This window comes from Sus scrofa, chromosome 5, assembly GCF_054392235.1.
Source record: "Sus scrofa isolate SSC_HxYL_T2T_F1_AM1 chromosome 5, Sscrofa_HxYL_maternal_Yorkshire_Landrace_v2.0, whole genome shotgun sequence".
Taxonomy (NCBI): domain Eukaryota; kingdom Metazoa; phylum Chordata; class Mammalia; order Artiodactyla; family Suidae; genus Sus; species Sus scrofa.
Window position 1 is genome coordinate 69,661,937 of NC_139387.1, and position 55,961 is coordinate 69,717,897.

The window sequence follows — 55,961 nt, forward strand, 5'->3', positions numbered from 1 at the left end:
GGGCAACAATCAGATTGCAGATTTAAGATTAAGAGGAGAAACGGTGAAAAGGTCCAACATGGACTCTGCTCAAGAAATCCCGGGTTACGATTTCGGCCACAGGAAGCGCAGAAGGACTGCCCCGTGCAAGTGATTTGAAGACCTCCAAAGCACGTGTTGCTCTCTTCCTCTCCTCTCTCTCTCTCCCCCACCCCACCCCTTCCCCACTGGAGCCTGCCTGTGCTTTCTCCACACCTATCTTCTCCTGCTTTTTTTTTAGGGATGCTCCCGCAGCATATGGAGGTTCCCAGACTAGGGGTTTAATGGAGCTACAGCTGCTGGCCTACACCACAGCCACAGCAACACCAGATCCGAGCTGTGTCTGCGACCTACACCACAGCTCATGGCAACACCAGCTCCTTAACCCACTGAACGAGACCACGGATCAAACCCGCAACCTCATGGTTCCTAGTTGGATTCGTTTCTGCTGTGCCAAGACGGGAACACCTCCCTCTTCTCTCTTAATAAACACTTTACTTGCCTCATTTAAAAAACGAAACAAAACCCCGGTTAAAAAGTGAGAGAACCAGAGCTCCAGGGAGCTGTGGGATGACAGAAGCTGAGCCCAAGACAACAGGAGGTAAAGATACTGAAAGACAAGGAGAGTTCAGAAAACACAATCCCTAAACATGCTTTAAAACAGTGCGTAGGAGTTCCCGTCGTGGCGCAGTGGTTAACGAATCCAACTAGGAACCATGAGGCTGCGGGTTCGGTCCCTGCCCTTGCTCAGTGGTTAAGGATCCGGTGTTGCCCTGAGCTGTGGTGTAGGTTGCAGACGTGGCTCGGATCCTGCGTTGCTGTGGCTCTGGCATAGGCTGGCAGCTACAGCCTCTGATTAGACCCCTAGCCTGGGAACCTCCATATGCCGCGGGAGTGGCCCAAAAAATGGCAAAAAGACAAAACAAATAAATAAAAGAGTGGGTAGAATTTTGTTTTAATTATGACACCTTTTTTGTTAACATCTTTATAGAATGACAGATGAGATAAAAAGCCAAATGGACTGAAGCAACCAGAAAAAAACACTATAAAGGAACTCATGAGAGTTCCCCTTGTGGCTCACCGGTAATGAACCTAACTAGTATCCCTGAGGATACAGTTCGATCCCTGGCTTCATTCAGTAGAATTAAGGATTGAGTTGCTGTGAGCTGTGGTGTAGATCGAAGATACCACTCAGATCTGGCATTGCTGTGGCTTCGGCGTAGACTGGCAGCTGCAGGTCTGATTTGACCCTTAGCCCAGAAACTTCTATATGCAGCACCTGTGGCCCTGAAAAAGCAAAATAAAAGTAAAATAAAATAAAATGAACAGGAAAAGGAATTCGCTGGTGGTTTAGCGGTTAGGATTCTGTGCTTTCACGGCTGTGGCCCAATTTCAATCCCTGGTCTGGGAACTGACATCCCACTTCAACTTGCTTGCCATCGTGGGCAGAGAGGTGGGTAGGGGCAGAGGGTACGGAAATACAGCAAAAGCAAGGTGACGAGAACAGAGAAAACAAATTTAGAATGTTAAAAACAAGACATGAGCAGTTCCCCTGGTGGTGCAATGGAAACAAATCTGACTAGCATCCATGAGGATGTGGGTTTGATCCCTGGACTCGCCCAGTGGGTCGCAGATCCCACGTTGCTGTGGCTGTGGTGTAGGCCGGCAGCTGCAGCTCTGATTTGACCCCTAGCCTGGGAACTTCCATATGCTGTGGGAGGCACTAAAATAATAATAAGAATAAATAAAAAGGCATGGACAGGCCTAAAATGGAATCTCTCAGGCCAATTCCCACATCAAACTGAGACCATTACAGTTTGCCCTCTCCCAGAAACAAAACTTAAACCATTCCATCAGGAATTGGTTTATCAGCACTAGTTCGGGAATCTGCCATCTCCCAAAGAAAAAGGAATGTAATTTAGCACTAACAAACCCACTGTCACGCCTAGTTTAACTTCCTTTTTTCCCACTGTTTTGGCTATAAAAGTCTTTCATTTTGTAGAGCTCCTTGACATGCCTTTCTATCTGCTATATTTGTTGCTGCCTTATTCTAACTGATTTTTGCTCAGATAAACTCAGAAAAAAAATTTTTTTTTTCTGACTCATGGCATGTGGAAGTTCCATTCCAGCTGTGCTGCACCTACTTTGCAGCTATGGCAATCCCCCTGGCAGGCAGGGAACCCGCTCCTCAGCAGCAATCCCAGCCGCTGCAATCAGGTTCTTAACCCAATGCACACAGGGGGAATGCGCTAACATTTTTAATACGCCTGTTTCTCCTTTCCTGGCACAGAACCCTGGAGTCCCCAGATTCAGTTCTGGGAAGGGGCCATCAGCATCCACGTAGGATGCACGGGAAAACTGCACAAGTGTTTTTGTTTGTTTGTTTTTGTCTTTTCTAGGGCCGCTTCCTGCGGCGTATGGAGGTTCCCAGGCTAGGGATCAAATCGGAGCTGTAGTCACCAGCCTACGCCAGAGCCACAGCAACGTGGGATCCAAGCCGCTTCTGCAACCTACACCACAGCTCACAGCAACGGTGGATCCTTAACCCACTGAGCAAGGCCAGGGACCAAACCCTCAACCTCATGGTTCTTGGTCGGATTCGTTAACCACCGCGCCATGACGGGAACTCCAAAACTGCACAAGTTTTGCATCAACTTCTCCATCAAGAAATGTTAGGCATGGGAGAAAAAAACTAAATACAAGGAATTTCAAAGCGTCGGTTGAATTTAGAAGTCCTCTTAACTTCACTAATCTTTGTGAGATTGACTTTGTAGCCAAATTTACCTTTCTGAAATGTGAAACCGTGGAAAGGCTTAACTTGCCAGAGGCTGAGGGAGCGGTAACGTCCTTCAAATCACCGACGGAACTTTTAACATTCTAATCGGCCCCAGGGTGGAAATGGATCTTGGAAATCTTGCCTTAACTTTCTCTCTTATCTATGGAGCCCATCTTTCCTCCCCAGTTAAATGAATTTTATTCATTCAACTTTGCCCGGAGCGGGGGGGGGGGGGAGGGGGGGTTCAGGTGGGGCAGAAAGAGCCGCAGGCGAAATAAAAGTTTTACCCTCAGGGAGCGGACAACGAATAGTGGATCCAAAGTATAGGCGCTGGTGGTGACAGGCGTTCCAAAGAGCAGTGTGGCCGGGGAAGGGAGAGGGGAGGGCGGCCCTTTGGGAAAACCCTCCCCGAGGCACAGCCAATGAATTCCTGCTTCTCTTCCCAGCCGCCTCTGGCTGGGCGGTCCCCGCGGTGACCTGGGTGCCTCGGTCCCGAGCGCCCATCCAGGTCCCTGTGCTCCCTTGGCGTTCGTTCTCCGAAGCCTCGTGCCTGGATCCTGCCCGCTGAGACTCCGGGCTGGATGCGGGCAGCGAGGGGTCCTCGATAGAGGCGCGGCCGCGGGGGCCGGGTTGGCGGTTTCTTAACCGCTGAGCCACGAAGGGAACTCCCAGGATCAATATTTCCCTTCTGCCTCAGGTGCTGCTCAACGTTGTTGCTGACCCCACATTTATTAAAAAATACTAAATTTTTAATATTTTGTCCATCATGGATTTTTTGCATTAATTCTGATTTTAAAAAATAATGCTTGAGGAGTTCCCATTATGGCTGAACAGAAACGACCCGGACTAGTATCCATGAGGATGTGGGTTCAATCCATGACCCTGCTCAGTGGGTTAAGGACCCAGCACTGCTGTGGCTGGGGCATAGGCCTGCAGCTACAGCTCTGATTCAATCCCTGGACACGGAATTTCTACATGCTGCTGGTGCAACCCTAAAAAAAAAAACAAAAACAAACAAAAAACTTGAAAACATTTATCTTCGATACTGAGGCTTTATTTTTTATTATTATTTTATTTTTGAAATTTTCATTTTATTTTTGGTTATGTCCATGGCATATGGAAGTTCCTGAGCAGGTAACCTGTGCTGCCACAGCAACCCGAGCCGCTGCAATTGGATTCTTAACCAACTGTGTCACATAGAGAACTCCCAGATCAACCAGGATTTTTGCCTTTTTTTTTTTTTAGGGTCACACCCGTGGCATATAGAAGTTCCCAGACTAGGGGCTGAATCAAAGCGGCAGCTGCTGATCTACGCCACAGCCACAGCAACACCAGATCTGAGCTGAGTCTGCAACCTACACCACAGCTCACTGCAATGTGGGATCCTTAAGCCAGTGAGCAGAGCCAGGGATCATACTGGCATCCTCATGGATACTAGTAGGATTTGTTACTGCTGAGCCACAACAGAAAGTCCTCAACCAGGTTTTTAACACTATGAATTGCTTCTCTACTTGGTCCCAGGAGCAGAAAAAGTGAATACATTTTTTAGCTGGTGGAAGACGGCAGGTGAATAAAGGATAAAACTCTTTTAATTTCTGAGGAGGAGTCTTGGCAGAGCCTCCTAACTGCAGGAACAGATGAGATGAGATCTCCCATGGTGTCAGCATGTCCCTAGTCTAGATAAGACTCCTTAATTAAAAATCATATTTTCACTTGGTCATTCGAGCCTCTCTGTTGAGTCCTTTCCTGCCTGTGGACAGGCTCCCTGGTGAACATCTTCGTGTCTCTCTTGGATAGGAGTGAAAGATGATCTCTCATCAGTCTCAGGCCTGAAGAAAGCTTCGCTTTCAAGTTCTCCCTGGGTGCCAATCCTGAAATGTAGGTAAAATCCCTGCCTCTCCATAATACGCACAACTTATCCTGGCTTTTGTGTGCTTGGGAGCAGAACCCACCAGGATTTATAATTTTTACCAGGCTAGATGCATTAGAGTTAGGAACTTTGTCAATTTCAATCCTGAAGGACACTTACCTTCCTCTTTTAAATCCATCTTGGAAAAATCCTTAAGATACATTTAGCGTTTAACATTTAGCCATTTTACGTGCCTGATGGCGCCATCTACTGGTAGGAACGGGAACAGCACTTCATCCTTCACATTTTAGACGGAGGGTGGAGAGAAAGCCAGTGGTTATTGAGAATTATCTGCCTCCTTCTGGGGCTATTTAACTGGAATCCTCCTGAATTGAGGACTGAGTGGCGTTTGTGGCTCACTGTTTGTTTATATTTTAAGTTTGCAGCTTCTGTTGTATTAATAGTACTCCAACTTATTTTTTTCCCCTTATGACTTAGAGTTAATTAAGGTTCATAGGCCAGGATGGCAGCCATCAGAAGCGGTGTTTCTGAGGCTGAATGTTCTTAAGCATGTCTACCACCAGTATCTAGGTCCCCAAGGTGGGCCACAGAGGCCCCTCCCTCCAGGAGATTCTCCTAGACCAGTAGTTCTGGAGGCTGAGAATTCCAACATCAAGATGGCAGCAGTCAGTGTCTGATGAGAGTCTGCTTCTTGGTTCAGAGGCAGCTCTCCTCATTGTTTCCTCAGGTGATGGAAGCAGCAAGGGAGCCCACTGGGGTCTCTTTCTCTCTCTCTCTTTTTTTTTCCTCCTGGCCACCTCTTGGCATATGGATTTTCCAGGGATCAGATCCGAGGCACGGTTGCAACCAATGTCACAGCTGCAGCAACACTGGATTCTTTAATCCACTGTGCTCAGCCAGGGATCGAACTTGCATCCTGGTGCTGCAGAGACCAACATGGGAATTCCTGGAGTCTCTTTTGTAGGTGTGCTAATCTCATTCACAAGGGCTCCATCCCCATGATTGAATCAACTCCCAGAGTTCCTACCTCTAAATACCATCACATGGGAGAGTAGATTTCACCATGCAAATTTTAGGGAAATTTATAAATCCTAGCAAGCAGCGATGGTGTTTTGTTCATTTGTGTGTCCCCATTACAACACACGGTGCCTGACATATGTCAGATCCTCGTTTCATATTCATTGAATTCATTGAGTGAATGCCTAAAGGAATGAATTTGTTAATAAATGAATAAAGCAATAAATGATTCTCAAAAAAAAAAAACATACTTATGTAACAAAGTTCCCTAGTGGCTCACCAGGTTGAACAACCAGCATTGTCACTGCTGTGGTTAGGTTCAATCATTAGCCTAGGAACTTCTGCATGCAACAGGTGGGGCCAAAAATAAAAAGTAAAAAAAGATGGGGAGTTCCTGTTGTGGCACAGTGGAAACGAATCCGATTAGGAACCATGAGGTCGCAGGTTCGATCCCTGGCCTCGCTCATTGGGTTAAGGATTCAGCATTGCCGTGAGCTGTGGTGTAGGTCACAGATGCTGCTCAGATCACATGTTGCTGTGGCTGTGGTGTAGACTGGCAGCTGTAGCTCTAATTTGACCCCTAGCCTGGGAACATCCATATGCTATGGGTGCAGTCCTAAAGAAGCAAAAAAAAAAAAAAAAAAAAAGAAAAATACATCTATAACTCTTCAGATTTTTTAAAATATTTTTTATATTACTCAATGAATTTAACTTCAGATATTTTCTTTCAAATATTATTGGTATATTGTAGTTTCCTAGGAATTTTTTTCATTTTTATATAGACTTTCAATTCTCTTCTCCCACCTTCCCCAGTTTTTTTGTTTTTTGTTTTTGTCTTTTTTGCCTTTTCTTTTTTTTTTCTTTTTTTTTTGGCTTTTTTGCTATTTCTTGGGCCGCTGCCGCGGCATATGGAGGTTCCCAGGCTAGGAGTCCAATCGGAGCTGTAGCCCTCAGCCCATGCCAGAGCCACAGCAACACGGGATCTGCAACTCACACCACAGCTCACAGCAACGCCGGATCCTTAACCCACTGAGCAAGGGCAGGGACCGAACCCGCAACCTCATGGTTCCTAGTCGGATTTGTTAACCACTGAGCCATGATGGGAACTCCAAGATGTGATGATTTGATACATGTATATATTGCAAGATGTTGACCACAATAAGGTTAGCTACTTCCTTCACCTCACATAATTACTGTTTTATTACTGTTCTGGTGAGAGCATTAAGGAGAATTTGATGTACTGATAGTAAGCTTTAAGTATACCGTAAAATAGGGTTAACCACAGTCACCATGCTGTACGTTAGATCCCAGAACCTATTCATTTTATAACTGAAAGCTTGTACCCTTGATCAACCTCTCCCCATATTCTTCCCAGCGCTGCTCGGATCTGGATGTAGGTTTTTCCCCAATTCGGTGATATATAAACCTCTGTCTGTTACTATCTGTTCTTAATTAGTATGCTATAGTCTTTGTTAATTCAGTAAATTCTCTAATTCTTGCTTAATTGAGTGCAAAGTGGTTATTTTGCTAGCAAATCGTATGAATGTTGAAATGGAAAGTAAAACTTTCGGGAGTTCCCTTTGTGGCACAGCAGAAATTAATCTGACTAGTATCCACGAAGATGTGGGTTCATTCTCTGTCCTAGCTCAGTGGGTCAGGGATCCGGCACTGCCGTGACCTGTGGTGTAGGCTGGCAGCTGAGGTCCAATTCACCCCCTCGCCGGGGAACTTCCATAGGCCGAGGGTGCAGCCCTAAAAAGCAAAAAAAAATAAATAAATTTAAGACTTTCAGCAAAACACTCTTCTCCACATCCTCACCAGCATTTGTTATCTCTTTTCTTTTTGATAATAGCCATGTTATTGTGTCAAGTTCTCTTATTATATATAAATATACATATATATGTGTATATATATATATATATATTTAACCTTCAGCCACAGCAGCGATCCAAGCCATAGCAGTGACAATACCAGATCCTTAACCCCACTGCACCACAAGAGAACTTCTCTTATTATAAGTTTTTCTTTAAGGGCCTCATGGGGCATATGTAAATTCCCAGGCTAGGGGTCAGATCAGAGCTGCAGCTGCCAGCCCATGCCACATCCACAACAACTCAGGATCCAAGCCACATCTGTGACCTATGGCGCAACTTTTGTCAAGGCTGGGTCCTTAACCCACTGAGCAAAGCCAGGGATCAAACCCACGTCCACATGGATACTGGTCCAGTTCTTAACCCACCGAGCCACAAGGGAACTCTTATAATTTTTAAGCCTATACAATGAATAGAATGGTTATGTGTTTCAATCATTAAATCAGAATTTGTGTAAATTTATTTTATTTTATTTTTGTCTTCTCCTGGGGTTTTCAGAAGTTCCGGGGCTAGGGATGGAACCCATACCACAGAAGTGACCTGAGCCACTGCACTGACAATGCTGGATCCTTAACCCATGGCACCACAAGGGAACACCCTATTAGTTCTTTTAAAGAACAAATTTTTTTTTTTTTTTTTTTTTGTCTTTTTGCCTTTTCTAGGGCCGCTCCAGTGGCATATGGAGGTTCCCAGGCTAGGAGTCAAATCGGAGCTGTAGCCACCAGCCTACACCACGGCCACAGCAACGCGGGATCCGAGCCGCGTCTGCAACCCACACCACAGCTCACAGCAACGCCAGATCCTTAACCACTGAGCAAGGCCAGGGATCGAACCTGCAACCTCACGGTTCCTAGTCGGATTCGTTACCCACTGTGCCACGACGGGAACTCCTAAAGAACAAATTTTTGACTCCATTGATTTTCTTTGTTGTATTGGCTTATTATTTCATTAATTTCCTTAAACTAAAAAAAATGTTTGTGATTTTTAAAATGACATAAAATTTACCATTTTTATTTTTATTTTTAAAATATATATATTTGCTTTTGGGGCCGCACCTGCAGCATATGGAGGTTCTCAGGCTAGGTGTTGAACTGTAGCTACAGCTGCCAGCCTACACCACAGCCAGAGCAACATCAGATCCAAGCAGCATCTGTGACCTACACCACAGCTCAAGGCAACGCTGGATCCTTAACCCACTGAGTGAGGCCAGGTTTCGAATGTGCAACTTCGTGGTTCCTAGTCAGATTCATTTCCACTGCACCATGACAGGAACTCCTGTGTGTGTGTTTTTTAAGGTTTCTGAAATTATGTCTGTTTTTCCCAAATCAGTGAATGAATCCGGATATAGGTGTGTGATCAGGGAATTCCTGTTGTAGCTCAGTGGGCTGAGAACCAGACTACTATCCTTGAGGATGCGGGTTTGATCCCTGCCTTGCTCAGTGGGTTAAGGATCTCGCATTGCCACAAGCTGGATTCCCTGTTCCCATGGCTGTGATACAGGCCAGCAGCGGCAGCTCTGGTTTGTCCCTTAGCCCAGGAAATTTCACATGCCACAGATGAAGCCCTAAAAGAAAAAAGAAAAAAAAACTAGATGTGTGATCATTCCTATTCTTCTGCTCTCTAGGAGATTTTTATTTCTCTGCTGCCAGTCATGACAAATATGAAAACCACTCTGGAGAGTATGAGAGGGTGTCAATATCCTTAAGTCTCCTCATCCCTTTCCTGATGCAAAAGTTTTTTTCCCCCTTTGCTCTCCTAAATTTAGTCCTCAGCAATTGTCTACTCACTTTTTTTTTTTTTTTTTTTTTTTTTTTTTTTTTTGTCTTTTTAGGGCTGCACCTGTGGCATATGGAGTTTCCCAGACTAGGGGTCAAATTGGAACTGTAGCTGCTGTTCCAACACCACAGCCACAGCACCACCAGATTTGAGCCACATCTGCGTCCTACACCACAGCTCACAGCAACACCGGATCCTTAACCCACTTAGCGAGGCCAGGGATCCAGGGATCGAAGCTGCATTCTTATGGATCCTAGTCAGATTCGTTTCTGCTGAGCCAAAATGGGAACTCCTTTATTCACCTTCTAATTATAGTATTAAATCTGTAATTATAATGTGCTGGGAGAGGTAGGCTCGATTTCTCCAGGGAACATGAAGGAGTAAAAAATTCTGGACTTAAGGGCACTGGAAAATATAATCTGTATCAGGGTTTCTGAATAGCAGTACTCCTGACATTTTGGATGGGGTAATTCTTTGCTTTGGAGCTGCCCTGGGCTAGCAGCAGTTTAGCTGCATCCCTGGCCTCTTACCAGTAGGTGGCAATAGCGTTCCTCAGCTGTGTCTTCCAAGGAGATGCCTCCAGACTGGGCTCCAGACTTTGCCAAATATCCCCTGGGGCATGGGGGAGGGGGACAAAATTGTACCCAGTTGAGACCTGCTCTCTATTTATTATCTGCCTGAGTTTAGTATATACATACTGCCCTCAACATCACACTGATTCTACCTTCTCAGCTGGAGAGGTTTTGGAAGTAAAAATTAAAGATTGTATCAGGAGTTCCCTGGTGGTCTAGTGGTTAGGATTTGGCACCTTCACTGAAGCAACTCTGGTTCAATCCCTGGTTTGGGAACTGGGATCCTACAATCATCAAGCTGCTGCAGATAATTAAATATTGTAATAAGAAATTTCAAAAAAAGAGGAAGAAGAAGAAGAAGATGGTGGTTTGGAAATTGAGGCATATGAGCTGCATACAGGGTTTGCTCTAGAGTTAATTTTTTCTCTCTCTTGAGGAGGAAATGTGGACAAGAGATTTCAGGTAAAATTGTCTTTACAGATACTGGCGGAAAGCAAGGGCAGTAGTTCCTAATTTTGGTTACATGTTAGAATCGGCTGGGAAATTTGTACCTATATATAATTTTTTTTCCTTTTATTCTTATATGTGTATAATTTTTATAATACATATATATTTTTTTTTTCTTTTTTTTTTCTCTGCCTCAACCCTGACCTGGAAAACTCAGATTTAACTGGTCTGGAGATGGACCCAGAATAGGTATTCTTTGCATGTGGCCCAAGTGAATCTAATTGCTACTTCTGAGAACAATGAGAACAATGACTTGAGGTTGTGAAAGAGAGCTAGAAGCAAACAATGATTAAGTTTAACACATTTTTTAAATAGATAAAATTTGCTGGGGCAAAGATTAGTTTACCAGCAGATTCAAATATCTGAAACATGAATGTCTCTTGTGATACAGATGAGCAAGTTTCCATTCCTTGCTAAATATACAGGGGAACAGCCTTCAAGTTTTGAGAAAGATGTTAATTATTAAAATCAAACCATTTCCGGAGTTCCCATCATGGCACAGTGGTTAACGAATCTGACTAGGAACCATGAGGTTTTGGGTTCGGTCCCTGGCCTGGTTCAGTGTGTTAAGGATCTGGCGTTGCCGTGAACTGTGGTGTAGGTCGCAGACTCGGCTCGGATTCCGCATTGCTATGGCTGTGGCGTAAGTCAGCGTCTACAGCTCCGATTAGACCCCTAGCTTGGGAACCTCCATATGCTGTGGGAGCAGCCCTAGAAAAGGCAAAAATATATATATATATTTAATTTCCAAACTAGATTTGAGGTGGCTTAAATTACATTATATAGTTACAATAAACCAGTTTAAATCAAAAGAGAATGTTTTAACTCTGAAGAAGAGAAAAAAGCAAATGCATTAACTATTGTGGCTTTATCTCTAGAAATCATGCTTGAACATTACATTCAGCATTCTTCCTTGTCCACAGGGAGAAAAGGGAAACAGAGTGCCTTAGTCATGATATTGTTTCAAAAGAGAACCTAATAGTTTCTCAACACAATTAAACAGTAGCAGAGTTCCTGTTGTGGCTCAGTGGTTAATGGATCCGATTAGGAACCATGAGGTTTCGGGTTCGATTCCTGGCCTTGCTCAGTGGGTTAAGGATCCTGCGTTGCTGTGAGCTGAGGTGTGGGTCACAGACGCAGCTTGGATCTGGCGTTTGCTATGGCTCTGGCGTAGGCGGGCATCTACAGCTCCGATTAGACCCCTAGCTTGGGAACCTCCATGTGCCACTCGGCCCTAGAAATGACAAAAATAAATAAATATAAATAAAATTTAAAAAATAAAAATGAAGAAACTCCTAGGAAATTACAACATACCAAAAATATCTGAGGAAAAATGTCTTTAGAGTTATATATGTATTTTTAATTGACTCTAAGTAAAACCTTGCTATAAAGGGGGAAAAAGTTGGAGTACTATTACTCTAACAGCAGGTGCAGACTTAAAATGTAAACAAATACTGGTCCACAAACGCTACTCAGTCCTCAATCCAGGAGGATTCTGATTAAACAGCCCCAGAAGGAAGCAGATAGGAGGCAATCACCCCCGGACTTTGCTCCACCCTCCTTTCTTTCTTCTTGTTCTTTTTTTTTTTTTTTTTTTTTTTTTTTTTTTTCTTTTTTGTCTTTTTGCCATTTCTTGGGCCGCTCTCACGGCATATGGAGGTTCCCAGGCTAGGGGTCGAATCGGAGCTGTAGCTGCCAGCCTACGCCAGAGCCACAGCAACGCGGGATCCGAGCGGCGTCTGCGACCTACACCACAGCTCACAGCAACGCCGGATCCTTAACCCACTGAGCAAGGGCAGGATCCAACCCGCAACCTCATGGTTCCTAGTCGGATTCGTTAACCACTGCTCCACGACTGGAATTCCTCCACCCTCCTTTCTAAAAGGCGGATAAAGTGTTGTTCCCCTTCCTGGCAGCAGATGGCGCCATTGGAGCGTGTACAATGGCTAAAAGGTAAACTAAAATTCATCTTCGCTATTCTTCTAGGATGAACTTAAAACCGGAAGGCAGGGTCCTTCAGGATTGAAACTGGCAAAGTTCCTGACTCTAACGCATCTAACCTGGTAGGAACTGTAGATCCTGGTAGGCCCAGTTCCCAAGCACATGAAAGCCAGGGTCAGCTGTGCCTACTAAGGAGAAGCAGGGTTCTTACTAAGTTTCAGGATTGGCACCCAGAGAGAACTTGAAAGTGAAGCTTTCTTCATGCCTGAAACACGTGATGAGAGCTCATCTTTCACTTCTATCCAAGAGAAACACAAAGATGTTCTCCAGGGAGCCTGTCCACAGGCAGGAAAGGACTCAGAGAGGCTCAAATGACCAAGTGAAAATATGATCTTTAATAAAGGAGAACTGTTTCCACCACTACCTCCACCAATGCTGCAAACCGTCCTTGGGATGGGGGCTAACTTGTGCAGAAGAAAATGAAAATATCTGCTCTACGAAAAAGAAAATCATCCTCTGATCAAAATGCCCATGTTTGGAGTTCCCGTCGTGGTGCAGTGGTTAACGAATCCGACTAGGAACCATGAGGTTGCGGGTTCGGTCCCTGCCCTTGCTCAGTGGGTTAACGATCCGGCGTTGCCGTGAGCTGTGGTGTAGGTCGCAGATGTGGCTCGGATCCTGCGTTGCTGTGGCTCTGGCATAGGCCAGCGGCTACAGCTCCGATTGGACCCCTAGCCTGGGAACCTCCATATGCTGTGAGAGCGGCCCAAGAAATGGCAAAAAGACAAAAAAAAAAAAGAAAGCCCATGTTTGAATTAGGTAAAAATACAAGATATGTGTATCTAGAGGACTCATTCAAGTTTCCAATAATGTTGCACTTCTCCTTTATGAACGAGCCTGTCACTTCCTTATTAACAGAATAGTGGTATGTGATCTGATTACAGGAACACCCTTACCCAACACACAACACTACAGAAAAAGTTAAGCACAAAGTGATGGCTGTGGGTGATCGTTGTAGCTCTCTGGTGTTGACTGTCTGGAAACAAAACATCGATAGATTTTTGTTCTGTTTTGTTTTGTTTTTCAAAGTATAAGAGTCATGTGAGAAGGTCCCTTGTGGCTCATTGGGTTAAGAATCTGGTTTTGTCACTGCTGTGGTTCAGGTAGCTGCAGTGGTAAGGGATTGATCCCTGGCCCTGGAACCTCTGCCTGCTATGTGTGTGACCAAAAAAAAAAAAAAAAAAAAAAAGAGTTATTTGATAATGAACACATTCTAGTGGTGATTCCAGAAAAGGTGAAGAAACTCAAGTGACCTTTTTGCATGTAACACATTGTGCAGTAATCATTATAATGCCTGTTCACAGATGTGAAAAATTGTGTATTAGAAAAACTAAAGGTTTGACCTAAATCCCATACCTAAAGAGTGGAGAAACTAAAACCAGATCTGACTGTTAAAAATTATGCTGTAGGAGTTCCCGTCGTGACTCAGTGTTTAACGAATCCGACTAGGACCCATGAGGTTGCAGGTTCGATCCCTTGCCTTGCTTAGTGGGTTAAGGATCCGGCATTGCCGTGAGCTGTGGTGTAAATCACAGATGCATCTAGATCTGTCATTGCTGTGGCTGTGACATAGACTGGCAGCTGCAGCTCTGATTTGACCCTTAGCCTGGGAACTTCCATATGCCATGAGTGTGGCCCTAAATATATATATAATAATTAATACATGTGTTTATATGTATTTGTATGTATATAAATGTATATATGTATATACATGTGTGTGTTTGTATGTATTTATACATATGTATGTATAAATTTTTAAAGAAACCCTGGTTGATCTGGAAGTTCCCAAAGTGGTGCAACGGGATTGGCAGCATCTCAGGAGCCCGGGGATGCAGGTTCAATTCCTGGTCTGCACAGTGCATTAAGAATCTGGTGTTGCAGCAGCTGCAGCTTAGTTCAAAATTGAGGCTCAGATCTGATCCCTGGCCTGGGAACCCCATGGACCACAGGGCAGCCAAAAGAGAAAAATAAATAAATAAATAAATAAATAAAATAAAAACCTGGTTGATCTGGATGAAAGGGAGCTGAGGGGACTGCTGAGGGAATCAGAATTCCAAACAGAGATTCGGCTGCAATGGGAACCGGGAAAGCCATGTTGATACACTAGAACAATGCTTCTCAAATGGGGCAGTGTGTCCCCAGGGGCCGCTGAGCCACGCCTGGAGACATCTGTAGAAGTTATTGGGGGAGGGGTGCTGCTTCTGGTATCCAGTGGGTAGAGGCAGGATGGGGACTGGAATGGGGCAGGAGGACAAGGGCAAATGGGGGACGCACTTTAAAACCTCAGGATTCAAGATACATGTCTTCAAACCTTATTTTTTATTTTTTTATTTTATTTTGCTTTTAAGGGCATATAAAAGTTCCTAGGCTAGGGGTCGAATCTGAACTGTAGCTGCCAGCTTATACAACTGCCACAGCAACGCGGGATGTGAGCCACATCTGTGACCTACACCACAGTTCAGGGCAACCCCAGATCCTTAACCCACTGAGTGAAGACAGGGATCGAACCTGAGTCCTCATGGATACTAGTTGGGTTCATCACTGCTGAGCTACAATGGAAACTCCTCAAGCATTTTGTTTTTTTTTAAATTTGCTTTTTAGGACCACACCCATGGCACATGGAGGTTCCCAGACTAGGGGTCTGATCAGAGCTACAGATGCTGGCCTACACCACGGCAATGGCAGATCTGAGCTGCATCCGCTCTGTGGCCTACATCACAGCTCACAGCAATGCTGGATCCTTAACCCACTCATCGAGGCCAGGGATCATACCTGCATCCTCATGGATGCTAGTCAATTTGTTTCTGCTGAGCCATGAAGGGAACTCCCAAGCATTTTTTTTTTTTTTTTTTTTTTTTTTTTGGTCTTTTTGCTATTTCTTTGGGCCGCTCCCGCAGCATATGGAGGTTCCCAGGCTAGGGGTCTAATCGGAGCTGTAGCCACTGGCCTACGCCAGAGCCACAGCAACGTGGGATCTGAGCCACATCTGCAACCTACACCACAGCTCACGGCAACGCCGGATCATTAACCCACTGAGCAAGGGCAGGATCCAACCCGCAACCTCATGGTTCCTAGTCGGATTCGTTAACCACTGCGCCACGACGGGAACTCCCAAGCATTATTTTTTAAAATCAAAAGTAATGCAAGGAGTTCCCGTTGTGGCGCAGCGGAAACGAATAAAGGATATGGTGTTGCCGAAGATGTGGCTCCAATTCAATCCCTGGCCTGGGAACTTCCATTATGCCATGGGTGTGGCCGTAAAGTTTAAAAAATTTATTTTCAAAAATATTTAGAAATTTCTCACCAGTTTCTAAAAGGTTAACTGTGATACTATGCTTCTCATTTCCTGGAGAAAACCCACCAGGCTTGCAAATATCTTCCTGATTTCACAAAATTTAAGTTCTACCAGTTCCGGTCCTTGTCTGCTTTGTTCACGAATGTATCCCAAAGTCCTAAAAAATTGCTGAGCACATAATGGGCCTTTGGTAAGGATTTGACAAATGATTAATCAATAATGAGTTCTAATGCAGTTCTGGCCTCTTGTCAAATTTATAAGTTTGCAATAATGACAAATGCAATAATGACAGTATCAATCAATAGAATTTCCCTGGGACTTTCCGTCATTATCATGTACATAAAAGCTCTCTTTTTCCTTTTACTTCTCTTTTTGACCCCTGGCTCCCCAAGGCTGAAATAAGCTTGGAAACGCCCCGCTCTCCTATAAGCAGTTATACTGCATTGAAAAATGCAAAGCTACCTACGAGTTCCTGTTGTGGCTTACCGGGTTAAGGACCTGGCATTGTCTCTGTGAGAATACAAGTTCGATCCCTGGGTTCGCTCAGTGGGTTAAGGGTCCAGCGTTACCAAGAACTGCCAAGTAGGTCACAGATGCAACTCGGATATAAGCTCAACCTAAGATGCACCAGCAACAACACTGAATTCTTAACCAGCTGTGCTGGACCAGGGATCGAATTTGCATCACAGAGCTCACAAGAGGCTTCTGATCCTGTTACACCACAGAAGGAAATCGTCCATTTCACATTGTATGTATGTATGTACGTATATTTTGGGTCATACCTACCGCATGTGGACGTTCCCAGGCTAGGAGCTGAATCAGAGCTGTAGCTGCCAGCCTAACCCTCGCCACAGCGACACCAGATCTGAGCAACATCTGCCACCTACACCACAGCTCACAGCAAAGCAGATCCTTAACCTACTGAATGAGTCCAGGGATCAAATCCGCTTCCTCATGGATCCTAGTCAGATTCGTTTCCACGGAGGCCATAAAGGGAATTCCCACTCCACATTCTAAAAACGAGATATAGGCGGAGCCCACTGCCACCTCTTCTGAGCAGAAGATGGCTGTGCCTCCCGTGTATGCCGATCTTGGCAAGTCTGCCAGGGATGTCTTCACCAAGGGCTATGGATTTGGCTTAATAAAACTTGATTTTGAGGAGTTCCCATCGTGGCACAGTGGTTAACGAATCCGACTAGGAACCATGAGGTTGCGGGTTCGGTCCCTGGCCTTGCTCAGTGGGTTAACGATCCGGCATTGCCGTGAGCTGTGGTGTAGGTTGCAGACACGGCTCGGATCCCACGTTGCTGTGGCTCTGGCGTAGGCCGGTGGCTACAGCTCCGATTCAACCCCTAGCCTGGGAACCTCCATATGCCTCGGGAGCGGCCCAAGAAATAGCGACAACAACAACAACAACAACAGACAAAAGACAAATAAATAAATAAATAAATAAATAAATAAATAAAAATAAAAACGAGATATAGGCGGAGCCCACTGCTACCTCTTCTGAGCAGAAGATGGCTGTGCCTCCCGTGTATGCCGATCTTGGCAAGTCTGCCAGGGATGTCTTCACCAAGGGCTATGGATTTGCTTAATAAAACTTGATTTGAAAATCAAATCTGAGAATGGAATTTACAAGCTCAGGTTCAGCCAACCCTGAAACAACCAGAGTGATGGGCAGTTTTGGAAACCAAGTACAGATGGACTGAATATGGTCTGACGATTCCAGAGACGTGGAACACTGACCACACACTAGGCACGGAGATTACTCTGGAAGATCAGCTTGCACGTGGACTGAAGCTGACCTTTGATTCATCCTTCTCACCAAACACTGGGGGAAAAAAAAGCCAAACTCAAGACCGGGTATAAGCGGGAGCACGTCAACCTGGGCTGCAACGTGGATTTCAATATTGCCGGACCTTCCATCCTCGGTGCTCTCGTGCTGGCTTATGAGAGCTGGCTGGCAGGCTACCAGATGAATTCTGAGACTACCAAGTCCGGAGTGACCCAGAGCAACTTTGCTGTTGGCTACAAGACCGATGAGTTCCAGCTTCACACTAAAGTAAATGATGGGACAGTTTGGCGGCTCCATTTATCAGAAGGTGAACAAGAAGTTGGAGGTGGCTCTTAATCTCGTCTGGACAGCAGGAAACAGCAACACGGGCTTTGGAATAGCAGCCAAGTACCAGATGGACCCTGACGCCTGCTTCTCAGCTAAAGTGAACAACTGCAGCCTGATAGAATTAGGATACACTCAGACCCTAAAGCCAGGTATCAAACTGACGCTGTCAGCTCTGCTGGCTGGCAAGAGTGTCAATGCTGGTGGCCACACGCTTGGTCTAGGACTGGAGTTTCACGCATAAACGAATACTGTACAATCGTTTAATTTTAAACTATTTTGCAGCATAGCTACCTTCAGAATCTAGTGTACCTTTTATTTTTTTTTTTTTTTTTTTTGTCTTTTTTTTGTTATTTCTTGGGCCGCTCCTGCGGCATATGGAGGTTCCCAGGCTAGGGGTCGAATCGGAGCTGTAGCCACTGGCCTACACCAGAGCCACAGCAACGTGGGATCCGAGCCGCGTCTGCAACCTACACCACAGCTCACGGCAACGCCGGATCGTTAACCCACTGAGCAAGCGCAGGGACCGAACCCGCAACCTCATGGTTCCTAGTCGGATTCGTTAACCACTGCGCCACCACGGGAACTCCTAGTGTACCTTTTAATGTTGTACGTCTGAGATGCAAGTATTGCTAAATATCATGGTAGACTTCCAGGGTAAAGATGATTCAGCTTTAGGGTGTTACCCTTTCAGAGGTACCGAAGAAACCCAATTCCAAAAAAAGGTCCTTTCAGCTGCAGACTTGGGGGGACCTCGCTGGACCCTCTAGAGAGGTCCAGTTTCTTTTTTACCTAGAGATGGCTGCAAGTGGAAGCTGAGAATTTGTAGGCACTTTGTAAATTCTTTCTGAGTAAATGAATGAAATTGTGACTTCCTGAGAATTGCACTTCCTACCCTGAGTGAGGAGAGGCGCACTGCTTGATGATAAGTACAGACTCATCTGAAAGGGACCTTGTTTTATTTTTTTATTTTATTTTATTTTATTTTTTGCCTTTTCTAGGACTGTAAACTCTGGTTATTTATCGTTTTTATTTTTTAGTGGTTTTTTTTTTGTCTTTTTTTTTTTTGCGTTTTCCAGGGCCACTCCCGCAGCATATGGAGGTTCCCAGGTTAGGGGTCTAATCGGAGCTGTAGCCACCGGCCTACACCAGAGCCACAGCAACATGGGATCCAAGCCACATCTGCGACCTACACCAGAGCTCATGGCAATGCCAGATCCTTAACCCGCTGAGCAAGGCCAGGGATAAAACCTGCAACCTCATGGTTCCTAGTCGGATTTGTTAACTACTGAGCCACGATGGGAACTCCTGAAAGGGACTTTTTTTAAAAGGCAAACCTTCATGACCTATTTTCACCCCAGTCCATCACCTCGTTTACACCAAAAGTAGTCTGCAGGGCATGGTAGCTGTTTCCTTAAAAAAGACCCATGCACCCACATGTTCATTGCAGCACTATTTGCAATAGACAAGACATGGAAACAATCCAAACATATGATTGGATTAGGAAGATGTGGTATATATATACAATGGAATACTACTCAGCCATTAAAAAAGAACAAAATAGTGCCATTTGCAGCAACATGGATGGAACTAGAGACTCATACTGAGAAAAGTCAGTCAGAAAGAGAAAGAGAAATAGCATATGATATCACTTATATTTGGAATCTAATGTATGGCACAAATGAACCATTCCACAGAAAAGAAACTCATGGACTTGGAAAATAGACTTGTGGTTGCTGAGAGGGAGGAGGAGGGAGTGGGATGGATTGGGAGCTTGGGGTTAATAGATACAGACTATTGCCTTTGGAATGGATTAGCTCTGCTGTGTAGCACTGGGAACTATGTCTAGCCACTTATGATGAAGCATGATAATGTGAGAAAAAAGAATGCATACATGTATGTGTAACTGGGTCACCATGCTGTACAGTAGAAAAAAATAATAATGTATTGGGGGGAAAAAAAAGTCTTGCAGTTTCCGATGTGGCTCAGCGGGTTACAAACCCAACTAGGATCTATGCGGATTTGGACTGGATCCCTGGCCTCACTCAGTGGGTTAAGGATCCAGCACTGCCCTGAGCTGTGGTGTAGGTCACAGATGTGGCTCAGATCTGGCATTGCTGTGGCTGTAGTGTAGCCTGGGGGCTGCAGCTCTGATTAGACCCCCAGCCTGGGAGCTTCCGTATGCCATGGGTGCTGCCTAAAAAAAGAAAAAAAGAAGTCTTTTATTTGGAAACATAAATTTCTAGGTAGTGCAAATAGCAAGCACAAAAGCCTAAACTAAACCCTGCTTGGCTCATTTACTGAAAAGCAGGGAAACCTGGGTGGCTGCAGCAAAATGAATAAGGGGAAAGTTCACAAAGACCAGAAACACAGCAAGGGGCTAAATCCTATAGAATTTTGTAAAGTCTCTGGCTTTTACTGTGAGAGCCATTGTCAAATTTTTAGCCAAGAAACGATACTACATAATTTGCATTTTAAAAGAATTACTCTTGCAGTTTCTTAGTGTCTTGGGGGTTAAGGATCAGACTTGTCACTGCTATGGCTCTCATTGCTGCTGTGGTGCAGTTGTCTGGCCTGGGAACCACCACATGCCTTGGACACAGTCAAAAGAATAGATTATGGGGTGGGAAGAACAAGGCAGAACCAGAGAGCATGAGATATATGTAGTTTAGAGATGATGGTGGTAAGAAGTAGAATTCTGGGTACATTTGATTGATTGACAGTGTGTACACTGTGTGTACACTGTGAAGAATGAATTGTAGAATTTTTGACAGGTGGAGTCTGGACTGAGAGAAACGTAGTCAGAGATCCCAAGGCTTTTGACCCAATCAACTGGACTAGCAGAGGTGGCGATACTTCAATGGGGAGGATGGGAGTGGCTCAGGGATCAGGGGAGGGCATTCCGGTTGAAGCTGGAAATACAAAATTTGAATGAGATGATCCAATTAGACATCCAGTGACTGGTATGCAATTGGGAGCTTGGATATACAAGCCTGGATATTAAAACCCAGAAGTAATCAATCACCGACTGGGTGATAACACAATCACGGTGATTGGATTTCCGTGCTTGCTCTGTATATATATCCGAGCTCAGAGATCTGGGGCTTCAGCCTTGAGGAACTTAATAGGTCCCAGTTCCTAGAGACAGAGAAGGAGCAAGGTAGGAAAACTTGGAAGGAGCAGCCCTGGACGGAGAAGGAAGCTCAGGAAAGCCTTTCAGGGTAAGGAGAGCTCCAGACACTTAAGTAAGAGGGGACCAGGGAACTGATCAGTAGATGTTTGGGACACATGATCAGTATCTCGAAAGAATATATTAGTGGCCTGCAGAAAGGAAATTTACTTTTTCTGATTTAATTTTTTAAAAATCCATAATTTTATCTGAGTATAAATTTAATGTGATCATTATAGACAAGTATCTCAATGAGCCAATGAAATCACCTCCTGGACATGAGATTGACATTATCTCAGTAGTAGGCAAAAGAAACTTGTCCTTCTATGATTCTTTTTTTGTTGTTGTTAACCACACCCATATCATATAGCAGTTCCAGGTCAGGGAACAAACCCAGGCCACAGCAACAACCTGAGCCACAGCAATGCTGGATCCTCTACTCTGCCCCCAGGGAACACCCCTCCTATTAAGCTAATAAGGAAAGTGCATATACCGATCAAGAAACATCATTTTAAAGCCATAAAAGGAAGGGGCAATAGATCATAATCCTGATGCAGTTACTGAAAAGGCAGATGACTTTCCTCCTAAGTCTTCAGGAAACAGGAGTACCCATTACAGTGCAGCAGCAGTAATGAACCTAACATCTACAAGGACACAGGTTCAATCCTTGGCCTCAATCTGTGGCTGAAGGATCTGGAGTTGACCCTGAGCTGTGGTGTAGGTCATAGTCATGATTCAGATCTGGCGTTGCTCTGGCTGTGCACAGCTTGGCAGCTACAGCTCCCATTTGACCCTTAGCCTGGGAACCTCCATATGTCATGGGTGTGGCTCAAAAAATAGAAGAAAGAAGTTTTTGTCATAGCTCAGTGGAAACAAACCTAACTAGTACCCATGAGGACACAGGTTCAATCCCTGGCCTGGCTCAGTGGGTTAAAGATCTGCCATTGCCATGAGCTGTAGTGTAGGCTGCAGACCTGGTTTGAATCTAGTGTTGCTGTGGCTGTGGCATAGGCTAGCAACTACAGCTCCAATTTAACCCCTAGCCTGGGAACTTCCATATGCTATGAGTGCGGCCCTAAAAAAAAAAGATAGAGGGGAGTTCCCGTTGTGGCGCAGTGGTTAACGAATCCAACTAGGAACCATGAGGTTGCGGGTTCGGTCCCCGCCCTTGCTCAGTGGGTTAACGATCCGGCGTTGCAGTGAGCTGTGGTGTAGGTTGCAGACGCGGCTCGGATCCTGCGTTGCTGTGGCTCTGGCGTAGGCCAGTGGCTACAGCTCCGATTAGACCCCTAGCCTGGGAACCTCCATATGCCGCAGGAGCGGCCCAAGAAATAGGAAAAAGACAAAAAAAAAAAAAAAAAAAAAAAAGATAGAGATTTTGAATATGTTTGCATAACAATAAACTCTCTTTTTCAGGACTTTTCTTGGGTAAAACTGTCTGGTACTGAGAACTTCATCTCTACCCACCAAGAAGAGCATCCGGGACACAAGACCGAGCACAGGACAATCATGGACTTGTGTCCACAAGGACTGGAACCTGGTGACAGCTTCACAGAGTCAGAGAGTGAGAGTAAGTGTGAATTAAGGAGAAACCAAGCAGTGAGCAAATTGGTTGCCTCTTTTGCTCCATTCTTATTCCTTCTGGTGCCTATAACCAAATCACAGAGACTCATCAGTACTTGACTCTTAATTTTTAGGCCACACAGGCACACATAGGCCACAGAAAAACTGGATTGGCCTGGAGTGCTCTGTATATAACACATCTCTTATAACATGACCGATATAAGTAGAGCAGTATCCACCTCCACCAAACAAAGTTCTTGTCAACCCACCACTAACACTTGCTATTATTTGATTTCTTCATTTCTGCCTATCGAGTGGGTAAAAAGTGGCAGCTCATTCTGATCTGCATCTTGATTACTAGTGAGGGTGAAATTCTTTTCAAAACAGAGGCCATCAGCTCTCCTTCCGGCTCCTGCCCCTCACACACCATTGATCTATCGGACTGTTTTCCTTACTGATGTAAGGAGATTTTGTTCTAGAGAGCAACAATTTGTCAGTTTGCTGTTATATATTCTCCAGATTTATGGCTTTTCTCTTCACTTCCTTCATGGGATCTTTGGTGACTAGCAGCTTTCTATTATCCATCTTTGAGAAGAATATTTGTAAAAGAGCCCATTACTTCCCTCCCTGACCTGTAATTCTCACGATCACATGTCCATTTTTGATTAGATGGTTGGGTCTATTATTAGACTCCCTTTCCATTCTAGTGGTTCCTTTGTCCATCTGCACAACACCACCTCAATTTTTAAATAACTATTGCTGTCTATTTAGCTCCTAATTACATTCTTCTGATGTGTCACAGCTAATTTTAAATCATCGGTTTTCTTTAACAGCATAAGTAGAAAAATCGTTTCATATGTGGTTTAAACCAGGGTCTTCAGAGTAAAGATGGTGTTATTAATACTAATAGAGGAGTTCCCGTCATGGCGCAGTGGTTAACGAATCTGACTAGGAACCATGAGGTTGCGGGTTCGGTCCCTGCCCTTGCTCAGTGGGTTAACGATCCGGCGTTGCCGTGAGCTTTGGTGTAGGTTGCAGACGCGGCTCAGATCCCGAGTTGCTGTGGCTCTGGCGTAGGCCGGTGGCTACAGCTCCAATTCAACCCCTAGCCTGGGAACCTCCATATGCCGTGGGAGCGGCCCAAGAAATAGCAACAACAACAACAACAAAAGACAAAAGACAAAAAAAAAAAAAAAATACTAATAGAGATGCCAGGACATGGACACAGACCAGGACGGTCCTGGGAAAACCAAAACATGTGGACAAATTTCTACAAATCATAAGCCTCACCAAAACCCTCCAAAGAGGAAAGAGAAAGCCTGAATAGTCTTTGAAGGAAGGTCACTCAGAGCTTGTTCATTTCAAGGTCACTTACATTTGAGTAGTCAACATTCTAAGAAGATGTAGTCATTTCAAGAACTAGCCTTACCCAGTACTTAATTGTTTAATTACGTATTTAAAATCCAAAAGTAAATTACTTTGAAACTGTCCTTGCCATGAAAATCTTCATTGCTTTTGCTAGGGCTTTTGCTTTCCTCTCTGCTTTCCAACAGTGTGTGACATGGCTGGGTTATGACAATCAATAGGCTCACGCTGAACAATGTCCACTGTGATCTGAATGTCAAGTTGAGCTGCAGCTGAATTTTTTTTCTTCTTCCACAGATCTTGCTGCACAGAAACCACCAGCTCTACCCTGTGATCCAATTCCAGAGCGATCACAAAGCAATCATCCTGAAGCTGAAAGGATGGGAAAGAAAAGACAGAGAGAAGAAGAAGAGGGTGAAAAGGAAGAAGTCATAGAAGAGAATGTGGCAAAGAAGGAGAAGGAAGAAAATGAAGAACTACATGACAAGAAGAGATTAGCCAGCAAACCCCTCCTGGACACCCTTTGGGCAACGTTTAAATTAATCAGATTCCCCACAAGAGGAGTTATTTCCTCCCTGGCTTTTGAATTCAGCGTGACAGAAACACAGGTATGACTACAGATTGCTTTACTGGCACAGTCCCTCGTGTACCACTCTTAGCCACGCAAACCAATATCCTTATTCTGGACTAACTGCCTCCCCCATGTTATGTTTTGGCAGATAAATCAATGGTTTCGTCAGAAGAGGAAGCTATACAAAAGAGAAATATACAAGAGATGGAAGAGGTAAGAATGCTCCCTATGTAGAACCCAAAGTGGAAAAGGAATGGATTGATCTCTGGGGACATGTTGGGCTTCCTGTAGTTCGTGGATAGTCCATGAGCTTTCTCATGTTCCAGCCAGACAACTGCTGCCCAATCTGTCACTCTGCTCAACACACAACAATGCACACGTAGGGAGTTCCTGTCGTAGTGTAGTGGTTAATGAATCCGACTAGGAACCAGGAGATTGCGAGTTCAGTCCCTGCCCTTGCTCAGTGGGTTAACGATCCGGCGTTGCCGTGAGCGGTGGTGTAGGTTGCAGACAAGGCTCAGATCCCGTGTTACTGTGGCTCTCTGGCCTCGGCTGGCAGCTACAGCTCCAATTGGATCCCTAGCCTGGGAACCTCCATATGCCGCAGGAGCGGCCCAAGAAATGGCAAAAAGACAAAAAAAAAAAAAAGCACACGTAGGCATGCCACTTTTCACCATGTAGCCATAGTCTCAGATCGACACCTAGAGCTGTTAGATTTTTACTGATGTCAGTGAAGAACTAATTTTGTCTCTTCTGTTTCCTAGATGTTGAATATGTTGGATGCTGGTCTTTTCTTGGGGCCTTTTGGCCTCAGATATTGACAGAAGCTCATGTGCCTGGAAGGAAAGAAGATAAAAACGGCATCAATGTTTTATCAGCCCTGGACTGTCTAGAGAATTCTGATGTATTATTTATGTGTTTTTATGTACAAATCGTTTATGTAGTACCTCAATGGATCATCGCTCTAAACCAAAAATGGGGAAACTGAATTGCTGGCAAATAATGCGATTTCATCAACAAGCACCAGTTCCTAAATGGCTAAGCCTGAATTTGTACTTTCATCTTTCAGACACAGATGCTATGTTTTCAGTTCTAACTTGAGAAATAGTCTAGGTCAATCTGTGTCTCATATGCAGTGTTTATGAACTGCTAATGATCTCTCATAAGCTTTCAATGTGAGAGTTTTTCCAAGTACTTGTACCTTCTCCACCTCCTTGAATTCTTGATCTCTTGGAAGCTTTCAAAAATGTTTTAGGAAGATTCCTTCTTCTCTGGGGTCAAAGGCTTTCAATTTAACATGCTTGGATCTATGTTAAATGCATGGAATGTGTTGGGAACTCTGATCTGGCGTTTCTGTGGTTGTGGTGTGGGCGGGTAGCTACAGCTCTGATTTGACCCCTAGCACGGGAACCTCCAAATGCCATGGGTGCGGCCCTAAAGGAAAAGACAAAAGATCCCCCCAAAAAAGTAAATAAATGCATAGATTGTGTTGTGAAACATGTTTTATATGAAATTATTCCTAAATTGAATAAAATGAATTATAAAACATTCATTATGTAGGTGAAATTATTTACCTACGTAAATAACCTACGAAAATAAGAAAATACTAACCAGTGTTAAATCCTTGGAGGTGAATGGGATGTCAGGAGCGCTAAGGAGTTTTAAACGTACTGTCTTTGCCCTGCTGTGGATCTGAAGTTTTCGTAATGTGAGCTCATATATTTTATTTTTAAAAATTCAATAAGGGAGTTCCCATGGTGGCCAGGCTGAAACAAATGACTCATTTACCCATGAGGATGCAGGTTCAATTCTTTTATTTCACTCTGTGGATTATGGATCTGACATTGCTGTGGCTGTGGCATAGGCTGGCAGCTACAGTTCCAATTCAACCCCTAGCCTGGGAACTTCCATATGCCCCAGGTGCAGCCCTAAAGAGACACACAAAAAAATTCAATAAAAAATTACTACCCTCTGTGGAAGTGCTCAGAGAAGGAAAGAGAATTACCCTGCAGTGGGTTTAGTGTAGCCAGCATTGTCAATCAACTGTATTTCAATTAAAAAAATAAAATCTGGATCTTAAATTAGTAATTTTTTGGAGTGATGTTTATTTTGAGTTAATTTATGTTGTATATTTAATAAATAATAACTAGTTTTCTCAATGAGACTGGACTGAGGCAATATTTTTATCATGGACGCAAACATCATCTGATCCCTAGAAAAAAATACAAAGGTAAGTTAATAGGCTCAAACTGTCAAGTCTATAGTGGCTTTGCTTTATATAACATGTCCTCGAAAATAAATGAAAAGATGGGGGAAAAATGTAATGTATACATGTAAGGATAACCTGACCCCCTTGCTGTACAGTGGGAAAATAAAAAAATTAAAAAAAAAAAAAAGAAAAGAAATGAAATGCCATGAAATTCCTCTGTGGCTCAGTAGATTAAAGAACCAGCATTGCCCCTGCTGCGGCTTAGGTCATTGCTGTGGCACGGTTTGATCCCTTGCCTGGGAACTTTTACATGCCACTGGAGGGCCAAAGTACAAGAAAACAGAAAGAAAAGAAAAAAACGAGTCTTACAGAAAACAAATTTATGGTTGCCAAAGGGCAAAGGGGGTGGGGGAAGAATAATTTAGGAGTTTGGGATTATTGGATAAACCTACTAACATAAAATAGACAAACAAGATTCTACATTATAGCAGAGGGAACTATATTCAATAACCTATGATGGAGTTCCCGTCGTGGTGCATCGGAAACAATCCGACTAGGAACCACGTGGTTGTGGGTTCGATCCCTGGCCTCCTTCAGTGGTTAAGGATCCCACATTGCCATGAGCTGTGGTGTAGGTCACAGACATGGCTCAGATCTGGCGTGGCTGTGCCTGTGGTGTAGGCCAGCAGCTGTAGCTCCAATTAGACCTCTAGCCTGGGAACTTCCACATGCTTCAAGTGCAGCTCTAAAAACACAAAAGACAAAAAGAAAAAAAAGTTTAAAAAGAAGAAAAGGAGTCTTGCTTTTATCTAGAAAAATAAATTTCAGAGCAAATGGCAAATGCAAATCCCTAATTGGGACCATGCTTGGTTTGTTTACTGAAAAGCAAAGCAGCCAGAGGGGATGGAGCAAACTAAGTGAGGGGAATTATCAGTAAAGATAAGCGATGTTGCCAGGGGCCCCAATCCTATAGAATTTTGTAAAGTCTTTGGCTTCTACTCTGAAAGAAATGAAAAGCCACTGTCAAATTTTAAGCCATGGAATGAGATTACGTAATTTATATTTTAAAAGGATTATTCCACTTGTCAGAAATAGACTATGAGTTGGGAAGGACAAGACAGAACCAGAGAATATAAAATATATCTAGTGTAGAGAGATGGTAATTTAAGAAGTGGAAGAATTCTGGGTACATTCTGAAGAAGGAAAATTAGATTTTCTGACAGATTGAGTTTTGACTAGAAGAAAAGGAGTGAGAGATGCTTAGGGTTTTGACTCAATCGACGTCTAACAGAGGTGGCTTTGCTAAAACAGCGAGGCTGGGAGTGGGCCAGGGATCACTGTAGGGCATCTAGTTAAGGCTGGAATTGCAAAGTTTGACTGAAGTGACCAATTTAGACATCCAATCACAGGTATGGAATTGGGACCTTGGATATACAAACCTGGAGGTTAAAATACGGAAGTAACCAATTACTGTCTGGGTGGTAACACAATATCTGTGATTAGATTTCCATGCTTGCTCTCTAAGTAGGAGCTGACATCTAGAGCCTTGACCTTGAGGAACCTAGAAGGTGGAGTTCCTGGAGACATAGGGAGACAATTAACAAGGGAAGAAAACTTGGGACGTGCAGACGTTGACATGGAAGGAATCTCAGGAAAGGATGGGATCCTGGAAACCCTGAGAAGAAATCTTTTCCGGATGGAGAGAGCTCCTGATACTTCAAGTAAGAGGGGACCAGGGAACTAACTGATCGGTAGATATTTGCAGTGTTAAGGTCATTAATTTGTGCCTTGGACAAGAGAAGTGTCTGTGTAGAGTGGCTGTGAAGCCTGCCTGGAGTAAAGTCAGGAGACAATAAACAGGAAAAAAAAAAAATTACCACCCTGCAAACAGCAAATAGAACACTTTCAAAGATTTTGCTGTACAAGAAGATGAAGAAATGGGGTGGTAGGAGTTCCCGTGGTGGTGCAGTGGAAACGAATCCGACTAGGAACCTTGAGGCTGGGGGTTCGATCCCTGGCCTTCTTCAGTGGGTTAAGGATCTGGCGTTGCTATGAGCTGTGGTGTAGGTTGCAGACGCAGCTTGGATCTAGCATTGCTGTGGCTGTGGTGAAGGCCAGCAGCTACAGCTCCGATTAGACCCCTAGCCTGGGAGCCTCCATATGCTGTGTGTGTGGCCCTAAAAAGAAAAAACAAACAAACAAAAAAAAAAGCAGAAGAAATGGGGTGGTAGCAATTGAGTGATGTAGGATTCAAGAGTTTTAGTTTTCCTAACCAGGTAATGAATACAATATGTTTACATTGTGGATGGAAATGACAGAGCAGAGAAAGGGAAATTAATTAATGATTTGAATCCCTTTCTTTTCTGTTTTATGGTAGAGTTTGTGAAGGGTTTAATGATTATTTAAATGTTGATGAAATTTCCCAGGAAGCCCTCTGATTCAGTGAGCATTTGTCAAATTTGTTACTCAATCTAACAAACTTATTCTATTGTAATGTTAATTGGAAGTTATTTTTTTATCTCTGGAAAATTGTCCTGTGTCAGTATTTATTGACTTACTTCATAACGTCTTTTTTTTTTTTTTTTGGTCTTTTTAGGGCTGCACCCTTGGCATATGGAGGTTCCCAGGCTAGGGGTCCATTGGAGCTGTAGCTGCCGGCCTCTGCCAGAGCCACATCAATGTGGGATCTGAGCTTCAATCTACACCACAGCTCACAGCAATGTTGGCTCCTTAACCCACTGAACGAGGCCAGGGATCAAACCGCATCCTCACGGATGCCAGTCATGTCCTCATGAATGCCAGTCGGGTTTGTCAACCACTGAGCCAGGATGGGAACTCTATACATCTTTTACTTATCATGTGGCATAATACTCCTACGGTTTTTGAGCTTGTCAGATCTTTGCGTAGATTCTAATCACAAATCTTTCCAATAGTGTGAGTTTGGATTTCAGTGATAACAGAATATAGGTTCAGCCACTCAGCAGAAGAACTCAGCAGAACTCAGCAGTTGAGCGGGAAGACATTCTTTATTATATGAAAAATCTGTATGTAATCTTCTGCATTCACAATAGGGAATGAATGCATGCGTGTTTTATATACCTTCTATCAGTGATTGGTAGGCAGGCTGTGTAGACTAGAACTGATTAGGGAAATCAGATTTTGTATACACAGGGCACAGTCCTCCTCAGCTCCAGCCAGTGGGTGATTTCATGTAACTTAGGATCACTGACTTTTTTTTTTTTTAATCTGGAATTTTTATTTTATTTTATTTATTTATTTTGTATTTTTGGAGCCACACCCAAGGCACATGGAAGTACCAAGGCTAGGGGTTATATTGGGTCTGTAGTTTCTGGCCTAGGCTACAGCCACAGAAACATCAGATCTGAACCATGTGTGTGACCTGCACCACAGCTCACGGCAACGCCAGATCCTTAACCCACTGAGCCAGGCCAGGGATCAAACCCACATCCTCATGGATACTAGTTGGATTCATTAACTGCTGAGCCATGATGGGAATTTCTGATCTGGAAATTTTAATTTTTTTGTTGAATCTTTTTTTTTTTTTCTTTTTTCTCCTGTCTTTTGTCTTTTTACGGCTGCACCCAAGGCATATGGACATTCCAGGCTAGGAGTCGAATCGGAGCTGTAGATGCCAGCCTACACATCCAGCTCACAGTAACGCTGGATCCTTAACCCTAGTCCTCATTGATACTAGTCTGGTTTGTTACCAGTGAGCCACGATGGGAACTCCTCTTGATTTTTCTTTTTTCCTCCTCTTGATTTTTCTTTCTTTCTTTTTTTTTTTTTTTTTTTTTTTTTTTTTGCTTTTTAGGGCCACACCTGAGGCATATGGAGGTTCCCAGGTTAGGGGTCTAATCAGAGCTACAGCTGCCAGCCTACACCTCAGCCACAGCAACACCAGATCAGTGCCACATCTGCGACCTACACCACAGCTCACGGCAATGCCAAATCCTTAACCCACTGAGAGAGGCCAGGGATCGAACCCGAAACCTCATGGTTCCTAGTCAGATTCATTTCCACTGTGCCACAATGGGAACTCTCCCCTCTTGATTTTTAAATGTGGACCATAAGTTCAAGATTTTACTCATAAAAAACACTCCACAATAAAGCAAGATGTGTGTTTGCTGAATTCTGCACCCAGCTGCCCCTTGGCAGCCTCTCCTTAGTGATCTCATGCATTTCCTGGCTTCAGTGGTCTTAGAAGGTGAAGTAAGTTCATCCCACCCACCATCAGACTCAGGATCTTCTCCCACTAGTTCACTGCCTGCAGGAGGCACCACTGTGCATCCCTGGACGGAGCCTGAAACCTGGTCACTCCTCCCACTTCCCTCTCCCTCACCTCCGTTTCCCAACCTTCAATGGACCCTCAGTACCTCTTCTGCCACTCACTCCTCCAGGCCCCCTCCTCTCTCTAACGCCCTTGACCACCACCACTCTACTGCCTCTATACCTAATGCCCCTTCTCCTTGATAGCTCCCTTCCCAGCCATTCCCCCTTGGCAGACAGAGCCTCTTTCAAACAAAATCTTTTTATGTTCCGGACTTCCCGTGTGGCTCACAACATAACTACTCAGCGTTGCTTCTACAAAATCTTTTTATGTTCCTTTCTCTGTTTAAAACCTTACAAATACTTACTATTTTTCTTAGCTAAAAAACCAAAACCAGGAGTTCCCATTGTGGCACATTATGGAAATGAATCCAACTAGTATCCATGAGGCCCTGGCTTCGTCAGTGGCCCCTCAGCTTGAATCTGGCTTTGCTGTGGCTATGGCATAGGCCAGAAGCTACAGTACTGATTTGACCCCTATCCTAGGAACCTCCATATGGCATGGGTGTAATCCTAAAAAGCAAAAAAATTTTTTTCATTAAAAAAAAGGAGTTCCCGTCGTGGCACATCAGAAACGAATCCGACTAGGAACCATGAGGTTGCAGGTTCGATCCCTGGCCTTGCTCAGTGGGTTAAGGATCTGGCATTGCTGTGAGCAACAGTGTAGGTTGCAGATGCAGCTCGGATCTGGCATTGCTGTGGCTGTGGTATAGGCTGGCAGCAACAGCTCCAATTAGACCCCTAGCCTAGGAACCTCCATATGCTGCCATGGGTGTGGCCCTAAAAAAAGACAAAAGGCAAAAAAAAAAAAAAAACCCATTCACTGTAAGTACAGAGAATTGTTTGGCATATGTAAAATTATTCAAATTATAGTTAAATTAATAAGTGTATAATATGATAAAACAAAAATTATGAAATCAAAGAAAGGGAAATTCCAAATTGAATGGAAGGTTAAAGGAATGAAGAATAGCTTATAAAAACACAAGCCATGGAGTTCTTGTCGTGGCTCAGTGATTAATGAACCCGACTAGCATCCATGAAGACACAGGTTCAATCCCTGGCCTTGATCAGTAGGTTAAGGATCCAGCATTGCAGTGAACTGTGGTGTAGGTTGCAGATGAGGCTCAGAGCTTGCATTGCTGTGGCTGTGGTGCAGGCCAGCAGCTACAGCTGATTCGACCCCTAGCCTGGGAATCTCCATATGCCTCACGTGCAGCCCTAAAAAGGCAAAAAAAAAAAAAAAAAAAAAAGCCAGGAGTTCCCATCAAGGCGCATCAGAAACAAATCTGACTAGTAACCATGAGAATGTGAGTTCAATCCCTGGCCTTGCTCAGTAGGTTAAGGATCCAGCATTGCGGTGAACTGTGGTGTGGGTTGCAGATGAGGCTCAGAGCCTTCATTGCTGTGGCTGTGGTGTAGGCTGGCAGCTGCAGCCCTGATTAGACCCCTAGCCTGGGAAATTCCATAGGCTTCGGGTGTGGCCCTAAAAAGCAAAAAATAAATAAACAATTAATTTTTAAAAAGAAACATTCTGGGAAATAGAAAATCCAGTCAGGAGTTCCCTTTGTGACTCAGCAGAAATGAACCTGACTAGTATCCATGAAGATGTAGGTTCAATCCCTGGCCTCACTCAGTGGGTTAAGGATCTAGCATTGCTATAAACTATGGTGTAGGTCACAGATACGGCTCAGGTCCAGCATTGCTGTGGCTGTGGCATAGGCTGGCAGCTGTAACTCCGATTCAACCCCTGGCCTAGAAACCTCCATATGCCGCAGGTACAGCCCTAAAAAGACAGGGGGGAACAAAAGAAAAAGAAAATGCAGTCATTCACTTACAAAAGCTTTTGATTGTGTTTCTCAACAATAAACTAATTGTCTTTTTCAGAACTTCTCTTAGGTAAAACTGAAAATTTTATCTCTGAAAATCTAGCAGAGCATCTAGGACAGAAGACCCAGAGCAAAACAGTCATGTACCTGTGTCAACAAGGGCTGAAAGCTGGTGACAACCTCACAAAATCCAAAAGTTGGAGTAAGTGAATTAAATAGAAATCAGGTAACAAGTAAATACATTGCTTGGTATTTTTTACTCCATTTTTTAAAATTCTAAAGTACCTTTTTTTTCATTTTTAAAATTTTGTTGAAACACAGTTCATTTACAATGTTGTGGGGTTTCTTTTTTTAACTCCGTTCTTCTTTTTTGGGGGGGGGGGGTCTTTTTGTCTTTTAGTGTCACAACTTCGGCCTATGGAGGTTCCCAGGCTAGGGGTCGAATTGGAGCTGTGGCCGCCGGCCTGCACCACAGCCACAGCAACTTGGGATCCGAGCCACCTCTTCGACCTATACCACAGCTCACGGCAATGTAGGATCCTTAACCCCCTAAGTGAGGCCAGGGATCGAACCCGCAACCTCATGGTTCCTAGTCGGATTGGTTAACCACTGCACCACAACGGAAACTACTAACTCCATTCTTAATTGTTCTTGTACCTGTAACCAAATCGTAGAAACTCATTACTACTTGACTTTTGATTTTCAGGCCCCACAGGAGCCTCTCTTTCACAGAAAAACTGGTTTAGCCTGAACTGCAATGTAAATCAAGCTTTGGAGGATGAAATCAAAGTCCTGAGCTTCAACGGGACCAAGAGTTCAATACTGCAGTTTTTAATCCAAGATGGACAATATATGGACCACCTGCAACATCTCCAGGGCACAAAGAGACATGAAATAAGCTCGCTACACAGCTCAGGTGCTTCTCAGTCAGCAGGTATTCTGTGGGGTTATCAATATAATAGTTTCACTTATTATTCCATTCTTCCTCTTACATTAGGTGTCATTCAAACTCCTTCCATACCTGTACATTATTTGAGTATGCAGTTTTTATATACATAAGATTATACTAGGAATTCCCACTGTGGCCCAGAGGAAATGAATCCAACTAGTAACCATGAGGTTGAGGGTTCGATCCCTGGCCTCACTCAGCGGGTTAAGGATCCAGCATTGCCGGGAGTTGTGGTGTAGGTTGCAGATGTGTCTTGGATCCCACTGCACGGGATCCCTTTTTGGGCCTTTTGGCCCTAAAAAGGCAAAAAGACAAAAAAAAAGTCACATTGCCTGTAATATTACAGTAAACATCCTTTTACACAGAAGGTTATGTTGAGGAGTTCCCTGGTGGCTCAGTGGGTTAAATATTCAGTGGTGTCACTGCTGTGGCTCTGACTGCTGCTATGGTACAGGTTCAATCCCTGGCCCAGGAACTTTTGCATGTCGTGGGCATAGCCCACCTCAAAAAAGTAAAAAAGTCATGTTGATGAGCAAGTATTTCTTGACTTTCTTGAAGTCTATGTATACCTTGCAACTAGGTGATACTTCCAAATTTGCTTTCAAAAAGGTTTTTACTGATTTGGATGCTTACAAACAGGTTTTAAAAGATATGGTGCCAATATACGTATTTTCTAAAGTAGTTCTGGAAATAACTTAAGTTCCAAAATTAACCATGTCTTGCAATTAGCTTTAACTCATCAACTTCATTCTGATAACATCATTATTCCCACTTCTGACTGAGACAGTGAATGATATCACATTCTCATTCATGTCTCCTGAGGCTCATATGCAAGAACGTCTCTGTATATATCAAGGATAAGACCGCGTATAATTTTACAAGAGAGTGTGAAATTGTTTTCCAAATAAGTTGAATCAGTTTACACTTCGACCAAATATACATGAAAGTTCTTGTCAATCTACCACTAACTGACACTTAGTATTGTTTTATTTCTTCATTTCTGCCTATGAAGTAGGTATAAAAAAGCAGCTCATGCTTATCTTCATCTTTTGTGGTTGTTTTTCCTTTTTAGGGCCGCACCTATGGCATATGGAAGTTCCCAGTCTAGGGGTGGAATCAGAGCTGTAGCTGCTGGCCTACACACAGTCACAGCAATACAGGATCCAAGCCGTGTCTTCAACCTACACCACAGTTCACGGCAACGCTGGATCCTTAACCCATGGAGCAAGACCAGGGATCAAACCCCCATCTTCACAGTTACTAGTCGGGTTCACAATCCACTGAGCCACAATGGGAACTCCCTTACCTTCATTTGATTGTTAGTGAGGTTGAAATTCTTTTCAAAATAGTGGCCATTCAGGTCTACTTCTGACTCCTATTTTATCTACTGCGTTGTTTATTTCATCAGCTGATTGTTTTCATTATTACTTTACAGAAATTCTTTGTTATGATACCAACAATGGTGTCAACTTTTTTATGTATATTTTTTTTTCTCCAGATTTTTTCTTTCCACTTCATTCATGGGATCTTGGGTGACTAGCAGCTCAATTTTTATATAAATTTAATAGCAATATTAAATAGCCCATTACTTCCCTTACCAACCCATAATTCGCCATGATCACAATGGAGTATTTTGATTATATACTTGATCTGTTTTTAGACTCCCTTTCAGTTCCAGTGGTTAATTTATCCCTCTGTACAACACCTCATTGTCTTAATAATTATTGCTGTCTACTAAGTTCCTAATTATATTTTTCTCAGCTATCTGGATATTTATAAATTACTGATTTGATTTCATTAATAAGTGGAGGAGTTCCCGCTGTGGCGCAATGGGTTAAGGATCCAATGTTGCCATAGCTGTGATGTAGGTTGCAGACGCAGCTTGGATTTGATCCCTGGCCTGGGAACTGCCATATACTGCAGGTACAGCCAAAAAAGAGAAAAAAAAAAAAAGGATTGAGGAATCATTTCAAATGTGCTTTAAACCAGAGCACTTTATAGTAAAGGTTGTTTGGTTAATATTAATATTAATATTTATGGCAAGACATGGATATATACAAGACAATCCTGGGAAAACTGAAATATATGGAAAATTTTCCATAGCCTGAATAGTTCTTATTTTTTTTTTTCTTTTTTTTTGTCTTTTTGCCATTTCTTGGGCCGCTCCCCCGGCATATGGAGTTTCCCAGGCTAGGGGTCCAATCAGAGCTGTAGCTGCCAGCCTACACCAGAGCCACAGCAATGCGGGATCCAAGCCTCGTCTGCGACCTACACCACAGCTCTCGGCCACACCGGATCGTTAACCCACTGAGCAAGGGCAGGGATCGAACCCGCAACCTCATGCTTCGTAGTCGGATTCATTAACCACTGTGCCATGATGGGAACTCCATCTTTTTTTTTTTTTTTTGGTCTTTTCTAGGGCTGCTCCTGTGGCATATGGAGTTTCCCCTGAATAGTTCTTTAAATAAGGTCAATCATAGCTAATTCATTTCAAGTTCACTTAAAAATAAGTCTTTGTCTCTCTTTTTTTTTTTTTAGGGCCAAACCCAAGGCATATGGGGGTTCCCAGGCTAGGGGTCAAATTGGAGCTGTAGCTCATACGGGGGTTCCCAGGCTAGGGGTCAAATCTAAGCTGTAGCTGCCGGCCTACACCACAGCCACAGCAACGTGGATCCAAGCCACATCTTCGACCTACACCACAGCTCATAGCAACACCGGATCCTTAACCCACTGAGCAAGACCAGGGATGGAACCAGCAACCTCATGGTTCCTAGTCGGATTCATTTCCGCTGTGCCTCGATGGCAACTCCATGAAAATCTTCATAGGCTTGGACAACTTTACTTTTCCTTTCTTCTGCTTTCCAACAACGTACACATGCCTAGGTTATAAAAATCAAATATTCTCACACTAAAGAATGTTGACTATAATCTGAATCTCAAATTTGGCTGAAGCTTGATTTTTTTTTTTTATGTCTTTTTATGGCCCCATCTGTGGCATATGGAAGTTCCCAGGCTAGGGGTCAAATTGGAGCTGCAGCCGCCAGCCTATACCACAGCCACAGCATCACTGGATCTGAGCCATGTCTGCAACCTACACCACAACTCATGGCAACGCCAGTTCCTTAACCCACTGAGCGAAGCCAGGGATTGAATCTGCATCCTCATGGATACTAGTCAGATTCTTTTACACTGAGCCACGACAGGAACTCCTAGAATTTATTTTTCTTCCACAGATCTTGCTGCACAAAAACCACCAGCTCTGCCTTGTGATTCAGAGCAATCACATAGGATTCATGATAAAGATGAGAGGGAAGAGAAAAAATGCAGAGAAAAAAGAAGAGGAGAAGAAAAGGAAGAGTACATAGAAGAGAAACTGAAAAAGACACGAGAGAAAGATAAAAAAGCTAAAAAAGCGGGGGGAAAGAAAAATAAGGAACCATATCTTCAGAAAAGATTAGTCAGCAAACCACTCATGGACACTCTTTGGACAACCTTTAAATTAAACAAATGCCTCACAAGAAGAAAGAGTCTATTACTGGCATTTGAATTTAGCATGACAGAAAGACAGGTATGACTATAGATCGCTTTACTGGCACAGTTCCTTGTGTACCACGCTTAGCCACATGAACCAATATCCTTAGTCTGGAGTATTCACCTCCCCCACTTCATATTTTTGCAGATAAATCAATGGTTTTTTAAGAAGAGGAAGAAATACAATAGGGAAATGGACAAGCAAAAATATAAGAAAGTACAGAAGAGGTAAGAATGTTTGCTATATAGAACACAAAGTGAGGGAGTTCCCGTCGTGGCGCAGTGGTTAACGAATCCGACTAGGAACCATGAGGTTGAGGGTTCGATCCCTGCCCTTGCTCAGTGGGTTAACGATCTGGCGTTGCTGTGAGCTGTGGTGTAGGTTGCAGACGTGGCTCGGATCTCGAGTTGCTGTGGCTCTGGCATAGGCCAGAGGCTACAGCTCCGATTTCGACCCCTAGTCTGGGAACCTCCATATGCTGCAGGAGAGGCACTAGAAATGGCAAAAAGACAAAAAAAGAAAAAAAGAACACAAAGTGAAAAGGGATTATATTGACCTTTAGAGACATGTTATGTTTCCATAGTTACTGGATATTCCATAAACTTTCCTGTTCCCCGGCCCATGGCACAAAGAACCATTGACTGCCCAATTTTTCATTCTGCTCAACACACAAAAATGCACAGGTTGGGAGTTCCCATACCGGCTCAAAGGGTTAAGAACCTGAGTAAAACCCAAGAGGATGTAGGTTCAATTCCTGGCCTCCAGTGGGTTATGGATCTGGCGTTGTGGTGAGCTGTGGTCTAGGTCCCAGATGTGGCTCCTGATCTGGTGTTGCTGTGGCTGTGGTGTAGGCCGGCAGCTGCAGCTCTGATTTAAACCCTAGCCTGGGAACTTCTATATGCCATGGGTGTGACCCTAATAAAGGAAAAAGAAAAAAAATGCACATGTGGGAATGCCACCATTAGCCATGTAGCCATATTGTCTGATATACAACTAAGCCGTTAGATTTTAATTTTATTGGAGTATAGTTGACTAACAATGTTGTATTAGTTTTAGTTGTACAGCAAAGTGTATCAATCCTACATATAAATATATCCTTTCTTTTTTTCCCATACAGGTTATTACAAACAGCCATTAGATTTTGTTTTTTCTTTCTTTCTTTCTTTCTTTTTTTTTTTTTTGTCTTTTTGCCTTTTCTAGGGCCACTTCCCGAGGCATATGGAGGTTCCCAGGCTAGGGGTCTAATCAGAACTGTAACCACTGGCCTACACCAGAGCCACAGCAACCAACACCAGATCCGAGCTGCACCTGCGACTTATACCACAGCTCATGGCAACGCCAGATCCTTAACCCACTGAGCAAGGCCAGGGACCAAACCTGAAACTTCATGGTTCCTAGTCAGATTCATTAACCACTGAGCCACAATGGGAACTCCTTGCTTTCTTTTTCTTTTTTTCTTTTTGCTTTGCTTTTTAGGGCTGAACCCACAACCCACGTCACATGGACGTTCCCAGGCTAGGGGTTGAATTGGAGCTACAGCTGCCTGCCTACAGCACAGCCACAGCAACTCGGGATCCAAGGTGCATCTTTGAGCTACACCACAGCTCATGGCAATGTCAGATCCTTAACCCACCGAGCAAGGTCAGGGATTGAACCTGCATCCTCATGGATGCTAGTCCGATTCATTTTTGCTGTGCCATGATGAATGCCGAAGTACAATTGGCTTATGGAAGTTCCCAGGCTAGGAGTCGAATCAGAGCTACAGCAGCTGGCCTACACAACAGCCACAGCAATGCCAGATCCAAGCTGTGTCTGTGACCTATACCACAGCTCACAGCAATGTCAGATCCTGAGCAAGGCCAGGGATTGAACCCGCATCCTCATGGACCCAGTCCTCATGGATCTTCGTTGGGTTCGTTACCCCTGAGCCACAGTGGAAACTTCTGGATCATCACTCTAAACCAAAAATGAGGAAACTGAATTGCTGGGAAATAATGTGATTTCATCGAGTACCAGTTTCCAAATGGCTAAGCCTGAATTTCTACTTTCATCTCTCAGCCATAGGAGCCATCTGTTTTCAGTTCTAACTTGAGAAACATTCTAGGCTAGATCCATTTGTGTCTCATATGCAGTGTTTATGAACTGCTAATGATCTCTCATAAGCTTTCAATGTGAGAGTTTTTCCAAGTACTTGTACCTTCTCCACCTCCATGACTTCTTGAGCTCTTGAAAATTTTCAAAAGTGTTTTAGGAAGATCCCCTTGTTCTAAAGGGTAAACTGCTTTCCCAGTGTAACATGCTTGGATCTATGTTAAATGCACGGACTGATGTGAAACTTTTTTTTTTTTTTTTTTTTTTTTGTCTCTTTGCCATTTCTTGGGCCACTCCCGCAGCATATGGAAGTTCCCAGGCTAGGGGTCAAAACAGAGCTGCAGCCGCCGGCCTACGCCAGAGCCACAGCAACTCAGGATCCGAGCCATGTCTGCAACCTACACCACAGCTCACAGCAACGCCAGATCCTTAACCCACTGAGCAAGGCCAGGGATTGAACCTGCAACCTCATGGTTCCTAGTGGGATTCGTTAACCACTGAGCCATGATGGGAACTCCGTGAAACATTTTTGTATGACATTATTCACCTGTATAAATAGACTTTTAGGAAAGTTCCCGTTGTAGCTCAATGGGTTAAAAACCTGACTACTACACGTGAGGATGCAGGTTCGATCCCTGGCCTTGCTCTGTGGATTAAGGATCTGGTGTTGCTATGAGCTATGGCATAGGTCGCAGATTAGGCTCGGATCTGGCTTTGTCATGGTTGTGGTGTAGACCGGCAGCTGCAGCTCCAATTCGACCCCTAACCTGGGAACTTCCATATGCCGAGGGCGCAGCCCTGAAAAAAAAAAAGAGAGAGTTTTAAGAAAATAAAATATTAACAAGTGTTAATTCCATGAAGAAAAACGGGATGGGGGGAAGTTGTAAGGAGTTTCTAAACTTACTGTCTTTGTCCTGATGTGGATTTGAAGTTTTGCTAATGTAAGTTCACAGATTTTATTTTTAAAAACTCAATCAATAAACTACTACCCTCTGTGGAAGTGTTCGGAGAATGAAAGAGAAATGCACTGCAGAATCTAATAGGTTTAGTACATCCTACAATCTGTCAATCTGTCTCTAAGTGGCGCCATCTGCCTTTTCCCAACACATCTGACTGCATTCCTGGAAGGTTGATTTTTGTCTGGTATGGGTGACGGAAAAAAAGGAGGAAGATTTGGGAGTTCCTGCTGTGGCTCAGGCGGGTTAAGAATCTGACTAGTATCCACGAGGGTGGAGGATGCGGAAACTGCAGTGTAGGCCAGCAGTAGCAGCTTCACTCAACCCTTCGCCTGGAAATTTCCATATGTCACAGGAGCAGCCACAACATGAAAAAAAAGAATTCAAGAAAAGAAATATTGTTCTTTTTTTTTTCTTTTTTTTTTTTTTTTGCCACACCAGAGACATTCATAAGTTCCTGGGCCAGACATGGAAGTTCCCAGCCCAAGTATTGGGCCCTTGACACAGCTATGACCAGAATCACAGCAGTGACAATGCCGCATCCTTAACCTGCTGAGCCATGGGGGAACTCCAAGAAATATTGTTCTTATGAAGTTGTGAGGGATTTTATTTAAGGATCTTCAGCCTCTGTTGTGCATGTTGCAAATCTTTTCTCCAAGTCTATTAATTCTTTCTTTCTTTCCTTCTTTCTGTCTGTCTGTCTTTTTTTTTTTTTTTTTAGGGCCACACAATCAGCATATAGAGGATCCCAGGCTAGGGGTCTAATCAGAGCTACAGCTGCCGGCCTACGCCACAGCAACGCCAAATCCAAGCCTCGTCTGCAACCCACACCACAGCTCACGGCAATGCTGGATCCTTAACCCACTGAGCAAGGCCAGGGATCGAACCCACAACCTCATGGTTCCTAGTCAGTTTTGTTTCCACTGTGCCATGACGGGAACTCCTCATGAATTTTTTTTTATTTGGTTTGGTTTTTTTACTGCATCTGAGGCATATTCCTGGGCCAGGGATTGATTCGGAGCCACAGCTGTGACCTAAGTGGGTACCCTTAACCCACTGTACCACACTGGGAACTATTTTCTGACTTTTGCCATATAAAATTTCTGAATTCTTTTGTAGTCAGATCTTTTAGTCTTTTCCTTCATGGCTTCTGAGTTTCTATTTTGAATGAGAAAGTTATTCCTATCTATTGCAAATGTTTTTAAAATATGTCTGCTGTGTATGTACAACTAAATCACTTTGCTGTATACCTGAAAGTAACACAACATTGTAAATCAATTATACTCCAAAATCAAATTAAAATTAAATTTAAAAAATGCATATATCTACTGTAAAAAATAAACAAAAAAGTATAGTATATGAGTTCTGAAAGAAGAAAATGTTTAGAGTTCTATAGATTGTATTTTTAATATAAACCTATCCAGAATTTAGTGTCACATTAAGATTTTGTTTTTTTTTCAGGAGTTCCTGCTGTGGCGCAGCAGGTTAAGGATCCAGTGTTGACGCTGAGGCGGCAAGGGTTTGATCCCCAGCCCAGGAACTTCCAAATGATTTTCGTAGTATGCAAGTATCATCCTGGAAATAAATCATTCCTCTACTTCTGAGCGCCTAATGGGAAGATATAAATCAAAATTCAAATACATTAATAGCATAAATAAGATATTGGGGTTTTTGAGTGTGCATTCTATTTTTGCCTATAATTTAAAAAATTGGGAGTTCCCGTCGTGGCGCAGTGGTTAGCGAATCCGACTAGGAACCATGAGGTTGCAGATTCAATCCCTGCCCTTGCTCAGTGGGTTAACGATCCGGCGTTGCCGTGAGCTGTGGTGTAGGTTGCAGACGCGGCTCGGATCCCGCGTTGCTGTGGCTCTGGCATAGGCCGGTGGCTACAGCTCCCATTCAACCCCTAGCCTGGGAACCTCCATATGCCGTGGGAGCGGCCCAAGAAATAGCAACAACAACAACAAAAAGACAAAAAGACAAAATAAATAAATAAATAAATAAAATTAAAAAAAAAAAAATTGAAATATAATTAACACACATTGTATTTTTTAAGTGTGCAACATAATGTTCAATATTTGTATATATTGTGGAGTTCCTGCATGGCTCAGTGGGTTAAGGATCTGGCATCATCACTACTGTGGCTCTGGTTACAGCTGTGGCATGGGTTCAGTCCCTGGCCTGAGGAACTTTCGCATGCCACGGGTGCAGCCAAAAAAAAATTTTTTTTTAAATCTATTACCCTAATATCCACATAGAGGATGAAAAAGAGAGAGAAATATAAGACAGGAGATAAATTAGAAGGCTGTAAAATTGTCCAGTCATAATTCAATTAGGGCTCCCCAAAAGACAGAATTCAGTAGCAGGGATGATGATATAATAAAAACAAATGAGTGGTGAAGGGTAGAAGAATGTGCCACCCCAAAATATGACATTAGGAGTTCAGGACATGCCACCCCAAAATATGCTACTTTGGTACATTGATTTTGAGCTGTAGGCACGTGAAAAGCAACAAATGCAGGGAGAGACTTTCTTGAAACTTCTCTTTTCCCCTTACAAACAGATCCTCCAAAAGGAACCCAACGGTGATAAATCCCCTCCCCAGGAATTTCAACAACCAGGGACATTTGACTCTTATCACAGGAGAGAGATGAGAAGTTAACACCACACCCAGGCAACTTTGTCACAAACTATCATACCTCAGGGCCCATTCAATTTCCTAAAAATCATCTACTCTTCCCTAAGAGGTCTACACCCCTCTCTCCTCTACCTAGTCAAATGATATTTAATCCTGGATCCTAAAACCACTTCTTTAAGTTACTCATTTTTCCCCAGGTATTTATCTCCCCAGGTATGCATGAGATATACATGTTCATAAACTTCTGTTTGCTTTTCTTTTCTTTTTTTTTTTTTTTGTCTGCACTAGTGAATACAAAAGTTGCTAGGCCGGTGGTTGAATCCACACCAGAGCAGTGACCTGAACCACAAGAATGACGATGCTTGATCCTTAACCCACTGCACCACCAGGGAACTCCAATCTGTCTTTTATTATGAGAGTCTCAGTTAAGAAATCAAAAAGGTAGGGAGTTCCCATCGTGGTGCATTGGAAATGAATCTGACTAGGAACCATGAGGTTGCAGGTTCAATCCCTGGCCTCACTCAGTGAGTTAAGGATCCAGCATTGCTGTGAGCTGTGGTGTAGGTCACAGATGCAGCTCGGATCTGGTATTGCTGTGGCTGTGGCATAGGCTGGCAGCTGTAGCTCCGATTAGACCCCTAGCCTGGGAACCTCCATATGTCGTGGGTGTGGCCCTGAAAAGCAAAAATAAATAAATAAATAAAAAAGAAATCAGAAAGGTAGAAGGAAAACTATTTCCCCTTCCTTACAGTAGTAAATAATAGCTAACATTTACTGAGCAATTTCTATACGCCTGGCATTCTGCTACCATCTTGAATGCTTTGTCTCTTATTATTCTTACAAGAACCATATGAGGTAGATATTATAGCTATTTACATTCTACTGATAAACTGAGAAGAAGTTTCCTGGTGAAATTTCCTATGCAAAGTTGCAGCCAAAAAAAAAAAAAAGAACAGAAAAAGAAAGAAAAGAAGAGACAGGCCATGGGAGTTCTCATTGCGGCGCAGCGGAAATGAATCCAACTAGTATCCATGAGGATGCAGGTTTGATCCCTGGCTTTGCTCAGTGGGTTAAGGATCAGGCGTTGCCATGAGCTATGGTGTAGGTTGCAGATGTGGCTCAGATCCCACATTTCAGGGGCTGTGGTGTAATGCCTCAAGTACCATATTTTTTGAGAAAAATTATCATAACCACTATGTTCTCTGCCTCATATAAAGTCCATGCCCAGCACAGTACCTACCTAGTAAAATTTAGACACTCAGTACATACTAAATATGAATGTGCAGCCTGCAAACAACCATAAAAAAGAATGCTGGAGTGGAGTTCCCATTGTGGCTCAGTGGTTAACGAATCCGACTAGGAACCATGAGGCTGCGGGTTCAATTCCAGACCTTGTTCAGTGGGTTGAGGATCTGGCATTGCTGTGAGCTGTGGTGCACGTTGCAGACAAGGCTTGGATCCTGCATTGCTGTGGCTCTGGCGTAGGTTGGCGGCTACAGCTCCAATTAGACCCCTAGCCTGGGAACCTCCATATGCTGTGGGAGCAGCCCTAGAAAAGGCAAAAGGACAAAAAAAAAAAAAAAGAATGCTAACACTGAACCTCTACCTTCTGTAAGATATGGTTACAGCTTAAATTTTGATATTCAATGGAATCTAATATTCAGTTTCTTCAGATGACAAGCTGACAGCATTTTACAGCAGAAATATTTTCTGCATAGAATGCTTTTATGTAGTGTAGTAAAAAATTATTTAAACTTGTAAATGTAGTTCATTGCCCCCTCTCCATCAAACTCTGCATTAAAAATATTTTTATTCACTTAGCATTAATTAAAATATTTACTAAGCATCTTCCTCACGTAACTGGCATGATTCTAGGTGCCAGATGAGCAGAGTAGAAAAAATCTTCCTATCCTGGCTTGTTCATGATTGAAGAGTCTATGGGAAGTACTTCATGTCAAACATTTGTTTATTAATTTTCAGTTATCCTAGGCAATTTTTATTTACCCCTACACAATATTGTAATCAGATGCCATAATTATATTAGCAATAACAATAGGCATATTAATAAATAATAACAAATAATTACAACAATTAATAATAATCCTAGCCAATAGTGATGATAATAATAATAATCCTAGACAATTATTATTTACCCCACTTAATATTGTAATCAGATGCCATAATTACATTAGCAACCTATGTTAGAAGATAAGATCATCACAGATAATTAAGCAGTAAAAATGATGCGTAACTGCTTTTTGAGTCATTTTCCTGTAAATAACGCCATATGAAAAATATTAACTAAAGTTAAATGCTTTTCTCTTGTTAATCTGTTTATGTAAATATAAATCTTAGGTAAAGTTCTGCCTTCTCTCCAGCTATTTTACAGATAATTAGAAAATCAGGTTAAATGAAATTGCCCAAGATCCAAATAGCTGGAATAATGGTAGCTCTGGAATTCAAACCCTGGTCTGACTAACCTCAAAGCTAACACTTCCCTTTCCGGGTTCCCCCAGACCATACCACACTGTCTATAATTTGTAGAAGTGAGGGTGGAAGAATGTGATTAACCTGAGGGAAATTTGCAAGAGGAAAACAGAATTCTAAAAATGTGGGAGTTCCTATTATGGCTCAGCGGGTTAAGAACCCAACTAGTATCCATGACAATTCAGGTTCCCTGGCCTCCCTCAGTGGGTTAAGGATCCAGTGTTGCTGCAAGCTGCAACAAGACTCAGATCCCCTATTGCTGTGGCTGTGGTGTAAGCCGACAGCTCAACTCCGAACGGACCCCTAGCATGGGACCTTCCATATGCTGCAGGAGCGGCTCTAAAAATAATTAAAGAAAAGAAAAATTATAAGAAATAAAAATAAAAAACTAGATGCCTACTGATCATAGAATCTTCATCTTTTTTAGAAGATATCTTTGACATTTTTGAGAACACCTGCCAACCAAATGGGGACAAATATCTTAAGGAAAAATAATAATACCTTTAAAAGCAGTATTTAACAAATTATGTATTCACGGAGTTGGCAATAAATACAAGCAGAGAAAAATGTGGGGAAATGGGCAACAGAGTCAAGAGATGAGGGCACGGTGAAATGGGAGTCCTTAAAATTAAAAAGACCAACTGTCACAGCCAAAAGGAGCCTTAAGAGGCATGATGACTGAATGTAATGTAACCTGGATAGGTTTCTGAAACAGAAAAGGAAAATAAGGATATGAGCCCTCCAGCCCTGAAGCAGCCGGCGGCAGCAAAGCGGAACTTAGGCGGGCGAGCCCCTGCTTCCGGCCGGCGCCGGCGGGTGCAGCTCCAGCGGCGCACCGCCCTGCAGGGCTCGGGAAACCCGCGACTCTGAGCCCACCTGGCTGCCACGGTCGGCAGGCCGTGTTTTCGCCTCGCTGGCGCCCATTAGTTGCCCCCCGCCCCCGTCCGTCCCGGTCGCCTGGATGGGCATCCACCCACATTACTTAGAAATGAGGGAATTTGATATAGGAGACGCCGCCCAAGTCTCTATGGCATTCTTAGTTTACCAGGCCCTCGTGGAGGGTAAACTCTGGCATAAAGTAAAGGGTGTGGAGTTGCTGGACCGCCAGCTCACTTGCTTTGTCGATGCTGAGATAGGAGATGGTCACAGATTGCGGGGCCTCACCATCAGGACTTCCTTCCACCATAACAGATTATTTCTCTTAGAAGATAGACCTGTACTTAATGATGCTTATTCATACCAGAATGGATTTGAAATCCATCAGACTGCCTCATCTTTTACCTTAAAGATAGCCTTAGCTGGTCCCGTTCCACAAGTTTTCTTTCTGAAGAATAAAACCTTTCCAGATAGAGGATTTGGGGGTGTGTGTGGGGTTTTTTTTTCCCTTTTCTGTCTTTTGTCTTTAGGGCCGTACCAGCAGCATATGGAGGTTCCTGGGCTAGGGGTCTAATCCAAACTACAGCTGCCAGCCTCCACCCAGCCACAGCAACACCAGATCTGAACCATGTCTGTGACCTACACCAGAGCTCATGGCAAAGCCGGATCCTTAACCCATTGATCGAGGCCTGGGATCGAACCTGCAACCTCATGGTTCCTAGTAGGATTCGTTAACCACTGAGCCACGATGGGAACGCCAAAGTTAATTATGACCAATACATTTTATGTCAGATGATACAGCCATCAGAAAAGGATGCAAACAGGAATATTTGCTACACACACACAGACACACACACACACACACACACACACACACACACACACATTATTTGTAACTATTATGGAATGAATTATGTTCTCAAATCCATATGTTGTAACCCTAACTCCCAATGTGACTATATATTTGCAGATAGGACCCTTAAGGAAGTAATTAAGGTTAAATGAGGTCATAAAGTGGAGGCACTAATCTGCTAGGATGAATGTCCCTATAAAAAGAGGAAGAGACACCATAGGGCACACACACAGAAGAAAGGCCATGTGAGGACACACCAAGAAGGCAGCTGTCTGAAAGCCTGGAAGAGACTTCTCATCAGAAACCAACCCCATCAGTGTCTTGATCTTGGACTTCCAGCCTCCAGAACTGTGAGAAAATGAAATTTCTGTTGTTTAAGTGAGTACATCTGTGGTTTTCTGTTAGGACAGCCTGAGCAGATTAATACAGTAACAAAAAAAGGGAAGAAATAGTCATGACAATTACAGTCTATTTCTTCAACTGGTCACACGGTCATAAGTGGTATTTAGTCCTCACCATCTTCCACTACTCTTTCCATATTCCCTTTGCATGAAATGAGTGGTATAGAGAGATCTAATGTACACTATAGTGAGTATAGAGAACAATATTGTATTACGATCATCAAACTTGCTAAGAGATGAGAACATATTCTCTTTGCCCTCAGCAAGCACTTCAGCTGTAGTGATTCTTTGCCTCATGGGGTGACCCAAACCTTCATTCCTCCTAGATTGGGTTGTTGTAGTTTTCTGTTGACTTTAATCGCAGGGCATGACTTCTAGACCAACAGAGCATAACGTCATGGAGACTGAAAGCAAAAATTTTGCTAATATATGACTAAGGTAAAAAGGAGGTGATGCCATTCCCATGTCTAACCCCTGGATTCCTGGACTTGTCAATCCCGGCTATGAAAAAAAAAACACTACTGTGTATCGGATGCTGATTTAGACCATATAGAGCCTCTTGGAGGATGCTGCCCCAGGCCAGTAAGGTACTGCCACCTAGCTGGCACTGTAACTGAGTCTTCTACAGGCTGTTCCCCCTTTAGTAGTAGTATCAAGCCAGCCTCTGTATTGATTCATTTATTTAATTTATTAGCTGCAACCTGCAGAAGTTCCTGGGCAAGGGATCAGAGACGAGTCACAGCAGTGACAATCCTAGATCCTTAACCCACTGAGCCACCAGATCCTTAAAGCCAGCTACTTTAGAATGATGGTAAACATTGTAAGACCATGCAATTCCATAAGCATGGGCTCATTGCAGTACTTCATTTGCAATAAAGCCAGCTCCTTGATCAGAGGCAATGCTATGTGGATACCGTGATGTTGGATAAGGCATTCTCTGAGTCTGCAGATGGTAGTTTTGGCAGAATCATTGCATACAGGGAAGCTAGATCCATATCCAGAGTGTCTATTCCAACAAGAACTCCCAAGGTGGAACAGGCCCTGTGGGTAGACAATGGATCACCCACTCTGGGGAATGGCACCATACTGGGGACACAGTATTGGTCTTTGCTGCTGGCAGATGGGGCACTCAGCACTGGCTATAGCCAAGTCAGTCTTGGTGAGTGGAAGTTGGTATTGCTGAGCCATAACCTCCATCCCTGACACCATCCTATTCCCCACTATACCCTATGGTCTCCTGAACTTCTTACCTCCCCTCCAATCTGAGTGAAACTGGCCAAATATCTTTGTTATTGAAATGTTTATTTTGCCCTTCTATGAAAATGAAGGGGAAAATGAGTTATTTTTTAGTACTCAAATCTCTATCAACTTTTCTTTCTTTTTTTTTTTTTTTTTTTTGTCTTTTTGCCATTTCTTGGGCCGCTCCCGTGGCATATGGAGGGTCCCAGGCTAGGGGTCCAATTGGAGCTGTAGCCACCGGCCTATGCCAGAGCCACAGCAACGCAGGATCCGAGCCGCGTCTGCAACCTACACCACAGCTCATGGCAACGCCGGATCGTTAACCCACTGAGCAAGGGCAGGGACCGAACCCACAACCTCATGGTTCCTAGTCGGATTCATTAACCACTGCGCCACGACGGGAACTCCAACTTTTCTTTCTATCAAATTTTTGCTTACACCTTGTCTTCCTGGTCCCTAAGATGACTGAGTTTGCAACCCTGTTCTACCCATTGACTCTGGTTGATCTCCCAGCTTCAACTACCAATGATACACTATGAACACATGAATCTCTGTAAGATGAGACCTCCCTTCAGAGTTTCATCCCTTATCCCAATAACATCTGGATGTACTTCAGGTATATCAATCTAAAAAAACCTGGAATTTAGGAGTTTCAGTCATGGCTCAGCAGTTAATGAACCTAATATCCATGAGGACATGGCTTCGATCCCTGGCCTCGCTCAGCGGGTTAAGGATCCAGTGTTGCCCTGAGCTGTGGTGTAGGTCGCCGACACAGCTCAGATCTGGCATGGCTGTGGCTGTGGCATAGGCTGGCAGCTGCATCTCTGATGCGACCCCTACCCTGGGAACCTCCATATTCCGCAGGTGCGGCCATAAAAAGACAAAAAAATTAAAAAATAAAGTAAAAATAGCTGGAATTTAATTATCTTCTCCAAAATTATTTCTTTGCTCCTAATTCAAAATTGAATAACTGGTAACTCTATACACACAGACACTCTAACCAAAAAAATTGTCTTAGAGATTTTCATTCTCCTTGCTGCCTACATCAAATTAGATGCCAAGAACTATCCATTGTATTCATTAATGGAGTTCAGATTCAGTCACTCCCATCCTCCCACTCTATAGTAACTCTTGTTACTATAGTTACTATAGTAACTATAGTTACTCTATAGTAACTCTTTTGTCTAGATCCAAAGTTCAATGGGAGTTCCCATCGTGGTGCAGTGGAAAGGAATCCGACTAGGAACCATGAGATTGTGGGTTTGATCTCTGGCCTTGCTCACTGGGTTAAGGATCTGGCATTGCTGTGGCTGTGGCGTAGGCCAGCAGCTGTAGCTCTGATTCAACCCCTAGCCTGGGAACCTCCATATGAGACGGTGCGGCCCTAAAAAGAAAAACAAACAAACAAAGTTGGCAAACATTTTCTGCAAAGAGCCAGGGAGCAAATATTTTAGGACTTGCAACTATTTCAGGTCTCAGTGACAACTACTGAACTCTCCAATCATAGCAAGATAGCAGACATACACAACATGTGAATGAATAAGCATGGCTACTGTCCAATAAAATTTTATTTAAGGACACTAATTTTTTTTTTTTTTTTGTCTTTTTGCTATTTCTTTGGGCCGCTCCCGCGGGGAGGTTCCTAGACTAGGGGTCAGCCTACACCAGAGCCACAGCAACTCGGGATCCGAGCTGCATCTGCGCTCGGACCAGAGCCACAGCAACGCCGGATCGTTAACCCACTGAGCAAGGGCAGGGACCGAACCTGCAGATTCCTAGTCAGATTCGTTAACCACTGCGCCATGACGGGAACTCCAAGGACACTAAAATTAGAATTTCATATACTTTTCACAAGTCACGAAACATTAATATTTTTATTTTCCCCCAACCATATAAAAATATAAAAGTCAGAGTTCTCTTGTGGCACAGTGGGTTAAGGATCTGGCACTGTTGCTGCTGTGTCTCGGGTTCGATCCCTCGCCTGGGGAATTTCTACATACCTCAGGCATGGCCAAAAAAAAAAAAAAAGAAAAATTGTCATTCCTGTCATGGCTCAGTTGTTAACAAACCCAACTAGGATCCATGAGGATGTGGGTTCGCCCTGGCCTTGCTCAGTGGGTGACGGATCAGGTGTTGCCATGGGCTGTGGTGTAGATTGAAGACACTGCTCAAATCTGGTGACGTTTTGCTTTGGCTGTGGTGTAGGCCTGTAACTGTAGTTCTGATTGGACCCCTAGCCTGGGATCCTCCATATGCCTCGGGTGTTGCCCTAAAAAAAAAAAAAGTAAAAGTCACCCTTAGTTTTTGGACCATGTGAAACATGTACCTACCACAGCTCATGGCAATGCTGGATCCTTAACCCACTGAACGAGGCCAGGGTTTGAACCAGAAACTTCATGGTTACCAGTCGGATTGTTTTTGCTGTGCCATTACAGGAACTCCTGAATTAGTTTCTTAATGTGTCCTGCTCCATCCTCTTCCTCAGTTTCTCTCAATAAAACCAATTACATCATTCCCCACCTAAAAACCCTTCATTGGCTCCGCTGCCTTTAGAATATGATCCGAACTCTTTAGCATGACATAGACTTGTGCAATCTGACTCCTACTTACTAATGGTAGCATCCCCTCTATCCATACTGGTACCAAACTATGCATAGTCTCCAGTAGATGTCAAGCTTTTTCATGCTTGCGACCTTTTTTCCTACTCCTTCCCTACCTTTCAAGACTAAATTCAAGTACCTTCTTTTTATGATGATATCCCAGACCCATTTCCCTCCAAGGCAGATGTCCCTCCTTCATCCTCCTGCTGTATCGCACACATATGTATGCCACAGTTCCAGTAACAACTGAATGCACTCATTCGTTTGCATGGTTTCTTCATATTTCACTGTAAAATACTTTGGTACCAGAAACATGCATAATCCATTTCTTTCTTCGAGCACCTGACACTTCAGAGATGCTTCACAAATATTTGTTGAGTGAATGAATTCATGTATTCCCCCAGATACAGCATCAATTACAAAAATAATAACTAACCCTGGAGTTCCCTTATTGTGCAGTGGGTTAAGGATTCAGCCTTGTCACTGCAGCAGCTCAGGTCCTGGCTGCTGCAGCATGGGTTCAATCCCTGGCCCAAGAACTTCCACATGCTGAGGTGAAGCCAGAAAAAAAAAAAAAGCTAACAGTTATGGAGCACTTACATTGACTTACAGTGTACCTATCTGTGCTGGAGAGGGAGAAATTTCCCCCTCTAATCCTCTTAAGTTTTTGTGGCCGGACTCATCATTCTTTTTCTCTTAGAAAAAGAAACAAATTTTATTTATTTATTTTGTCTTTTTAGGGCCCCACCCGAAGCATATGGATGCTAGCGGTCGAATCAGAGCCATAACTCTGGATCCAAGCACTGGCTTCAACCTTCACCACAGCTTGTGGTAACGCCACATCCTTAAGACACTGAGTAAGGCCAGGGATCAAACCCAAATCCTCATGGATACTAGGTGGGTTCCTATAACCAGCTGAGCCATGACAAGAACTCCAAGAAACAAATGTTAACAGGGAGCATGTAGGTCTCATAGAAACAGGACCTGGAGTTTCTGTCATGGCGCAGTGGAAATGAATCTAACTAGTATCTGTGAGGATGTGGGTTCAATCCCTGGCTTTGCTCAGTGGGTTAAGGATCTTGCTGTGAGCTGTGGTATAGGTTGCAAGGTTGAAGACACGGTTCGGATCCAACACTGCTGTGGCTGTGGAGTAGGCTGGCAGTTGTAGCTCCAATTTGGGAACTTCCACATGGCCAGTGTGGCACTACAAAAAAAAAAAAAAACAAAGAAAGAAAAGAAATAGGACTCACAAGTGGCCAGAGCAAACAGCTTTGACATTTAGACAAAGAAACAGTAGATTTGGGGGGGGTTGTTTTGTTTTGTTTTGTCTTTTCTAGAAACCTGTGGCATATGGAGGTTCCCAGGCTGCCAGCCTACGCCAGAGCCACAGCAACTCAGGATCCAAGCAGCACAGCTCACACAACACTGGATCCTTAACCCACTGAGCAAGGCCCACTACACAACCTCATGGTTCCTAGTCGGATTCGTTAACCAGTGAGCCACGACAAGAACTCCAGATTTGTGGGTTACTGCCGGGACCAAGAAACTTAGACTTTGGGTGCTTGTTTTTTTCGTCCCCCTTTTTTGGCTGTCTCCTCAGCATAAGGAAGTTCCAGGGTGGGGCCAGGGATCAAATCCGAACCGCAGCTGCAGCAACTGGGCTGCAGGGGATCAAACCACAGAGACAAGCTGGATCAGTAACCCACTGTACCACAGCGGGAACTCCAGACTTTGGGTGCTTAATTAGTGAAAAATCTAAACAAAGTTTGGGCTTGGAGGAGTAAGCTAAAGGATGGACAAGGTTTGCTTGCACAGGCTTCATGGCCCCAAATTCCTATCTCTGGGGATAGGGAGACTTCCATCTCCAGATGTGGGGAGTGTACCTTTCACAGGAGACAATTATGTCCTGCTGTCAAGGACACAGAGAGGAGGGTCAGAGTGTCCCTCTTGCACTGCTCATGTCTTCGTAACTTTATTTCAGAATAATCAATATGCCATCAAGGCACACTTTAGGGCAGCCCCCTTGGAGTCCCAAATACCTTTCTGATCAGATGTTAATTATTATGTCATTTGTTTTTTATATACATGAAGGAAACTGAGGCATAAAAATGTGAGGCTACTGGTTACATAACCAGCAGGTGGAAAAGGGATTCAAATTCCGGTCGTGCGACTCCACATCTGAAACACAAAAGACTCTGACAAAGGTCTAAGGAACCTGGATTTGAGATTCCTGGGCCTTTAACCAAAATGTAAGCTGGCCCGAGGGTGGGGGGCGGGGGTGGAAATGCTTTCTCTCTTCTTCTGAGTCACTGTTACTTGAGTTCTATATGTCAGTAAAAATTCATTATGCTGAGAATGGATGTGTGTCCACGTATAACTAAAACACTTTGTCGTACAGCAGAAATTATCACAACTTTGTAAATCAACTACACTTCAATAAAACTTAAAAACAGAAGAAAAAATCATTATGCTGGACAGCTGGAGATTTAGTCACATTATTTCTCAATCAATTTATTATTATTATTATTATTATTATTATTTTGTCCTTTTGCCATTTCTTGGGCCACTCCCGCAGCATATGGGGTTTCCCAGGCTAGGGGTCCAATCGGAGCTGCAGCCACCAGCCTACACCAGAGCCACAGCAACATGGGATCCGAGCCGCGTCTGCGACCTACACCACAGCTCACAGCAAGGCCGGGTCCTTAACCCACTGAGCAAGGCCAGGGACCGAACCCGCAACACTATGGCTCCTAGTCGGGTTCGTTAACCACTGCGCCACGATGGGAACTCCTGTTATTATTATTATTTTTTTTTCTTTTCTAGGGCTGCACCACAGCTACAGCAACACCAGATCCGAGCCGCATCTGCAACCTACACCACAGCTCACAGCAATGCTGGATCCTTAACCCACTGAGCGAAGCCAGGGATCAAATCTGCAACCTCATGGTTCCTAGTAGGGTTCGTTAACCACTGAGCCACAAAGGGAACTCCTCTCAATCTTAATTTAAAAAAGAATGTAATCATATGATATCACTTAGATGTGGAAGCTAAAAAATTGATACAAATGAACTTATTTTCAAAACAGAAATAGACTCACAGGCAGAGAAAACAAACCTAGGGTTAACAAAGGGAATAAGGAATGGGGGTGGTGGGGAGAAATAAATCCAGAGCTTGGGATTAAGATATAAACATGACTATCTATAAAATATATAAACAATAAGGACCCTCTGTATAGCAGAGGGAACTATATTCAATATCTTTTAATAACTTATAATGGAAAAGAATCTGAAAAAGAGTTCTTTTTCATATACATATATAATGGAATCACTTTGCCATACACCTGAAATTACACAACACTGCACATTAACTATACGTCAAAAAAAAAAAAAAAAAAAGGTTAAAAAGAATATGTCCAGGGAGTTCCTGCCGTGGCTCAGTGGTTAACGAATCCGACTAGGAACCATGAGGTTGCGGGTTCGGTCCCTGCCCTTGCTCAGTGGGTTAAGGATCCGGCATTGCCACAAGCTGTGGTGTGGGTCACAGACATGGCAGTGCGTTGCTGTGGTTCTGGTGTAAGCCGGCAGCAAGAACTCCGATTGGACCCCTAGCCTGGAAACCTCCATATGCCACGGGTGCGGCCCTGAAGACAAAAAAAGAAAGAAAGAAAGAACACATCCTGAAATTCGGATTCTTTTTTCAATATCCTGCTATTTGCCCTCATTTTGACCTCTCTCTTGATGTGACTGAACTTACTTCTATGAGACAGGCACCTCTTGTCCCCTCTTCCTCTCCTCTCTTTATGAGAATACCCTGGGGTCCTGAAATATGCCAAGTACAATATTTAGACACAGTATCATTCGGGTTAGTGCTTTATTTCATCCCAACACCAGTCAACTAGAGCAACAGCTCCGGTGCTGCCTGTGTCCTTTATTCCACCTCCTCGTCCTCCCCACCCCCACCACCATTGCTTCACTCGACTCCTTCCTCAATCGCCTCCTTTTCTAACTTCTCCTTCCTCATTCTCTAACACCTACGGAGAAACTGGGAAGGTTATTCTGGACCAATGGTTCCAGAACTACCGTATACATTTGCTAAAGTTTGGTAGAAATTCCTAGAGGTTCCTTCCCTCCCAGGGGGCTAGACCTTACAGGGGGGTGAAAAAGAAATCCATTTTTACTTGGAGGCAAGGATCCCCTGAGGGGAGGGTGGGAAAGAGGGCGTTATGCCTGCTGGAGGTCCACAGAATTGTGCAGGGTCAAGACACTGACAATGTGCTTTGAGAGTTTCCCCTTCTGAACTGACCATGAGCGGACCTTTGAATGTGGGACACAGAAAAATGCAGTTCTCACCCATCAAAAGCCTTTAGTTAGTACACCTGAAAGTCACACAACATTGCAAATCAGCTATATTCAAAAAAGGAAAAGAATAGTGAATCTCATAGTTTGGGGGTCTGCAAATGCCTTACGG

The 55,961-nt window shown here is 43.6% G+C and overlaps 1 protein-coding gene and 1 pseudogene across 1 annotated transcript; both read left to right on the forward strand.

Annotated features, from left to right (window-relative positions):
- The first annotated feature begins 16,739 nt into the window (after positions 1-16,739).
- Positions 16,740-18,139, forward strand: LOC100512605 (non-selective voltage-gated ion channel VDAC1-like; annotated as a pseudogene).
- Positions 18,140-24,160: 6,021 nt separating this feature from the next.
- Positions 24,161-25,987, forward strand: NANOGNB (NANOG neighbor homeobox). Its single transcript, XM_084956834.1, has 3 exons — positions 24,161-24,527; positions 24,639-24,703; positions 25,255-25,987. The coding sequence occupies exons 1-3, from the start codon at positions 24,300-24,302 to the stop codon at positions 25,259-25,261; spliced, it is 300 nt and encodes a 99-aa protein (XP_084812960.1). The 5' UTR covers positions 24,161-24,299; the 3' UTR covers positions 25,262-25,987.
- The last annotated feature ends 29,974 nt before the right edge of the window (positions 25,988-55,961 follow it).

What these genes read in the sequence shown, in the direction of transcription:
- NANOGNB (XM_084956834.1), top strand. Translation starts at nt 24,300, where the DNA reads ATGGGAAAGAAAAGACAGAGAGAAGAAGAAGAGGGTGAAAAGGAAGAA. An exon ending in TCAGCGTGACAGAAACACAG is followed by an intron (nt 24,528 to 24,638) that starts GTATGACTACAG and finishes ATGTTTTGGCAG; the next exon opens with ATAAATCAATGGTTTCGTCA.